The sequence below is a fragment of the Thermobia domestica genome, chromosome 8 (assembly GCF_964235325.1).
Source record: "Thermobia domestica chromosome 8, izTheDome1.hap1.1, whole genome shotgun sequence".
NCBI lineage: Eukaryota > Metazoa > Arthropoda > Insecta > Zygentoma > Lepismatidae > Thermobia > Thermobia domestica.
In genome coordinates, this window is record NC_137461.1 from 292,840,601 (window position 1) to 292,912,689 (window position 72,089).

General features: G+C 36.4%; 2 protein-coding genes across 2 annotated transcripts; one reads left to right on the top strand and one right to left on the bottom strand.

Annotated features, from left to right (window-relative positions):
• The first annotated feature begins 25,090 nt into the window (after window positions 1-25,090).
• On the top strand, window positions 25,091-52,095 carry LOC145692612 (sodium channel protein Nach-like). Its single transcript, XM_081767934.1, has 6 exons — window positions 25,091-25,249; window positions 29,433-29,718; window positions 32,536-32,589; window positions 36,817-36,925; window positions 46,095-46,201; window positions 48,429-52,095. The coding sequence occupies exons 1-6, from the start codon at window positions 25,091-25,093 to the stop codon at window positions 48,554-48,556; spliced, it is 843 nt and encodes a 280-aa protein (XP_081624060.1). The 3' UTR covers window positions 48,557-52,095.
• Window positions 52,096-54,931: 2,836 nt separating this feature from the next.
• LOC145692613 (uncharacterized) lies at window positions 54,932-55,776 on the bottom strand. The gene is given in 2 exon segments (XM_081767935.1): window positions 54,932-55,446; window positions 55,449-55,776. Coding segments are annotated over 2 exon segments (843 nt in total).
• Between the last annotated feature and the right edge of the window lie 16,313 nt (window positions 55,777-72,089).

Sequence of the window (72,089 nt, forward strand, 5' to 3'; positions counted from 1 at the left end):
AATGAACTACTATAATTGGTTGAACGTGCTGTTGCCATAGAAACAGTTCTTCTTGCCTGGCTCTTATGACCACGTGCAGGAAAGAATATTAGAAAGAGATTTACTTATTGCAGACTTATCTGCTGCTGTCACTCTAGAAATATTAGTAATTTTGGTATCTATATTTCAAGGTACCATGATTTGCAGTATTACAGTCTCAAAGAACTTCCATGTATTTAGTTTTCTCTGCATTTACTTCTAAACCCATGACTCTGCAAGCGTTTAATAAGACCTCTGCATTTCTTTCTATTGTTCTCCTATCATCCCTATTACATTTTCATCAGCAGCCACAACCTGGTGAAAACGATTCAGCTCTAGGCCCTGGTTGCTGCTCTCTTTGATTGTCCTTAAAGCGTACTCCAGGACAAAGTTGAATAATAATGTCGACAACGCATGTCCTTGTATCATTCCATTCTCTACCTGACAGCTCGTGAACAAGAATTTCCCTACCCCAACTTTACTTTTGGATTCGTTTAAACGTTCCTTAATTAATCTAACTAGCTTTCTCGCTATTCTAAATTCTGTAAGAATGTTGAACAATGTCTCTCTCCTACACACAGGCCCTTTTAAAATCAACAAATAATAGATGAACCGGGGTATTGTATTCCCACTTTTTTTCGAGTATTTGTCGAATGGTAAATATTTGGTCAATAGTTGTAGCCCAATCATTTTAGACAAAATTTGAGTCAAACTGTGCCAAAAATACTATAAAGCTGAAAATTGGCATATTTGTTCTATTAGATGTCCTAAACAACATATCAAAAGTTCTGAAATCTCCCGTGGTCACTTTCTAAAATTCCAGGCAGGTAAAGTCTGGAGTGCTGGAAAAGCTGAAGTTATCACTAGAATGGCTATTACATACAAACGGCTAAATCCGCAAAGCTAAAATAGGTCTCAAATGAAAAATAAATAACACGACTTCAGTTCGAGCTGTATGTTGTTTTAATTACAAAGCATCCAAGACCACACTAAACGATTGAATACCTCAAAGTTGAAATGAAACAAACTCACTTTTTTCTTTGCTTGGTTATGGACGTTTTTCTATCGCAAATGTAAAACTACCCTGATGAAAAACGGTTTCAGCAAACTTTCATCTTTCCTTCGGTAACTTTGTAGTACATATACGACTAATAGTTACCGAGCTGCGTGCGTTCAAGTGAACTCTATTTTTTGTCCTGAATAACATATCAAAAGTACCCGAATCTCCCGTTGATGCGTCACGGAATTCCAGGCGGTTGAATTGCTGGAACGCTGGGGAAACGCAAGGAATCGCTGAATCGGTTTTAAATCCAAACGACTAGGCCTACGGAGTTCAAATAGTTGGATAAAAGATAAAAGAATTGGCTTTATTGTAAGGTGTTTATTTCACATAACGTACACTGTAAAATATGAGGTGTTAAAACAACACAAAATGACTACCACTTTAGCGTGTTACTTGTGTGTTTATTTAGCACCAAGTTTTTTTGTAATAGTAAAGGGTTAGGGATTTAGGGAATTCTTTATTCATCATTTGTTGTCATTGTGATAATATTCCTAACCCTAGCCACTAGAGGGTTACGCCCTCTCTTTGGCACAGGTGTTATTACACATTAGTTTCATTGCATTTGTTGATGGACTATGTGCAATTGTGAAATGAAAAGGTTGAAGAAAAAAATATATACATATCTAAACATGAAATCGTGTAGAAAACATTAAATGTAAGTGCAGAAAAAATAAATGCATATACAATAAACATACATATATAAAGGGTGCTACTTTTTTAATGACTATGTAGAGAAAAGAGTGTATAGAGTTGTGTTTTGATGAATAAATATAATGCAGGTGAAAGATGAAATGAAGTGCATGCACGCCACAATCACAGACACAGTGTTAAGAAGACAAATGCAGATTAGTTCTTCTGTCTCGGGGCGGCTCGAGACTGATGGTGACAGGGGGAAAGCCCAGTGTTAGTGATGAAATTATATATGGTGCAAAGATGGAAACAAATGAGGAAGATGATCTGGTATATGATAAATTTGATAGATATCGCGCTCATCGGCGGTAGGATGCTCAGTATTGAGATACAACGTAAGAAGGATATTTCATGGTGTGTGCAAGTACCTATACGGGGCGTCAGTTTCAGCATCAGCCTGTAAAGTGTCAAGAAAAAATGGATGAGAGACAGTCAGACGAGAGAGTAAGTATTTCAAACGGATATCTGCGAGATGTTGAGGCAGTTGAGGAAAATCGATATGCTCATAAGTGAGAAAGTTTGGATATGGCAGCCTTATGCGATGCGCAAGTCGAATGGCATGACGTTCGAGTATTGACAATGGGTCATAGAATTTCGTGGGAGCGTTGCACCAAGCTATGTGTCCAAAAGTTAAGATGGGCCGAAGGAACATTTTATATGTATTTAGTAGCAATGGCGCGTTTAGGCCCCATGTACTTCCAGTTAGGCGACGTAGAAGATTGAGCCGGATAGTAGCCTTTTGGGATATTTTCTCAAGATGAGCCTTCCAATTTTGTTTGGAGTCAAATACAACCCCCAGGTATGTAGCCGTTGAGGTAGGTTGAAGATGATGGTCATTTAGTGTAATTTTGAGGTTTCGCGGATTGCGATGAACCTTGGAGCGGCGTTTCGGGGGTAAGAAGACCAATGCTTGTGTTTTCTCGCTATTGACAGTAAGCTTCTAAGTTTTGCACCACTGCATAAAGTCGTTGAGAGTGGATTGCTATATCGTGCTGATCTGATGCATAGTCTTGCCGAGAGCTAGAAAGGTCGTGTCATCGGCATATTGAAATAAAAACACGTTTTGCATTGGTTTAGGTATATCAGAAGCATACAGAATATATAAGAGCGGACTGAGGGCGGAACCCTGTGGAACGCCACAGTATGGAAATATAGGGTGTGAAATAGCAGATCCTATGTAAACATATCCTATACGATTAGTTAAAAAGGAATATATAAAGCGTAAGTAGCAGATCGGGAGGTTAAGCTTCTGTAACTTTTGAATAAGGCCATAATGCCATACTTTATCGAAAGCCTTTTCAAGATCCATTAAGACTAGGCAAGATGGAAAAGCCTTGTTATATTGATTTGTGATTATTGTAAAAGCCGAAGTAACTGATCATTAATTGAAAAGCCCGGTCAAAAACCTGCTTGGTGTATGGGTAGTAAGTTATGCTCTTGAATATGTAAATGGAGTCGCTGGACAAGAATTTTCTCAAACAGCTTACTAAAGACTGATGTCAGTTGTATTGGTCGGTAAGACGTCACGGCGTGTGCAGGCTTTTGAGGCTTAAGAAACATACAGATTTTGGATACTTTCCAATCCACAGGGTAAAAGCCTGTACGGAGGATAAAGTTGTAGAGTGCAACAAGTAGTACAAGTAAAGAGACAGGAGCTTCTTTAATTAGCCGGTACGAAATATGATCGATGCCAGGTGAAGTATTTCGCATCTTATGAAGTGCACGTTGAAGTTCATGGGTAGTGATAGGTGCTGTAAGAGGATGGTCGATATCTATGACGTGTGAGAGTGATGGTTGTAAAGCTAGAATAGAAGACAAGTCTGTGCGTTGACGAGGATTATGTGATATTGCAGGCGTAAAGACTGACTGTAATTGTGTTGCAAAAGCATTAGCCTTATCTTGGTCTGTAAATAAAGGAACAGTTTTGTCCAAAAGAGGATACGATATTTTAGTGCTTTTGCCCGTTAGTCTATGGAAGGTTTTCCAATAACGGCTTGGTGAGGCTTCATCGTTGAGTTATTACAGGCACTGATCCAAGTGCGACGCTTGTATGCTGTGAGATAATTTGTAACAGTGCGTTGCCATTTTCTGTGTTGATGAAGACATTATTCGTTGCCCGTGCGTTTATATTCTCGAAACTGTTGTCGTGATTTGTGTATTAGTGAGAGATAATGTGGAGGCAATTTTGGCTTAGACGGATAAATTTTCTCTACAGGTATAGCTTGTTGAGCACCGCTACGTACGGCGTCTGTGATATGGTTGACAACATTATACATTTCAGTTTCTGAAGTTGGTGGTTGAAAAGTGGAGACACGGGTGTTGACGGTGTGTCGAAATTGAGGCCAGTCAGCTTTATCATATCGGTGGATAATACGAGGTTCTAGTTTTTGTAGAGATGGACGAATCTTTTTGATGGTGATTTTGATGGGACAGTGATCGCTCCCGATCGTGTCAAGAACCTTCACCTCACAGTCGTTCATAAGCGGGAGGGATGTAATTACTGCATCCGGGGTTGTTTGGCTAGCTGGACGAGTGGGAGCAGGAAGATTATGAATGTGAAGTTGTAATGTATTGGAAACAAAGTCCATAAAACGTTGTTTTTCTCTAGCGCTTCTGCTATGAATATTTATGTCAGACATGATTATTATATTTTTAAAATTATAGGCTATATAATCGAAGAAAGTAAATGGTATTGGATGACCAGGGCGTATATATATAGTAGCTACATTGACTGTAAGAGCAGGATAATATATGGAGAATAAGGGGTGTTCAGGAAGGTGTGCAAATACAGTAGGATTGTACTGGCGATAAGGACGTTTGGGAGAAAAACCAATTAACACTCCTCCTTGAGCACGTGCGTGTATATCGTGGTAATCACATCGTTGAAGTTGGTAGCCAGAAAGTCGTGCTGAAGAGCCTGGTTTTAAAGCTGTTTCGTTAAGGGCTACGATGTCGATTTGTTCTTCTAACAGAAGAGGCTCTAGAAGTACTTTATGCTGATGGAAAGATCTGATGTTGAGAAAAAGTAAAGTCAGAGCCATAATATGTACTGTCATATTGGGTTTAGACTGCTGTTTTTAGAGGCGTGATGTGAAAGTGAACGAAAGGTCCAGAATATGTTGCAGTAAAGTTATGGTTAAAGAGAGATTTGGCTGATGAAATGGCAACACGAAGTATGTGCTCACGCTGAAAAGGAAAAACATTTTGTAACACAATTGTGATGTAACGAAGAAGATCTTCGACAGAGAGAGGTTGTGCGAAAGACTGTGAGGGTGGAGTTGCTTTGTCAAAGCTTTGTACTGGCACTGTTAATTCTGGTCGTTCCGGTTCTGCGCGAGGTTTTCCCTTACAGCGGTAGCTGTATGTTGGGTGATTTTCGTTACAGGTGGAACAGTTTGGTGGTTGTTGTTGATTTTTACATGATTTTGTGTCGTGAGGTTGACCGCAATAGCCACATTTAGATGGATTAGGTCATTGGTTTGTAAAATGAGCGTTATAAGTTTGGCATTTTTCACACCGAAGTGGTAACGGCTCTGGTGTCTTGGAAGGCTCGACACGATGAAGTTTCTTATAAATAGGAGCACCATGAGCTACCAGATAGTCAAGAGAGGTCTGATTTTGCGACAAAACGCGTACCATATAAGTAGGGCCTGTGCTATTTTTAATGCGAATGCATTTGTGAACCTCGATTCCTTCTAGTTTGAGTTCTTCAAGAACTTCTTCATCGCTAATTTCTGGTATCACTCCCCGGATAACAACATAAAACATGGGTGGTTTTCGAGGAGGGGGTGGTTGTTTTGTCTTCCGATCTGCTTGTTTCGTTAATTTAGCTGTTTTACCAAAGATTTCGTAGGACGCTTTGTTTCGGAGTGTTATGCCAAAATTCGGGTCTTTACAGCGAATTATGAATCCATTTCTAGTTTTAACAATGTTTTCCATACTTGCTCGAGGCAGATACTTGATTATTTGTAAGAACACCATTTTAGGATGAGTATATTTGGTATCGAAGTCTGTGAGCAGAAAAGAATAGATTGGTTCTTTGGCTGTATAAAAAGATAAATTGCCAGAACCAGTATCCATAGCCGAGTCCAGGTTAGTAGGCAGAACAGGAGACCGAGATCTATCACGAGGTCGCTTACTTGATTGAACAGAATCACCAGAATCATTACGATCTCTGGGTCTAGTTGTTCGTAAATTGGGTTGACTGCCCCACGAAAGATGCCTAGTACGACCGGAGCGAGATACAGTTTCACGCTCTACTGCAGAAGAGCTAGGAGCCGGCGGCCCCACGAATTGGGGAAGGTTCCTGTGCCTTGGTCCAAGGACCAGCACAACCTATCCGTGTGATTTGACAAGAGCAGTGATGAAAATAATAATGAAGATGACAATTATGATATTCCAAAAGTGCAAGCGACCCTCCGAAAGTGTCAACTTTCGTCAATTCCCTAAATAGCGTATGTCTGCGATGCTCACAAGTGCGTATGCTACACCTGATCCTCGCTAACAGATTAACAGGTATAAGAGAGGCTGGGTTCTGCTCAAAAGTAAAGATGGTGAGCACCAAGTTTTTTTTTGTCCGTCGTCCCGCTAAAGGGTTTTGCCCTTTCTTCGGGTAAGTGCTTTACAGAAAAGGTAGTTTGCAGTTTAATGTGGCTGGTCTAAGAGGTGCACAAGTATATAAGATTTATTTATTTATTAAATACATATACACACAGAGAGGTGATGGAAGGGTGACAATAACATCTAATGAAGTACAAGCATGATATAAGCATGAGACAATAATATTGTAGAAAATAATACATTTATTACCATGTAGTGCTGAGGTAAGACGAATGAAAAAATGGAATGAATATAGTACAGGAGGCAGTATGGAGAGATGGAGATGAAGATGAAATGCAGTGCTCTTAACGCCACATCACAAGGTATTTGTTAGTACTGACGAATGCAAGTTATCTTCTGTTCCTGGGGCGATTCAGGAACTGATGAAGACAGAGGAAGCCCATGTTAATAGGTAGTTACGGTGCGTATGATGGATATATGAATGATGAAAGCTCTCGTGGTTCGTAGATGTGAAATATTTCAGGATCCACTACAGCATCATCCAGTTGCAAATGATAAAGAGTCATGAAGTGCTGTAGGGGAGTATCAACGTAAGTTGAGGGTGCGTCGTGATCCCGATCGTACCGTAGGATATCAAGTAACATGGGATGCTGCTGTTCAATTCGCTTGCAAACGTACCGAGTACGAAGCTGTTCGAGATGGTGCAATAAAGGTGGAAAGTCAATCAGCTCGTAAAGTAACCGTGTCGGATGCGGTAAGCTGATGCGATGTGCGAGGCGTAGAGCATGGCGCTCTAGGATAGCCAACTTCTGATAGAATTTTGGCGGTTGAGCACCAAGACATTGCCTTCCGAGCATATCATTAATAACTAGCTACTACCTGAGAGAATTTGCATTGGTATTTATCGTTTAATATGAGCAAAGCTTTGCAAAACATCTTTGGCACTTATGACAAGTAACGAATAATGTTCTATGTTTCCTGTAATCGGTCACAATAATATTGTTGTAAATCTGTCAATCATCTGCTAACAGTTACACAAATAGCTGTGCTTCCATCTGTTTTCTTTATTTGTTATTCTTGTGTCTTAGCATACATGAACATAAGATAGTTGAACTGTTGCCTGTGTAAATGTTGTCACACGATTCAGAGGTTTACAACAATATTATTGTGACCGATTACTGAAAACATAGAACATTATTCATTACTTGGCAGAAGTGCCAAAGATATTTTGTAAAGCTTTGCTAATATTAAACGATAAATACCAATGCAAATTCTCCCAGGTAGTAACGAGTTATTTTTGATATGCTCGGTAGGCAGTGTCTTTGTGCTGAATTGACCCACAAGTAACACACTAAAATGATAGTCATTTTGTGTTGTTTCAACACCTCGTTTTTTACAGTGTACTGTCGCACAGAGAAATAAAAACAATTAAAATAACCCCCTTTGTTTTCTCTTTTTTAGTCTGGTAGATTTAGTATCGCAGGTATTTGAAAAACAAGATAATAACCTTTTGTAGAAAATTTTAGCTTTCCAATGACATCCATATTGTTTATATGCGATCAGCAGTTGCAGAACCACACACACTTGAGCAATTCACTGCACCTGCACTGTCCTTTGTCCAGTCTCACATGGTAGTGCTTCGGTTGTGTAACCACTATGAGTGTTGTTGCAGTTGACTGCCAACGGGCGCCGCTTCAGTAGTGTCATTGTGTAAGTGAGTGATAGAATTGATAACTTTAAGAAAGATAAGTTTAACAGAACACTTTCTTACTCAAGAGGCCTTCCTCCAGCTCCTGTTTTCCCGTATAAAGGACCTTTGCCCAGCCGAAATACAAGAGGTATAAACTATGCACGCAGAATTCATAAAAAATGAAGTTTCTTATGATGCCTGCAAATCCAACGCTATCGTGACACTTTCATCTATCATGGAAAATGCATCCAACGACCTATCAGCTGACAGCCGGACTTCAGCAGTTTGGATACGGTATGTTAGGCAGGTGAACTTGATTCTTCAGTTTAGTAGAGCTGAAAGAAACTGAGATTGGGAAATTCACCTTCGTAACGTAAAAAATATGCTGCCTCCTCTACATGCTACAGGTCACCTAAATTATGCTAAATATGTGCATTTGTATGTTCAGGAGATGCAAAATTTGGAGTCAAAACTTCCTGCAGAGGAATATGAGAAGTTAGCCGTTCAAGGGTATTTCACGATAAGAAGTGACAGATTCTGAAGTGGAATATGGAGTGCTTGGTTGTGGAACAACAATTAATGCGAGCAATTAAAACCTCTGGCATTCTTACGAAAGGCTGAGGTATAACGGACAGTACCCTGGCTTAGTGAGTACTCTTCCTACCTGTAACTTTGCGGATGTGTGAAGCCTTCGAATACTTCAGCTGCATCTCCTCATCAACGTCTGAACAACATTTCGATCTCAGAGAATCTCGGCAAAAACGTGGCTACAAGGATCTTGAGAAGTTTGTTTTATGGCTCACTGACCATAGTCCATTTGACATTTACACTAACAATTAAATCTCTATCGCAACTGGAGCTGTTGCTGACGGAGTTAACTGCGAATCCTCGGAAACTTTGGGAGAAGCCTGTGCAGAAAGAATGGTTAGGAAGGATTTTGGAAACTTAAAATTGAAGAGATCTGAACGAGTAAAACCTATTTCGTACGCAGGTATATGTATTAAGGTACACGAAAATGTGGTCCCAGTAGATGGTCCGCATAATCAATTGTTTATGCGGATAGCATGTGTGATGAAAACGGAGGAAGATATAATAAGTATCTAAAGTACGAGTTAGCCCGTTATATACCGGCGCTATTCCAAAACACGGACTTAAGAATAACAAACAAAACTTCAATCTGTGATCTCTTCTATTCGAGCACTCCTAATGATGATGACATCAAGGATGTTGTCTCATGAATATAAAATTATAGTGGATGGAAGTATTCTCCTTCGAAAAGTTCCAAGGAGAATTTCAGCTACGTACGAACAAGTTTATGAATCCTATGTGAGATATCTGAAAACTAACTACACCAAATTATCAACTGTAGTTTTCGATGGTTATGGTGATGCTACCACAAAAGAGCAAAAACGAATCCGAATGGCAAAAACGTAGCTGTTCAAATATTTTAGTTGAAGATGCAAAAATAATTAAATGTAATCAAGGTATTTTCTGTCAAACAGCTCAAATAAAATATACTAATAAAACAATCGAAATTTCACCCTGAAAAGTAAGGAATCCACGTGAAGGATGCCAAGGGAGATGCTGATGCCTTAATAGTTGCTATTGCTTTAGAAAAAGTCGAATATAACAGCAAAGTGACTCTGGTAACTTCAGATAGAGACATTCTTGTAATGCTTGTGACTGTGATCACAAGCTTGTGACTGTGACTGTGACCTAATGGAGCAACCATCAATCTCCTCATGTCCAGCATTGGGTCACATGCGCCCGATTACACAATATTTCAGATATCCAAAATAAGATTGTTGATGTGAGAAACATATACTTTTTGTGCATACCATGAGTGGAGTAATACTACTTCTATTTAATGAAAGGAAAAATGACTTGGAGTATACTTGAAACAACCCACCCTTACAGGAAACGGTGGATATATATTTAAAACGACTGACGCAGATTGTGATAGGGTATCAAAAGCGGAAAATAAGTTTCTCATTGAACGTTATAACGGCCGTGAATGTAAATGAGGGTTTACAAGTACACAACAGACTTATGGCCAGGGCCACAATAACTACTTCAATTAATTTAGCAAGTCTGCCTCTGCAGCACGTCAACATTTTCTCCGAGTGTACCACCAAATACAGCGGTTGTTAGGAAATTATCTGGACGCTTCAAAATGGAGATGGAGAATTTTAAATTCCAAATATATTCCTCAGCCCACTATACTACCGCGGAGCTACTAGGCATCATATTCTGCAACTGCAAGGGAGGCTGCGTCGAAAGAAGGAACTGTAAATGCAGAACAGCTGGACTCCCATACTCCAATATGTATGGGCGATGTTATGATTTGTGTGCAAATAAAGTAGTTCACTATGAAGATGAAGCAGACGAGATCGAATTTCACCTCTTTGAAACAAGGTAAGAAAATATTTATCTTTAAAAAATTCATTTTTCTTTGTATATCACTGTAACCGTGCTTCCTAACCGTGCTTCGTTGCATTACGTTAAAGTAATCCAAATTTAGTAATGAATATAACTACCTAATTACGATTGTAAATATACCCTTTGGCTATAAAATGCAGAACAAGAGCGGATCCAGGGAGCGATCGCCCGCAGAATAGTATATTTTTCATTTTAGAAATAAAACCTATCCTAAGAATTTTCACCTTCGTATTATAAATGTAAAATAAAACCTATTGACTTCGAACGACCGCCCCTCCAAATATTCAGCCTGGATCGGCCCATGATGCAGAAACGAGAAAGTGGCGGAGAAGAAGAAGAAACCAACCGTCTGATAAAATCGGCAGCTCAGTGGTCACGCGAATAACTTGAACGCCCAACGTATTTTTTTCATGTTTAAAAAACTCAACTGCTGATCCCACATACAAAATACAGATGGTGATCAGAAAAATGGAAACACCTGTAGTTGCCAACACGTCAGATGTATGGGTTGGGAGTGGTGTCGTGGCGCCCGCAGCGCCGGACTGCTGGTGGTGGTGTGTAGGTTGGTCTCCATACTACGTCAGGCGCAGTGGAACAGCAGTGTCCAGTGGCTGCAGCAGACGAAGGTAGTGTAAAATGGGAGACCTCTCAGATTTTCAAAGAGGGCAAACTGTTGGTGCGCGGTTATGTGGAGTGAGTGTGACGGCAGTAGCTACTGTGTTAGGTGTGTCGCGTAGGACAGTGTGAAAGGTGATGACGGTCTACACAACACACGGAAAAACCACATCGGGGAAGCGGAACAGTGGGTGGAAGAAAATCATGAGTGACAGGTCACGCCTGGTATTAAAGCGCATTGTCACGCAGAACCGTCGTGCCACTGCGGAACAAGTGACGGAGGAATTCAATCAGCACCTCCCCACCCTGTTTCGACAATCACAGTCCGCCGCGAATTACATGACATCAACTTACGGGATCGTGTTCCACGGGCTAAACCGCTCATTAGGGACCATAACGTTTTCGCACGCCGCAACGTTCATGCAACTTGGAACGTTGAGGACTGGAAACGTGTGATATGGTCGGATGAGTCATCCTTCACTCTATACCCAACCACGGGCCGTGTTTATGTGTGGAGAACGCCCAAAGAAGCTTATGATCTGCAGTGTCTCCGCCCAACTGTGAAACATGGCGGCGGCTCGGTGATACTGTGGGCCACAATATCATGGTTTTCATTGGGTCCTGTGGTCACACTTAGCGGACGAATCACTGCCAACGATTATGTAACAATTTTAGGAAACCACTTGCATCCTATGGTCCGGATGTTGTTCCCGGACAATGACGTCATCTTCCGGGATATTAATGCACCCATTCACACAGCAGGCGTTGTTGCAGCGTGGTTTGAGGAACGTCGGGATGAAGTTCAACACCTCCCCTGGCCCGCCCAATCCCCAGATCTCAACATAATTCAACATCTGTGGTCCGTCTTGGAAACACGACTCCGGCGACGATTTCCACCTCCATCCTCTCTCACAGAACTGGCCGATGCCCTGCACGAGGTATGTTGTAAAATTCCACTTGCTACCATTCACGACCTCTATGCCCCCATCCCACGTCGCATCAAGGCTGTTCTGAAGGTGAAAGGTGGTCCGAGACCATATTAATCTGGTAAGTTGCAATTTCCTTCAGGCGTATCCATTTTTCTGATCACCATCTGTATATATAACATTGGAATGCTATGTCATTGGATTTATATCGAGGTTTTGCAATGCCTGCTATACTCATTCTTCCAGAGTAAAAAAGGGAAAACAAAGGGGTTATTTTAGTTGTTTTTATAAGTTTTATTTCTCTGTGCGACAGTACGTGATGTAAAATAAAGACCTTAGAATAAAGCCAATTCTTTTATCTTTCATTCGAGCTCTATTTGAACTCAGTAGGCCTATTCGTTTGGATTTAAAACCGATTCCAGCGATTCCTTGCATTTCTCCAGCGTTCTAGCAATTCAACCGCCTGGAATTCCATGAAGTGACAACGGGAGACTAGGGTACTGTTGATATGTTGTTTAGGACTAAAAATAGAGTAAATGTACTAATTTTCAGCTTCACACAATTATTTGTACTATTATTACGTAAAGTATCTGGCGTACAGGTGTTCATATAATGGTCGTGTGAATGGCGGGCAGTAGTGAAGCACGCGTCACTTAAATGCACGTAGCTCAGTAACCATTAGTGGTATATATACTACGAAGATACTATTGGGAAAATGAAAGTTTGCTGAAACTTTTTCATCAGGGTAGTTTTACATCTGCGATAACCACGCAAAGAAACAGTGAGTTCGTTCCATTCGACTTTGAGGGGTTCAATCGTTTCTTGCGGCCCTGAATGGTGCGTAATTGAAACAATATACATGTTGAACTGAAGTCATGTTAGTTATTTTTCATTTGAGACCTATTTTAGCTTTGTGGGTTTAGCCGTTTGTATGTAACATCCATTTTAGTGATAACTTCAGCTTTTCCAGCACTTCAGACTTAAACCGCCTGGAATTCCCGGAAGCTACCACGGGAGATTAGAGGACTTTTGATACGTTGTTCAGAACATTCAATAGAACAAATATGCCAATTTTCAGCTTTAGACTAATTTCCGCAAGGTTCAAACCTAAAATGACTGGGCTATTCGTCGATTTCGTCTAAATCTACACGGATAATTTCCAATAATTTCACCTGCGTATGGGGTCAATCTTCATAATAGAATATTTTAGAGGATTTTATGGGATGTTGAGGGAAAAGAGATGCCTCGGTAATTATTATAGTTAGTTTTGTCGCCTTTCTTTCAATTGTAACAATTATTGAATCTTTCCACTCTTGTGGCAATTCCTCCTTTTCCCAGATGAAGAGAATGAATTTGTGTATCTTGTTCCACAGTTTTACCTCTCCAGCTAAAATTAACTCAGGTGGAATTTCATCTTCACCCGGAGACTTATATTTGCTTAATAGCAACTTTTACTTCTATTCGGTTAGGTTCTGGAATATACAGTTCTGTTGTGTGCATTTCCCTTTCTCCACGAACATTAGTATTTGGCTTCGTATTAAGCAAATCGTCAAAGAAATCTTTTCATCTATTTAAGATGCTATCTGTAGAGTTGCAAACCTATATTTACAAGTCTAGTACGCTAATCGTTTGGAAACAAGTCTAGTACGCTAATCGTTTTGCCATAGAAAAGGGGACTGACAAGTCGCATTTTCATAACCTTTTGTTATGCCTTCCTTTTGTGTGTGTCCATTCAAGCGTCATCCGTGAAGGCACTGTTTTCAATTTTAGCTTAAATCACTGTCCCTTCTTGTGGAGAATTCAAATGTGCAATAACAAATGAGGAGTTTTTATTTAATATTTTAAAACTACTCTCCGTACCTACGAAAAGGGTGGGGATAACTGGTTGCGTTTGGCATCATTGAATAGCTTTTCCAAAGCTAATTAACATGTGTTTTATTTTCTATAGCTGATCTGTATATTTCGCGAGATATTGGATCGTTCCGGGACTTTCTCTGCACCCTGTACAAATTGACACTTACAACGTCTTTAATGTGTGAAGTGAAGCTATCAAATTTGATGTATAGACTTTGATGTAGATAATGTGTTAGAGTTTTGAAATGAATTTTACTTTGTGTTAAAACACTGACATTATTTTTTAATGGTGAGTTGGATTGATTTGAATTTAGCGCTCCTTTCAGTAGCATAAGTCGCGCGGGGAATCGAGATCGGGTATAACACACCATACTTTTTTTTATGAATTTAGTAAACTAATGTTGGGTTTACCTAAGTTTTATTTTTTCCAAAACAGGCATCATTTGGATAATTATATGCGAGGCGGAATAAACGTGGTCACAGTGGTTATTTTAATCGACAAGTTGTACTAAATTTTAGTGTTACGGTACAGTGCTTTGCGCTTATTTTACGTTGAAATCATGTTCAGTCAAACATTATACGGGACTCCCAAATTATGTAAAACCTACCTTAATGAAAATGTTTTTGCCTGTACAGGCATTTTGAGCCTGTTGTACCCCTGTTTAGTGCCTGTCTTCCCCTTGTAAATTGGTACAGGTATAAAACAGGGGGTCACAGGGGCTCTGTGCAACCATGTTTGGTGCCTGTATCGGCCTGTGCCTCGTCTGCAATGTAAGTAAAAATATTACAGGTAAGGCCGAGGTCTTATAGCGAGAAACTGTACACGCTACAGTGGGAAAGTACATGACGTGACATGTTCATTGGATGTAAGAAGCGTATAGGAGGCACGTATGTGCGCAAACTAGTGACAAAGTACATGGTACGTGTGAAGCACAAACATGGGCTGTGCAGGGAGCATGCTATTAAATAGTATACATGTGCTGTTACGTTATTGTGTACAGGTTGTGTATAAGAAATGTATTTCGAAAAGAACAGGTAATGTAGGGAGAACCTGTAGAAATGTCCCGATCAGGTGGTAACCATAACATGTTTTCAGTCTAAAACAGGTTATGCACAGGCATAGCACAAATACGTTAAATTTTGTTACATGTACAGGTGATTAAAACATGTCATGGACATCGTCTGTTTTGGGGATGAAACGGGCAGAGAACATAATAAGGTCACATGAACCTGTATGTAGTGTTCTAACGGTAATGTTCACTTACCTTTTTTTTACGCACAACATATTTAGATCATCCCATGTATGTTTTGTGTGCGACAGACAGGAAATGTACAAGGCATGCTTGTATTGCCGCCATGGAGGTAACAGTCACGATAGTCAGTTGTCAGTCGTTCCCCACAAACTTCACTACAGTACTCAGCAATCAACGCATGTGGAAATATGTGACAGGTAGACTAGTTTTGTCACGAGGAGGGCGTTTATGATACGAAAAAGCTCGTCTTTTATTCAGTAATACATAAATAAAATATAAGCCGACTGTTACTAATTGTTTTCTATTTTTTTATCTTTCCAACAATCGTCCTTCAGTGTGAATCATTACCTGGCGGTTTGCGAATTGTGTAGTGGAAGCTGATAATCGTTTAGAGAGCTCATAAATAATCTTATAGATTGTGCTGTTGTTCAATGGGAAGATAACACGACATGTGTTATGAGACTCGGCGATGGTATAAACCAGAAACAAGACCTAAAAGTATGTGGTTACGCAACTTTCACGTGGACAAAGAGCAAATGGTACCGAAGACTAATAGAATTCATAGGTAAGTTGGCAGTCAGACAAGTAAATTAAGTAAGTTCCTCCTTCAAGTCATAAGTGCTACCCTTTTGTACCTGTTAAAACTTTGTAGTGCAATATTGTTCCTGTCTTAGAACAAAAACTGCTACATATATATTTTTTTCGTATACAGAAAGAGACTTAACTTCTAGGGAACTCTCGAAGTACTTGCAAAAGTACAAGGTACAGATCCAATTGGTAAATTCTACGCGCATAATTTTCCTATATACGAACTTTGTTCAATAGCTTCCGTAGTTATTTATAAGAAAATAACATCATATTTAGTACAGGAAAGATCGCTCAACATTAACAATATTGCGAGACCAAGTTTTAACAGATACAAAAGAGTAGCACTTTTGACTTGAAGAAGGAACTTACTTACTTTACTTTACATGTCGGATTCCCAACTTACCTATGAGTTCTATTAGTCTTCGGTACCGTTTACTCTTTGTCCATTTAAAGTTGCGTAACCTGTACTTTTAGGTCTTGTTTTTTGTTTATGTCATCGCTCAGTCTCATAACACATGTCGTGTTATCTTCCCATTGAACAACAGCACAATCTATAAGATTATCCATGAGCTCAGTAAAGGATTATCAGTTTCCACTACACAATTCACAAACCGCCAGGTAATTTCACCTGTTTTTTTTCCACCACATGACATGGACATGCCACGGGTATCGGCGTAACGACTTGTACTGTACAGCACATGTGATCTCAAGTGTTCTGTATCTGATTCTTCTCAGGTATTCTGTATCTGATTCATAGTATGTACATGCTATTGTTTTCCGATGTAACGCCTTGTGCTATACATCACCCGGTTTTATTCCCACTACTTGGCATGCCCATTATGTGTTTAGCGGCTTAACGACTTTGTTTGTCCAGTATATGTAATATTCCCTGTTCTGTACCAGAACAGGCTTCCCTGTTTTTTGCCTGACAGGCAATTCGTTCGAATTCCAGGCACTCCACAGGCACGCCTGTAAGGTGTCTGATTTTTCAGCTGGGTAGGTTTGATATTTTGGTTGCTAAATCTTTGGCACAATCAGTGACGTAAATATATTCATGACTAACCCACTTTTTTGAAACAAAAAGTAAGATTGTGATGATAGAATATGCATTAGAACCAGTTCTTGAATAATTGCTTTTATCTAAAACAAGCCTACTTTAAAAGAGACATATCATAAAATTATTCTTATAGCATCCCTTAAATGGAACTTTTATATCTTAATTTCAGAGCAAAGAGACTTCCTGGAGAACTTTCAGTAAACCAGAGAATCAATTTAACTTACATCAAGATTCTGAGGAGAGATCGCACTACTGTTAGTAGATGGCTAAGTCTTAAAATTTGTTATTCTTTTTTACACTGCATGCAATTGTCGAATAGAGTTTTATACTATTATTATTTGTACACCATTTAGGGTAACAGAGCGTGGTTAATGCAGTGAAAGATAGCAGTGGATGAAATTTAATATATTTAACATAATGTATGCTATAAAGAAAACTACTACCGTACAAAATACTGTATGGAACACAAGCAGCATCACCAGCACCACAAACTTTGGCTCTCTCGTAACTCCGCTGTTTGTCCTCTTTGAACTACTCTCGAAGTGTTGCCAGACCGACCATCAATTTATTCTTTCCACTTCAACACTTCCTCCAAAAGAATAAATTGACCCATTTTTACATACAAACGCCCATACTCTGACGGAGTATGATAAATCTGGACTTTTCAAGCCTCTTTGTTAATATATCAGCAATTTGTTTTTCAGATTCAATATATAACACTTGCACTTTCTTTTCTTCACAACACTGACGCACAAAACACTGTCTGATTTCAATGTGCTTGATTCGCTTATGAAATTCGGGATTGTTTGCAAGTTTTATGACACTAACGTTATCCACTCTAATTACAGGTATATAATCTTTTCTGATTGCTCTTAACTCACTTAATAATCTTGACAATCACAAAATTTATGTCGCTGTCTCTGATGAGGCTACAAATTCAGCTTCAGTTATTGATAAGGCCACAGTTGGTTGAGGCTGGCTTTTCCACGAAATTGCTGCACCAGCAAAAATAATCAGTACGTCACTGGTAGATCTGCTTTTAACATCACCTGCGTAGTCAGCGTCAGTGTATCCATACAGAGTGGAATCTTCATCATTGCTTCTTCTATATATAAAATGCCATAGTTCGAGGTTCCCTTTGGATATCGTAAAATCTTCTTTAATGCTTTCAAATCCGCTTTGCTGGGTTTCTGCATCACTCTAGCACCTTTGCTTTAAACAACACGTCATGGGATTTTATCACTTTATTTAAAGAAGGTACATACACTTCATATCCATCGTACTGGTTCAAGTATCCGACCATATATACTTTTATTGTCAAGTTTCTTACGGAATTGTTTCGGAATATGAACAAAACATTTTGTTCTGTACACTTTTAGATGTTTCAAGTAACTTAGTATTATTCCATAATTCACGTAGTGATTTACCTGCGATAGGAGTTGAACCTGTGTAATTCAACAAGTAAACTGCCATATCACAAGCTTGGGGCCATAGATTTTTACTCAATCTGCTACACGATAACATTGATCTGGCAAGTTCAACAATAGACCGATTTTCCCTCTTTGCACTGCTGTTCTGCGCGGGTGAATACGGTGCAGATATGACAAGCAAAATACCTTTATCTTGAACTGTATTTCTCATTTCACTGTTATTAAATTCTGTTCCACCATCACAACGCAAGAATTTAACTTTGTGACCTGCGTTTTCTGCTTCCTTCAGAAATATTTTAAGACATTTGCTGACCTCACTTTTGTGTTTAATGTAGACAATTCTTCTAAATTTACTGAAATCTTCTTTGAAACACACAATGTACCTTTCACCATTGTACAACTAAGACATAGGTCCATTTACATCAACGTTTATCACTTCGCCGACTACGTTCGGTCTGTCAACTCTAGATTTATATGACTTTCTATGTGATTTTCCTACCGCGCAACCATCACAACAATCTTCTTTCTGTGACGACTTTACGGGTATCTTCATACTTTGGAGTATTTCTTTGACACGTTTATTTTGGTGTCCTAGTCTCTCATGCCATAATTGCAAGCTATTTTCGGAAGTTGCAACATTTACCAATGCTGGGATTGCTGGCTTCACAACACGAAAGTTCATCACGTAAGCTTTGGATTTCCACTTACCCGTTGCTCCAATTTCATTGTTCTTCCGAATCACAACACTGTCATATTTAATACAAACACTATTTTTATGTTTTACTGCGCTGTGCACTGAGAACAAGTTTCTTGCCAATGCTGGTACATACCATGCATTTTTCATATGAGCATCTGTCCATTTTCCATTCACATACGCTTTGATGTTAATGCGACCGGAACCTAATGCTGTAATTTTCTTATTGTCTGCTACCGTGACTGGTATAGGGTTCTCAAAAGGTGTGTATGGGACAAACTAATGTTTATTATTCGTCATATGCCAACTAGCACTTGAATCACAAATAAAATCGTCTGTACTGCACTCACTTGAAACAGTAAGTGCTGAAATTTTGTTCACTGCTGTGCTTGCTTGAGGTGAATCACTAGATTTGTGATCACTTTTTAACTTAACGTTTTTCTTACTTAAACACTGAGACTTATAATGCCCGTACATTCAACATTTATAACACTGTATTTGGTCCTTTCTTGATTTTCCACGGTTCTCTACCGAATTTGCATTCGATACCGGTTTCACTTTCCGCGTATTTTTAGTTCCGTTTTGAGTTCTGGCTAAAAACAGCACTTAAGTTCGATTTTGCATCATTACTTTGTAAACGCTTTTCTATAGTGCAAAGTTTTTCCAATAAACATTGTGTGGTCCGTTTAGTTTCGTCCATAGCCTCCTACACATTTATAAATTCTTGAAATTCCGATCCAACTGTTGATAGCAACTGTCCGTGTAACAAATCAACCGGAATATCATGTAAACCTCGCGCGCACAACGCGGTATTCATATCTGCAAACAGCTTTTTAACTTTTCTGCATAGGCGGCAATTGAAACGTGCGGTTCCCGCTTATGTTGAAAACTTCTTACATCAGAAGAGTCAATCTTTGAACACTTGATTGCTCGTAAACACTAACTAGCTTGTCCTAGATACCTTTTGCGTTAATGTAAGTTAAAATGTAGTTCGCCACTTGTGGTGTTAAGGTACTCGCAATTAACGAAGCTGCTTTTGCATTTTCCCGACACCATTCCCAGTGCCTTTGTGTTTCAATTGCACTACTATCACTTTTCAATTCAGGACAAGGACAGGTACCGTCTATATATTTCGTTAAATCGTATTGGGTAAACATAATTTTGAGTTTCCACTTCCATTTATGCCACGTTTCGGGTCCACTGAGTTTATCAATTTTCACTTCAGTTCAGCCATGTTGCTGCTTTTACACACACGAGAGAAAATGTCCGGCACAGATTCACTAGAAGAATTCAAAGCTTCTCTTTACACTGAATCTTCTTATCCGTTGCTCTGAAACAAAAGATGAATACTTCTGCTTCCTCCCTTTACTTACAACCAAAACTTCATTTTCTGTGTTCCTTTTAAGCCACTACTGCGTTTTATTTCAAGCTTGGAATTTTACAATTTCAGTCTCTTGTATGGGCCTGGGCTCTTTACACCATTTAGGGTAGCAGAACATGTTTAATGCAGTGAAAGGTAGCAGCGGATGAAGTTTAGTATTTTTAACATAATATATGCTATAAAGAAAACTACTACGAAATCCTATATGGAACACAAAAAACATCAACAGCAACACAAACTTTGGCTCTCTCGTAACTCCGTCATTTGTCCTCTATGAACTACTCTAGAACAGTGTTGCCAGACCGACCATCAATTTATTCTTTTCACTTCAACAATTATTGTTATTATAATAAAATCATTAAACAATATAAGTTTAATATTCAATAGATTTCTATCACAACCACAATTTTCACTTCACTAACCCGTGTATCACTAACCTGTGTGTCATCATTGTCCTGTGTAACTATGTCTATGTGGATCTCAGAAGTGTATTTCCTAAATATTAGAAGAAGCATTTTAGTATATCACCACATTTGTTCCAATTCATGAGAACGATTTCATTATTTGATTACTCATACGAATTATTTAAATTTCTACGCTCCTTCTCTTAGGTAACTCATTTCGATCATATGAGTTGCTTCAGAATTATTCAATTATATGATTCCTTTAGTGCTTTGCACTTGTCTTTCGCAATAATAGTAAAGACTCAACAATTCCTTGGGCCTGTCTGTGGTTATGAAATTCGCTTTGTGTTGCTTTTGTTATAGTATCCTATGCAGATTAGTCTTATAATTAGTTGTTTATACAGATATTTGTATTTTCTCCACAATGAGGAGTTTCATGTAATAGGGGCGTAAGCGAGTTTATGCCCTTTTGTGCATCAAACGCATTTGTGGCTTTTGGTATGCTTGTTTAATCTTCTGGTAACATTTCAATTCAATATCGTAATAAAATGCTGCATATTACATTGTTTTATCTAAGAAAAACACTATTTAATTTTCAACATCGTTTTTTTCCTATTGCATGTTTCAGACTTACGCCCTTGTTGCATCAAACTCCTAAATTACAGTATTTGGTGTTTCATATAATTAACTTAAGCAGTTGCTCAACACGTATTTTGCTGCAAGCTACTTCTAGGATCACATATCATCAAACCTCCTCTTCTTTATGAACTCTATATACAGGGTGATTCAATAAGAACGTACCAGGCCTATATCGCAACTAATACTGCACGTAGAGCCTTCAAACAAAAAATTGCATTACCAAATCGTATGTGTAGAATACAATAAAAATAGTAGCGAGACCAGTGGCGTCTCGTGAATACCTCCAACTTCAAAATTTGAAATAGAATGTGGTATCACTATTGGAATCGTTCGAAAGGACATTAAATTTCATGCAACTTTTAGAGGACAAACTTTGTTATATCCTTTCCCATTTAGCCGCTAGAGGGGTTGTTGCAGACTTGTATCTGACTACCCGTAGCAGGCCTTTATCTCAGCTAGTAAAGCACATCGAGCCGTCAAACAAAAAAAATGTTTTACCAAATCGTATGTGTAGAATGCAATAAAATAGTAGGGACACCAGTGGCGTCTCGTGAAAATCTCCAACGGGAGGCAACTTCAAAATGTGAAATGGAAATAAAGGTTGGGTGTGCCTCCATTGAAACAAACGCACAATGGGAGAAACGTCGAGAGGAAACACGATGGCATATTTCTTCCTCTGTGGCAGCAACACTATTGCATTACGACGTCAAAGTAAAATGATGCGAGGGTTTCTGCATGCGGAACCAAAGGGAAGAGTAAATACTGCTCTGAAACGAACGGGGCGTATAATTGTACATACGCGGAATCACACCGTGTAAGGGGCGCCAACAATGGCGTCAGCAAGAAACCAGGACGCACAGTGGCACATTTCATCGATCTAAGGGAACTTTATTCAATTTTGCGACCACGCAATATAGCAAAGAATACCAGCGATGTAGATAGCTAAATATGCCGTTGATATGAAATTGCCAGAAATTTGGGCGATGCCCGCGTGCAATGGTTACAAATATGGTCGGAAGTGAAGCAACGAAGTGCGCGCTCGCAGAGCCTACGACAGATACATTTTATGCTAGCAATTCATTTGACTAGTGCTCTGTTGTACTTACACATAGTGATTAGTGCAGTGCTGGAATATTATTTGTGATGTCTGAACGGAAGATGGATAATTTGAACTTTGCATTGCATTGTAGAGTTCTTGGAGAACAGCTTAGGAAAAGAGTGTATAGTAACACGTGGAAAAAATCGTGTGTGTGAATTACAAACAAGGTTTTAATTAGGTGTTCTCTGGTGTTCAGCTTGGGGATTAAGTTCATCTGAAAGTTTATTAAGGTCAGAAGTGAAACCAATCGAGAAACCTTGCGCAAGTTTGCACAAGAACATGAAGCTTTGGTTTGAAAATGAGCGCCGTGTTTGCTATATTCGACGCGTGGGGACAACATGCGTCAACAAAGAGGTTGGAAGCTTTAACGAATTGCATAATGGAAGAAACCGGGGTAGCAGAATTGACCACTTGTTCGCGAGCAAGAATTAAAAAATGTATTTATAATATACAGGTTAAGTGGGACAAAGTCAGTCGGCACCGGGAGAGGTTTCTAGAAGACAACGCAGCGTAGTTGGAAAATGAAATGGACTTCAGCGTAGCGCCTGTTCTCTTGATTCTTCTCTTGAAAATAAACAGCGTAGACCGGAGACAGTATTTGCAGATTGAACATCAAAAGTGCAAAGGAGAAAAGTAAAACAATTTGTGGAATCAACCAGCAACGAGAAACTGTCGAGGGGGACTGAACTAAAGATACGGAGGGCAGGAAAACGCGACTCAGCTGCGATCGTCAAGGAAATTTATTGTTCTTCTCCCACACGGGGTACGAAAATCAAGAAATGTCGAAGCATTGTACTTCCAGCTGCGGCGAAATTATCAGAAGATGAATCTTTGGTGTTAGTTGATGCTTATCTTTCAAAAAACCAATATAATGTCGTGCCTGGTCAGGAAGAAGAAAAAAAAAGGCTGTAAAATGTATCTTCCTATAATAAGGTTAGAGATGCTAAGTAACGTTGTTATCCAGATGAAATAAAAATCACAGGATCATCCGTCAACAGAACAGTGCTTCTTGATCACGCCGTAAGAACAGTGTAAAACACAAGAAGATGTGTTTCGAACTTTGTTCGATGTTCGCAAAATTAACGTAGTTATTAAGTTACAATGGGGCAGTGATGATGCGCAACAAGGTATGTATCGAAAACCCTTCTTAGATGAGCGTTCAACTGACTAGAGTTTGCTTAGTGTATCTATGGTCCCTATTCAACTGTACAGTGTCGCTATCAATCGTAACTGTGTGATCGGAAAAACCCCGCTTCATCCTCTACCAGATATTGTCATCCCATAACTTTGTGTTAGCGAAAGAAACTGCTTGAAGTTGTACAAAGCGAAGTACAGAATAGAAGATCAAATCGAGAAACTCACTCCGACCATAATAACTGTAGGTGACAAGGAATTTATCGTTCTGCCTAAGGCGATTTTATGTATGATTGATGGAAAAGTGTCTAATTCTGTACCCTCATGTTCGTCTACCCAAAGGTGTTATTTATGTGGAGAAAAACCGATAGAGCTGAATCACCTTGGTATTCTTTCTCATATAAGTGTAGATCCGAACTTTTTGACTTTAGGACTCTCTCCGCTTCATTTTTGGATACGTTTTTTGGAATGTATTCTCCACATTGTGTATCGACTAAATATTAAAGCATGGCAGGTACGAAACAAAGAAAATCAGATGAAAATGGTAAAAAATCGTGTCCAATCAAAATTACGTAGTGAGATCGACTATTGGTATGTATGTCGAAACAACAAGCAGAAACACCAATGATGGTAATACGGCCTGCAAGTTTTTTCATAATGCTGAAAACTTGTCCGAAATAACTAGGGTAAATGTCGATTAATTAGACGATTTCACATTATTTTAGAATGTTTAAGCAGTGGTTTCCCGATTGATACGAACACATTTTTGGTGAGTACCAGTACGCTCTTTGCACTTTGGAACTGTATTTAAGAGAGTATTCTTGATATATGCCCGTAAGTGTATACAAAGTCTTATTTCACGGGAGAAATAGTATTGCCGGGAGTATTCTACCAATAAACAAGCTTTCCGAAGAAGCATAGGATGGTCGAAATAAGAACAATAAGAAATATGAGCAACTCTTTACAAGAAAATCGTCCAGGGTAAATATCAACAAGGAATTCATAGATTGCCGATCACCTCTGCTCCACATATTGCTCCTGCCGGACAAACATTCAGACATCCTGTAATGTCCGAGGTACTACGATTGTTAAAAGCACATTGTGTGAATGAGTCCTCTAATCGTTCCGAACACAGCAGTGATACAGACTATTGAACATATTTTTCCCGTCAGTTTTTTGTACTTGCTGACTCTTGCTTATTGTTCGGACTACCTAGTGTAAATTTATTCAGTATAACTTATTGTTTATTTCATTATAACCTGATAACATCAATCATGTTGTTTTCCTTTCACCAATTGTGTGCAATCGTGTTTGTTTTTGTGACACGTATGTTACTTCTTTGGTAAAGAATTCACAAACATTATTTATCAAAGAAATCGCATATTTCAATCGAATACAACATCAAAACCTACCAGAGGCAAATATGCATCACACACTGAATAAAGTTCCCTTAGATCGACGAAATCTCCCACTGTGCGACGGGGGAAGGGTACATACTCTAACAGTAAGTAGAGGTATATTTGCTGCTGTTGAATGAGGCTCTAAGTAGGGAACCAATGACATACGCAATATTTGAAGAGAGTGGTTTCCGTATTGCTGTGACAGAAGCGCAGTGGATGGGGAGAACTATGATGAGGGACAATGACGATGCTATAACAAAACGGAAGAAGAAACTATTGGTTGCAACGAAGAAAGACGATCCTGCCTCCAAATTCGTATACCGCATGAATGTTAATTACTACCGACACTTCCTACTATAATCACTCAAAACATCAACACAATCAAAGAGGTTTCACTGCTTGTGGAAGTTTCGTATTCTCCCGTCACGAGCTTGTAATGCACAGGGGTAGTAGAACTCAATGCACGACACCTTATCCAGTACACGGACCACTTTAACTCACTGCAGAGGTAATCATTCTCGAACTCTACAAGCTTGTGTTACTGTTTTGGCTACAGTGTCGCCCCTTCTGCCCTGTGTCTGACATAGCAGCAATCGCCTGTTCGAGGCCGCATAGACTATGTCTTGAGCAAGGTCATGTACGTGTTAGCTACTGGATCTACAAGAGTACCACCACACAATCACTGGCAACGATAAATGAGTGCGATGTTCGAAAGAACGACAAACCAGCCCACAACTCATGTTCCCGGATTTGGGAGATATTTAATGTTGTACGTTCGTACACAAGATACATCGCGCGTCCACGTCATTGTGGGTCTGGGCTACCCTTCGCTTAGGTCCCGAGTTAATCCTGCAAAGGCATCGGCGGTTGTTGGCCAGGGCATGGTTTGCATGTACACTCCCGGCATTCGCCTAGTGTGACTTGGGACACCCTCGCACATTCTGACTTTCACCTAGTAGTGCGACCGTGTTGCTGCCAACGATGAAGGAATATGCCAACATGTTTCCTCTCGACGTTTCTCCTATTGTGCGTTTGTTTCAATGGAGGCATAACCCCTATTTCCATGTCAAATTTTGCAGATTACCCCCGTTGGAGATATTCGCGAGACGCCACTGGTGTCGCTACTATTTTTATTGCATTTTACACATACGATTTGGTAGTTCAATTGTTTGTTTGACGGCTCTACGTGCAGTATTAGCTGCGATATAGGCCTGATACGTTCTTATTGAATCAGCCAGTATATATATATATATATATATTCTTTTTAATGTTTGCAGTCACTAAATTTTTAATTCAATCGTAACATTTGTAGAATTACATGTTTTTCATTGTAAAACAACCATTAATGCAATACTTCCCCTGAATTTGCATTCTGAATTCTTGACCTTTTTAAAATTTTAATTATATTCCCTTATGCCCCTGTTTCTCCACTAACTCTGAACTTGATTAATATTAATTTGGAGTGTGCATTGCTCCCATAAGCAAACATATAGTATTATAAAACTATAAAGATAGCATAATCCTTCAATTTAGTAACTGTTCCATGTTTTACATAGTTTCCCTATTTCGCGTTTGATTAATTACACATGCCTGCATTATTTCGGTTGTGACATGTTTTTCAACATTGAATGATGGATTCCTATGTATCTTGTAGAGCTTAAGCCAAAAATGACCATAGTTTGGGTCCGTCACTTCATAATTGTTTGTAAATCGCAATGTGTCACAATGTGTTATATATCTACAAACATCACAAACGTGAGACATACGGACAGATATTAGGACATAAAATATCCTGTTATCTTTTTGTTTATGATGTAAACTAATTCTTGGCAACATTAACCAGCAGATAACACTACTCGCGTCATTATTCTTGGTGTACACTACAATTATAAATGTTGGTAGAACCGTTGGTACGTATCCTTAGCGATCAAACGTATGTGTATGGCGGAGAAGCAAACATAGTGTTCGGCATGATGTCAAGATATTGTAAAAGGTCTGTAAATTCCTTTTGTTACATTTCGGGTGAGCTCATGTTGTCAAGAGAAAAAAGACAGATAACCACGTTCTTGCGGCAAATGTATCTCGCGTATGGTCTACAAGTAGGATATCAAAACAAAACATGGACACCCCACTATATTTGCTGTACGTGTATTGATGCTATCACGGTGGTCAACGGAGGAATAACAGGATTTCAGATTTGGCGTCCCGATGGGCTGGCGCGAACCACAAAAGCACAGTTATGATTGTTACTTTTGTTCAACCAGAGTTTACGGCTTCAATATCAAGACTACAAATTGCATCGTCTATGTGCTATCGTCGTCACGCCTTCCTCTCATGGTCCAGACGTGTCCATGCCTATACAACCAGAACAGCTGCCTGCATAGGTGGTTCCAGAAGTGAAGGACTTGAAAATACCGAAGAGAACGACGAGGCTTACGAACCTTTCACATCTGTGCCACAACCATGTACACAATCGGAAACGAACGATGTGATTCGCGACTTACATCTCTTTAAAGAGGCGGCAGAATTGCTTCGTTTCAGGCTGAAAGAAAATAATTTGCTCGCAACGGACAGTTCGTTTTCCTGGTTCAGGCACAGAAAACAACAATTTCTTCCAAACTTGTCGGGGAAGATGACTTAGTATTCTGTAATGATGTATGTGGACTGTTTCAGACATTTAATATTCTGTACGAAAGCACTCATTGGAGACTACTTATCGACTTGGCGAAACGAAGCCTGACAGTTGGCCTGATTCACAATGGAAACTGGTATGCGTCAATACCCACAGGACATTTTGTACACTTGAAAGAACGTTACTAAAATATACCATTCGTGCTTCAGACCATTAAGTATGATGATTATCAGTGAGTCATGTGTGGTTATCTTAAGGAAATGTCGATGATCAAAGTTCGTTAAGTCGCACATTTGTGATATTTTTTCGACATATACTACATTTGATACATTGCGATTTGCAAACAAATCTGACGTAATATAAACAAACTGAGATCATTTTTGGATTAAGCGCACCAAGATACATAAGAAACCATTATCAAATGTTGGAAAACAGAACCATCACAGGCTAGTGTTATTACATTTACTGTAATCTTCTAATATTTAAAAGTAATGTAATTTTCTCAAATATAAATTAGGATACTTTCTCTCCACGTATATAAACAAAAATTTTCAAGAATATAAGTAAGTAACACTATGACATATGGTTCCATGCAACGTTCATAAAAACTCTCCATTGACTTCTATCCTTAGCCAACTGGATCCAATTTCTACTTTGTATTCATATTTCTGAAAGATCCATCTTAATATTGTATTTCCATCTGCGCCTAGGTCTTCCTAATGGTCGTTTTCTGATTGGTCTTAAAGCTAAGATTTTGAAAGCGTTCCTACTTTCTTTCAATTTGGCTACATGACTTGCCCACCTGAGCCTCCTAGATTTGATGACCCGCACAATGTTTGGCAAACGGCATAAATTACCGTATCTAGTTCTCGTTATGAAATTTCCGCCATTCCCGCTCCTCTTAAGTTCAAATATTCTTCTGAGAATCTTGTTCTCAAATACTTTCAGTCTATGTTCTTCCCTCAGAGTAAGCGACAATGCTTCGAAACCATACAGAACAACAGGCATGATTATCGTTTTATATATTTTAAGCTTCAAATTCCTCGACAGAATTTGCGACGACAAGAGATTTTGAACATGTCAGATGCAATGTCAGATACAGTTATGGAGGACGGTGTGATGTCATACGTTCCCCTACTTTTTCAGATCCACTTTTACCATGAGTCGCTGTGATAATACACTGTAAGTAACAATACTAAAATGGTAATACCACTACTAGTCTCAACGTACCAACTTAATACAATCTCACAGAGGTAAACACCTCATTTGTCAAGGTCATCTCCAACTTTGACCTGTTCAGAAAATTAAGTGAGAGGGGTAATGTGAGATGAAAAGTCGCTCGTAAGCGTGTTCAAACTTGTGATTTCAAATCGTTTGATTGTATCCCGTTTTAACAGAATGTTAACGAAAATAATCATACTATTCCATTTTTAATTTCAGGAATTACGTAATATATACACAATGTTCGAAATCCGCATACTATAGCAACTAACGATAGTAGGCAACTTACTTGTACGCATGTAAATTTCATCCGTCTTCCGATCTCCTCCCAAGCCTGTAAAGTAAGTGACTGCACTGAAGTTGCAATATTATAAAAGGACTGACCAGTTCATTTTAAAAAATGATTAAGAATTAGGCATAAACATATGTAATGACTGACACTAAACCATAGTCCAAGATAAATCGTGTACATGAGAAGAGGGCCAATTAAGGAAAATAGGAGAATATACGTGTTCTAGCATAAGTATCTTGTGTTTTAGAACATATCAAATACAATAATTAGAGTACAAGTTGCTTGTGAAAATGTTGGTATAAAAGTGTATTTTGTGAGTATATCTTTCGATTCTTACTAGTTCATAATTTCAGGCAAAAGTATCCTCTCCGGTAGAAGTGCCGCTAATATGGATTAATGTGGTATCTGGAGCTGAATTAGTGATCAAAAGTGAGCTCCATTATAAGATATCAAGTGAAGTAGCAGATGACGAAGTAAGAGCCATTCCTATTGCATCTAGAAAATGCAGATTCCCCGATGAGACAGAAGGTTTATGGGCTTTCAAGTTCTATAGTTATAGTGCTTGTATCTCTCAATGCATAACTGACAGACAAATTGAAGTCTGCAACTGCACAGATAAATTAATTGGTTATTCAAAAGGTAATAACTATCTAAATGGTTTGATGTAACTTATAATGTTAGTGTTGCTGATTGAAAGAACTCTTTTAAGGCATTTTTTCAATCAAATAAATGTATATTATTAAACTTTTAGTACCATAATTTCGAGATCTACTTGTATTGTAGATTTTTTAAAATTTCTGTCGTATTTATTTAATTCTTGTTTATTATCATAAAAAATCTTTTAAAAATTGTCTAAGATGTTGAGCCTCGATTAATTTCTTTACAATAAAGTATATACAGTTATAATAATAATAATAATAATAATAATAATAATAATTATTATTATTATTATTATTATTATTATTATTATTATTATTATTATTATTATTATTATTATTATTATTATTATTATTGTATTTCTCTCCACTCCTCATCCGGGCTATCAATAAACCTAGTAATATATATATAGTCATTCAAGTATGACTATTTCTCGCCTTAATTCCCGAATTTGGAAGATGTTTCTTACAATTCTGCATCTACATAATATCTCTCTCTTTTCTATCTTCCATATGATTCTTTTTCTTCAATTCCAATTCATTAGGGTGCCAGTTTCAACTTATTTTGGCCCACTCCAATCTTTAAAATTACTATTGGAATTATTATAATTAAAGTTTATAATTAAGTTTATAATAGTATATAGATCGTAGGAACTATAATAGAACATGATGTTCACAGTATACTTATTTAATATATGTAAATGTAAAGAAATGAAATAATTTTTAAATGTAATTTGAGAAAATGAGTTTCCCAAAATTGAAATGATTATTTAATTTAAGGGAAAGATTATGAGTTTATCAAATGTTGTTTTCAAATTGTGTAATTCCAAAACAATTTACACTCTTTCGATGTCCAACACCTGAGTCATTTGATTTATAAAAGAATTATGTTGTATTCTCTTTCAAATTAACTGAACTGTCAAAGATATTATTTTACTGAATTGTTCTTAATATCTACTTAAGTGTTCCCTGCTTCGTGAAGACTAAATTTCAGTATACATAAATTTTTGTTTGAATAATTAAATGTGATTTCTGTGCTAAAATAAATAATGCAAATACATGTTGAAATCAACGGATAAAAATACTGGGTTTTAAGAAAGAAATCTGTTAAGCTACAAGATTGAAATTCCAATTCGTTCTGAAGAACACAAAAAAGTAATTGCTCATCTAGATAGTCAGTTAAAAAACAAAAATATGAGGATATTCAACACCGATAAACTGTACAAAACAGTTACTTGATGAGCTAAATTATTTCTATAATATACGAGTTTCTTTTTCTCGTATATTTTCATATTCTCGTATATTTTCTCGTATATTCTCGTATATTTTCATATTATCCAATACTCTTAGAGAATATTGTAATCTACCACTTGCTTGTGTTCATGAACATTACACGTGCTCGTGTTTGTTCTATACAACAACCACCATACCTATTTACGATGGATTACTACAGGAGCAGACAACGGAGAACCAGCACCAACTACAAGTCTCATGACTACAAGAGAGCAGTAGTTCCACTGCCGCCAGGAGAGAATCCAACAGACACGCACGAGTCTGCGATTGGACACTTGTCCTCTAGCTTGCCTGGAGCTCTAGAAGAAACACAACCTCAAAGCCTCTAGTCTGCTGCGGGACCCTTGGCTTCCCATCCACTGGCTTAGCTTGCTGGGAGTTCTGTTGGAATTCCAACCTCAGTTGCTTACCCTACTTCAGGCCTCTGTAATTCTTAACCCCCTCACTGCTTGCTCCAGAGTATTGAGGTTTCCTTCGTCACTCTATCTAGCTTGCCCAGAGCTCTGTAGAGATCTTGTTCCAAGACCGCACGATCTTGGGCTACCTCTTTTTATCTCACATTAGAGAGTTGTATTGTAGTATTTTGTAAATACTGGTGTTATATTAGAGAATCTTTATTATAAACTTGTCCCGGACTCTGATTTACTGAACCTAGCTCTACCTACACCTGCAAAGGGAAGAATTTTACAATATATTACTAATTGTTCAAGATGTTAACAGAAGCTGAAATGAATAAGAGAAATATTGGTTTAATTTATATGTTAGAACGCTCAACAGAAACTCTTCGAATTACGTAATAGAAACAACGGATTACTTACTGTCGTCCTTCGTTTCATTTTAGAGAAATAAAACATAATCAATCACAAAGAGAATATATATCCTACATGATTGATGAAAACTACTCAATATTGATCCAAATTGGAATTCTGGTCGAAATGTACAAATTTAGTGAGAGTATGATGTATTGTAATATGAAGATATTTCATTCGCATGTTACAGACGATAAAATTTGAAGCTTTCTGAGCAAGCCTAAACCCCTAATTCAGTACCCAATAACTCGAAAACAACAGGTTTATACACATCATAAATCATATGTTTAAAAAGCATGTCAAGGTACACCGCAATTTAAAATTTGGACAAATGACATCTTTCGGTTTCTGAGCTATTATTCAGTAAAATGTGGCTTTGGCTTAAGAAATCTGTTATATAAATTAAGTGTTCACTTGTATTCCAAAAGTTAATATGGACATTCTCAATTATACGGGAAACTTCTACTTAATTTTGTATTCTAACATCGATTTAGTTTCCTATTATTAAATTTTAATGACTCGTCATGATGTTTTTTGACTTACCACTGTACAGCCATACATATACTGTATATATATATATAGGTGGTTGTTAATTTCTATAACATAATGAAAAAAGTTCAAAGTATTGGAATAACTAAAGACTTTAACGTATGCTAGTGGATATTATACACGTTAACGTGATTTTTCTCTCGTTCAAGGGAAACAGAAACTCTGTGACGATGAAGGATTGACCTGTGTGAGAAAACTGTCACGTAAGTATATATATAGTTTCCCCGAAAAAGTTTCTGTACAAATACATTTTTTAAAAAAAAGTTTCAAAATTTAGCTGGAAAATGTTCATCAATTTCTTCATAAATGAAAGGTTAAATATGTTAAGACTCATAGAGAGGAAGACTTTCGGTCTGTTGTGGGCAAACGTAGGAAACAAACGAAAATATTTCATCTTTATGATGGCAAGCTATGAGCGCGTGAGACTCAAGCCGATCATTGCACTGCAAATTGAAGCTATCGCACGCAGGAAAGCCTCACAGGTGTCTCTCAAATTGCTGTCTTTATCTCTGCATCAGATCTTGGCTTCGAGAGTTGTCTACTGTAAGAAATTTGTTGTGAAAGTATGTTAAAGTAAGATGTAAAATGTTCCCTTTTAGTGTGATAATACCCGGCACGAAAAAAATAAGCAATGAAATAAAAGCAACAATAGTTGCAATCCGTGGTAAAGGTTACACAATATGAGAAATAACCGTAATAGTAAAAGCACCCTTTACAATGAACGACATCTTATACAATTTGCTGAAACTTGAGAAAGTCTCGAGCACGTCTGGAAGGCCTAAATCTACTATTGCAAGGTCCGTGATATTAATCATAAAACGTTACAGATGACAAAACATACTGCTCCCATCGTGTGTTTTGCCAACAGTAATTCACGATTGGTGGTTCTGTAATGGTGTGGCGATGCTTTTGTAACAATCAAATAAGGCATTTAGTATAAGTACAAGGTACACTGACAAAAGAACAGTATTATCTGATTTTGAACAAACACATCGTATCTCCTGGAAAGAGGCTTATTGATCGTAAGTTCATCATACAACAAGACAATGACGGAATAACACTGATCCGGACTGTGTAAAGGGTATTTGTCAACAAAAGAGAAGCAGGTTATCTCAAGAATCTGGTGTGGCCTCACAATCAGCTGATTGCAATCGAGTCGAATTGTGGGTGAGCTCGATAGACCCTTTCGAAAGATGTGCACCGCTTACGGAAATAACTTTCCATAAGTAGAAGATTTGCTTTGTATATACTTAAATACAAACAATTTGCTGAGCAAAACAATATATTCACATAAAAAACTACATACGTGTTACAGTTTCGCCAACTAACACCTTGGCTTCATCAGACACTACCTTGCGTAGTAAATAGTTTGTTTGTGTTTAAGGAAATTACTTGTTTTAGTGCGTTCACGAAACTTAGATTACAATCAAGCTTGAAACTGTAGAGAATGAATCCTACCCAATACACACAATACGGAAAATTTGGCAAGCAGTCATAATAACGAGCAGAGGCTACTTTGATTAATCAACGATTTAAGTTTTTCGACAAGAGAAAGGTCCATTTATTTTTCATTCCTGTGTTACTCGCAAATAGATATTGTACTTTCCATACACAAAACAATCATATGTATAACCTTTTTGCTTGAATAAATGCATTTTTTGTTCAGAAACTTCTAGAGTGTATAGAGTAATTCGGGGAGAAGTGAACATGGTAAGCATGAAAGTGAAAGAATCTTACACAGAAATGGTAGCACGGCTGATTGATAATTATATATTAATAGGATAGACCTTCTGCATTCTCAAAACCAAGTATGATTAATATCGTGTCTGAAGTAATGTGCACAGAAAGAAATGAATCGTAAAAGATAAATTATTCACTTCACCTCACAAGTGGGGGTGAAGTGAATATACATGTGGGGTGAAGTGATGAGAAGTGTCTTTGACATAATGTAAATAACAAGATATAGACTGCTATATAATGAGAATGCAGGTAACAAAGAAGACCGACATGATTTAAAGGTACATAACTATTGTTGTAGAAATGCTTAAGAAGCAAATAGACATATCAATCCGAGATCGTGTCCAAACTACCGATTGGGGGCATTGAGTTGTCTGATGTTACATGAAAAAGTACAATATGTGAGTTCCCAATAGGTCTTGAACCCAGGTTTCTCCTATACGAGACTGTGGTTTGGAGCAGTGTTTCTTTCCGAAAAACTGTTCCGATGGAAGTGTTCAGTATGTGTCAATACTCGGAGGGGCATACATACACACAATATGAAATGATTAACCCAACTATTCACATCACCCCAAACTATGTCAGTGACTTCACCCCACCTCGTAGTCGTTTCTCAAAATATGTTTTGTAGCTTTATATTCACAATATATTGAGACACATCTATATAATCATGTACCGAATAATCTCCTCATGCCTCTGTAGAAGTATTGGGTACAACAAGATTACTTCAGGGAAGAATTGCAGTATTTTTTACTGTTCCATATTACAATAGCAACAAAAATGTTACAAATTATTCATCTTCCCTGCTGTCCCTACTCGCTGCATTTAATAGTTCGTTCTTTCCTCTATACATTACCTTCTTTGTCAGCCCCAAGTTCAACACTGAACACACGGGGCTTTGCAAAGTCAACACTGACCATGCTTTGTTATCACATATCACTAACCCATTCACTTCACCTCTATGTCACCTGCCCCGAATTACTCTATGTATATCTAAAGTGAATCTTTGTCTTATGTCGTTTATATTTTACAGTTTGAAGGACATCGTATATATATGATTATATGAGGAATATAATAAAAAGAGAAACGATTTAGTTATTTTTAATTGAAGATACAATACTAAAAATATTTCATTATCATAATTTCTTATTCTTGCTATGGTTTCATCGAGTTCAAATGTTTTACACTTTGTATTTATCTAAATAATATCGAAACTGTATGTAAAAAATAGTTGCTATGTTACTTTTCCGTAAATATGTATTATTTAAGTCACAAAAGTTAGTAATTCCCCAGATTATAACACTCTCACTTTTGGTAGAGGGTTTTGGGTTCGAGCACCGGTGAGAAAAGATATTAAAGCCTTTTCAGACCAGCCATTTTGAATGAAGCTTTCGTAGCTGTCCCTTCTTCAAACCAGTCAAATGCTGGACTTGTACGTGACATAGAAGGTCCCAGGCCGCTTCCTCCCTTCTCCGTTAATTTCTTGTATTCTCATTTCCCCGGGTAGTGTGTTCGCCGAGGATGTCATTTTTAACACGCAATAGAGTAAAATAGCCATACATGCTGTAAAGCCCAGAAATATAATTTTTAATTTCTAGTAATTCGGATCAGTCACAGAAATTATTATTATAATGTTTATAATAAATTCTGCACTCGTCAGAGCCTAAAGAATACGCACAATACTTCCCAGAGCTGTTCATAATTTTGGCCACTTAATCCAGTAATTGACGTTAAAATTCTGACTAGTGGCGCAATAAGCAACAATTCAGCACGTATATATCTAGGTAGACTTGGTCGTGTGAGAAGAGTTGCCTGTTCTGTGAGATAAACATTAAGCACCCATCATGTTTGATGCTCCAATTTGCATACTCAAATACAAATACCCAAATGTTTACCGTTCTGAGGATCTAAACAGTATCATAAAGATTTAATTATATGCTAGAAAATATGTGTTCTGATGTTGATATTCGTTTGTCCCAACTTAATTGGAAGATATTTACTACCCATGCTCAAACTCAATCACTTATGGCTTATTTTCGGCTGAAACCGGAAATTTGTCTATAAGATTAAAGATATAGAAACACTAGTACGTATAACATGAGTAAGTATGTATACAAGATTTTGTTGTATTCTGAAATTACATACTTTGGTATCTTATTAGATCCTGTCCTTCCCAATGTTCTACATGAAATACCTCCTGACTCTCGCTATTATTGCTTTTCACTTCTCGTACAAGTTGTCCCCAAATTTATAGCTCAAGATGTTGCAGTTTCACAAATATTTTCTTTGTACAAAAATCAAATTTTCAGCAGTTGATCATCATTTGTTGATTTCAATTATAAATCTCTATACTTCAAAGCTAAAATCAGTGTTTTAGGTAGAAAATTGTGGGTAAAAATGTGGTTCTTATGCTAGTATAATTGCTTCGAAGCCAATTTTCTCTTCTCACCTCCGTCTTTAATATATCACCAAAAAGGACACCAATCATTTTTTCTAATAGTTAAACCTTAACATCGTAATCATATAATCTGTAAGATTATCTTGTCTAATTGTGGGAAATAACTGTCTATTTCTTAAGAAAAATTCAATCAATTCTTGATGATAGTGTTACCATTTATATATATATAATAATATTCATTGCGCTTATGTAAAGCTCATACAACATATAACTTTACATATTCAAATTATTACAGAAAAGCATTATGAAAATCGGCTCTCAGATGAAAATAAAAATTCGGGATGCATTTGTTTGCCGAGTTGCACAGAGGAAAGGGCATCCATGATGTATGTGACAACAGTTCTGTAAGTATCCTCACAAGTTCAAGTGTGTGTACAGATGGTAGTGTTATGTAAATAAATGTTTATATAAATATTTATAGGTAAAATATATCTGATAGGTGGAAATAAAGACCTAAATTCAAAGATTCATAAGTAGCAGGGAAAGGTAAGGATTTCATATCATCCTCTGTTTTACTAAAATGCAATAGTACCCTTTTACTAAAGCAAAGGATACTTGAAAATGCTAAAATTATACAGTATTATTTTAAGGCTTTATAAATCTTAAATTCATATTTCATTTTATTTTTGAAAATTAAATCCGTTTATCTGAAGCTAAAACTCAAGTGAACATTAACCACAATTCAAATTGGACTGGAACAAAAACTATAAACAAGATTTGAATCTAAGGCATTTCTGGTCCTTGACGCTTATCTAAACTTTAAAATAACTGATAAATAGGGAAAGATGCAACGAAACTAAACAGATTTTAAGTGTAACAAATCCTTTTTTTTAAACCTACACTAAAGCATTAATATTTATGAAGATACAATAATTTTCTTAGCAATATTTTCCTTAGCATCCTTAGCAATATATTTAAAAAAAACGTATCTCAAAATCAAATATTATTAAACGTATAATCATAGAGTATGCAGATCAAACACTTCAAACCATATATTGTAATGAGTAAACTTCAATATGAAAATGAACAGAAAGACAATTAGAAAAAATATGCTCCAAACTTAAATGGACAATACAAGAAAAACTAAATCTTTTATATTATTCATTTTCCAGTCTATTATTCTGTAAACTATTTCCTATGAAAATGATTAGCACTATTCATTTGTATAATTTGCATTATGTTTTATGTATGGAAATTTTCAACTTTTATAAAAAGCTTTCTGGGTTATCTAGTTATTCTATGTTCTTTTTCTATTTTACTCACCAAACTTATTCTTTATACATGTGAAGATTTTGTTCATCTTGCTATTACGCATGGACATGTCGCTCAGTTATCAGCTTCACAAAAGTTTTATGATAACCTACAGATCCTGGAATGCCATGTGTTACGCATTTTTTATTTATTACCGCTACACACTCCAGCTTCCCAGATGTAGCGTGGCACAACAATACCAACACTCTTACGTCATCTGTACAGCTTCGGCTGTCGCTACATTCAATGAAGCATATCAATCACTTCTTTTATTATTTATTATTTATTTAGAAAACAACACAACAATCTTAATGCCTAATTATAGTGTCGAATAATACATACATAGACATATATACATTTACCCGTACAATTAATCAATTCACTTCGAGTGTCAGATACTCGGTAGTAACCCTCTTTCTAAATGCATATTCTGACATACTGAATATATCTAATACACCAGTTTTATGACTTAATTCATTGTAGGAGTCACACATTCTCCACAGCGGAGATTTACTAATAATATTTGTTCGTGCCCTTTCATAGAAAAATATACCAGCATTCCCTGGTCTTGCTCTGCCTGTTGGAACGCTCAGATATATTTTCGTGAGTAGCTCTGGATAGTCAATTTTATTATTTAATACTTTATATAAAAGTAGTAAATCAAACATCTTTAATCGATTCGTCAACGTTAGGAAATTCAAACTCCTTACTAAGTCCACGTAGGGAATCTGTGTGGGATAGAAAGCTGTTTTCTTGTACGTAAGCATTTTTAGAAATTTAAATTGTATCTTTTCTATTGCTTGTATTTATCTACGTTCGGTGTCCAAATAACGCACGCATATTCTAATCGGGACTTTATGTATAAATTATAAAGTTTAATGAATGTTGACTCGTTTCTAAACTCTTTATTCATTCTATAGATAAAATCCAGGTTTCTGAATGCAGCGTTAGAGATTGCATCGATGTGATGAGAGAATGTCAATATTGAATCAAAAATTACTCCTAAATCTTTAACTGAACTTGGTTTACACAGAGATATGCCATTAATTATATACGGATAATTTATGGGAGTTTATTTCCTTGAGAACGATAAAGATTTGCATTTAGAGATATTCAATGAAAGTTTGTTTTTGTCACATCATTGCCTAAAACCCTGTGAATCCTGCTCGAGTTGTGTACAGTCATCTATTGTGCTTATTTTAAAATATAATTTGAGATCATCGGCAAACAACAGAAAGTGAGAGTTTTTAACATAGGTTGAAATATCATTAATTACAAGAAGAAATAATAGCGGACCTACATGGGATCCTTGAGGAACGCCTGATAATGTGGTAAATTTCGTGGTAATATATCCCTTGTAACAGACTGCTTGCTCTCGATTGCACAAGTAGGAACCGAAGTACTCTATTTCTCGTTTATAAAAATTGAAAGATACCAACTTCTGTAGTAGCACGTCATGATCAACTCTGTCGAAAGCCTTACTGAAATCCGTATTAATGACGTCCACTTGACCGCCTTTGTCTAATTCTGTTGCTATGTAATCCGTTACTATTGCTAGATTGGTTGTTGTGGATTTATTCCTCAAAAATCCGTGTTGATGTTCAGATATGACAGGCTTTACATGGTTTAAAATCTCTTGTATAATACGGTTTCATGAACTTTGCCAAACGAAGATAGGATGGCTACGGGTCTGAAGTTCTCTATCTCATTCCCGTTTCCAGATTTACATAGGGCAAATGAGACCTTCTTTCCATTTATCCGGAAATATATTGGTTTTAATGGACATATTAAAGATAATATGGAGTGGATGCTTGAATATATCTAAACAGCCCTTCACCACATACGGTGGAATGCCATCTATACTACAAGATGTTTTAGATTTCAGCGCTTTAATAGCCTGCTCAATCTCCTCTAATTCTATTTCCTTTATATGAAAAGTGTCTAATATACTACATTCGGAATTATTTGTTATTAGATAATCCGTGTCGTATTTAGCGGGCACATTACTATATACTGACTGAAAATAATGCGCGAATGCCTAAGAAATTTGTTTGTTATGTTTTAACTCGTTACCATTATATGTTAGAGAATCTGACGAAAGATGCTTGGTTTTACTTTTAATAAAATACCAGAATTGCCGTGGGTCTTTTTCTACAGTAAATTCAGAATATGAAATAAATGCCTTGTACGCTCTCGAAATTTCTGATTTAATTTCTTTTCGTAGTTTCAGGAACTGTTCACGACGGTAGGAAATATTATTTTGCCCCTCTTTCCACTTTTTACGATGGTAAGATTTCCGATTGATTTTTTTCATTATATCATAGGTAAACCAGCACGGATAACTGTCATTGACGTGCTTTTTAGGAGGGACGCATTGGCTGAATACGTTATAAATCATTTCGTAGAATTTCAAAACAGTACAATTAACATCATCATTTTGTGAAAGGCAATCCCAAGATAATTTTGATAGTTCTATATATAATTTTGTGAAATCAGCCCTTTTAAAGTTGAAACCAGTTGCTTTAGGAACTTGCTTTAATTTAGCAATATGATTAAGTGTTAAAGATACTAGAATTGCTGGGTGATGTTATCCTCTCGAACAAGTGAATACTCTTTAGAAACAACTACATCTTTGATATTAGAAGGTACTAGGTCTAATGTGCGGCCATTTGTGTTTTGTATGTCGTTGAATGATGATAAATTGTATAAGGACATAAAGTTATACATATCTTTACACTTGGTTGTTGAGGACATAAGATCAAAACAAGAATTTGTAATTTCTGCAATATTAAAATCTCCGATGCAGAGAATTGTGCTTCCTGGTGGACAGTTACTCTCGATAAATTGATAAAACTCTTCGTATATTTTTAAATTTGAATCCGGTGGAATATAAATGGCACAGACAAATACATCTAAAGAATGTAATACTAATTTAACAAGAACACACTCCACATTTGTATCGCAGGAACTTACATAGTACACATTATATTTTTAAGCACCCCCTTTACTCTTGTTAAGCAGCTCAAAATTTCTGTCCTGACGGAAGGCACAATATCGATCATGAAATATTTCAGAATCTGAGTAACTAGCAGTTAGGTAACTTTCGCTAATGACTACTATATCGTATGTATTCGATACAATACTTGTAAAGAACTCTTGACTTTTTTAACCTCTGAGACCACAAACATTCTGGTAATACACTGAAAGTTTAATAGTGCGATGCTGGTTATATGGTACTGTTATATCACAATTTAAAACATCAGTTTTTGTAGTTGAGTCTGACCTTGAACTTTTCACGGCGCTTGTCAAGTTCACATTGTTTAACACGAGAAATGTATTTTTACTTTCATTAGCAGAAAACTGTGTTGCGGTACTTACTAGTTGCAGTTCCTGGAAACCTGTTTCTCACCGATTGAAATTCGAGTTCCGCTTCAATGGGATCTGCTTGGTACGGTTACTCCCTGGGGTAGTGAAGGGGGAGTACTTCTCTGCACACTGACAACTTCGTCCAGACCTGCCTCAGGCTCTTCTGCGGCAGAAGGATTGTTTGGCACGTTGGAAAGATTTCTATCGCTATTTGTACTTCTTCCCATCGATGCACCTATACCGGAATTGCAAATAAGCATAACTCCCTCCTTGCCTAGCTTCGTTAACATACGTTTGAAGGGCTTTGCGTTCTTGTCTAACTTTAAAAGAGAAATCCTCACTAATAAAATTTTGGTGCCCCTCAATTTATTCCTAGATTTAAGAATTGCTTCCTTCGTTTTATCTCGCAAGAACTTGCACACTATAGGACGACTTTGCCCACTTACTTTTCTTCCTATACGGTGACTTCTTTGAATGTCATCATCCGCCAAATCGACTTTTAATCTATCTTTAATCACACTCCACACTTTGTTTTCCGTTTCGTCCCATGATTCACTTGCACTCTCCTCGACACCATAGAACACTAAGTTCACTCTTCGAGATCTATTTTCTAAATCTTCGATTCTTTCTTCCAAATGACCTGAGTAGGTCTGCAATTGATTGATTTCACATGATAATTTGTCAATGTTGGCCTCAAGCCTTTCAATCACTTTAGAAACAGATTCTTTCATTTCACGTATTTCTTTCTCAAGCGATTTATGAGAATCTTGCAAGCCACTTCTTCATGTACTCTTAGACCAGACTCCAGCTTTACCACGTTATACTTATTAGATTAGATTAGGAAGTATTAAAGTGTTTCACGACAGATCATAGCAAGCAAATCACATAAGAAGTTTCAGATGGGAGTAGTGTAATACAAATTCATTGCGACAAACGATGTGCAAGTATATAAATACAAGGTAAGTGCATAAGTATTACAGTCTGCTTTATGAATACAGCAAACGGTAATGTTGGTACGATATAAGTTATTAATAAAACACAACCATACACTTCGAATATATGATGATAAGACTAATATCAGGCCAGTTGTAATCGGAAAACTGATTGCAAATACGTGGCTCAGAATTCCAAACAACACTTGAAGTTAATGTATTAAACAACCATTTAGTTGGCATCGATAAGAGCTAAATTGACATACGTCCAGTTATGAACAAATTCTCAAACATCGACAGGGCAATTAGAAAAATAGAACATATTGTGAAATATTGCTGGTTAAGGAAACGTCCAGGATGATATCCACTGAGATGAGTAAGAGTCAATATCTGGACATAAGTTTCATGCAGCATACCTGTACATATAAAGCGCTTTGCATTTATATCACATAATTCATAAGTTTTAATCTGCCTTCAAAGTAAGACAAATAAGTAATATTGTGTGGTATTCAAAAAACACATAATCAAGACGATTAGGTAGTCACTTTGCTTCACGCAGAGGAAAAGCTAAACTGTGGTAAATATTAATGACCACAAATTTGCAAAAATGTAAATATTTAGAAACCTAGGTAGTATTATGGTATTCTAATAGCAATATTTAAGTCCTTTATTAAGTCAGCGTAACGTGTGAGAAATAGGATACCAAATTCACGCTGTCAGAGCGCTATATTCAAAGAAAATGTAATATCAATGACTTTTATCTCAACATGTAACGGATAATGAGGTTCAATATGAAAGAGCGACGTTAGCATATTAGCATTATAAACGAGCCTTAAAGATTTCCTTCCAAGCTGTATGCTTGTCTCTTTTGTAACATTTAATAAATTATATCTAAAATTCGATAGAACCGAAAAACGAACACCAAAATATGGAGGACAATTAAATATCGGTCCATTCTCTTTAACGGAAGTCAAGCCTTTAGTAAATCGCGTCTCGTGTTCCGAAGTCGAATACCTGATACCAGGTATTTCCACAGGTAGCCTGCAGAGCAGTGGGGAAGGCTGCAAAAAAAACTTTGTTTCATACTTAATGAACTCGTCAAATGGTATAATTACAAGATCTAATACATGATTCCTGAAATGCACATATATGAGAAAAATTGTGTTGCATTTACTGTCATACTAATATCTATTTGGCGTCAATTCTTCATCAAGGAACTCTATACTTAAAGATACCATACATTAATAAGAGAGGAATTAAATTGTCCTGCCCTGAATATTCATACATGAGCAGAACTAAATGCTTCTATGGCCATACTCCACAATTTGGAAGAAAATAAATCTGATTGTCTAAAAGGAAACTAAAAAATTATCTGGATTCTTGATGAATCCGTGTTCTCAACCCTATCATTGTCCAATTATTTATCTAGTGCTTTGTATTTTTCTGGTACGTTTTTTGTAATTCTTTTGTAATTACATAATATTAAATCCCTAAGATTAATAATGTTACTAATAACGTACCTACTGCCTACATAAATTAGACTTTGGTATCGTCACTGGGTACGAGAGTGTAAAATTATACTACAGCCATTGATTAAATAAAGAAAATAATCCAAATAATGAGATAACAGCTCATAGAATACAATTTGATCTATGCTAATACAGAGTATTCCAATTATCTTTAATCCATAATAGAAATTACAATTACTAAATGAACAAACATATATGTCAAACTTATCAAACGTAGCTTTAGTATCAGTACAAATACAACCAGGATACAACCAACACATTCGAGGTCCGTTAAATGAAATAATATAGCACATTAGCATTACGAAAATGCGTTAACAATTTCACTTCAAATTCTAAATTCACCAATATTAGTTTTATATTACTCATAAACACTACTAACTCGATATATTTTGAGAAACTTGAATATCAGTTTTCCATTCAAAACACTAATCGTATAAAATAAACTTACCGTTTTGAATACTCCTCGGTATTCGCCCCTCCAATTAGAACTTTGGTATAAATTGGATTTATAAAGAGGTAACTTTATAACAAGTAACTCCATTACAAAAACGAAGTACTTGAGCATTATCATTTAAGAGCATCCTAGTACAGAAATGCTGATAGAAACCCTCTTTTATGAAAATTTTAAATAATGTACCTCATTATATACTTAAGAATTTATTTTTCCTTTACTTTGGGCAGCTTCAAGTCTTTTGATTGTTTATGTTTTTCTTTTGCTTTCTGATTGGTTGCTTGATCTATAAACTTTTCCAGATTTTCTAAGTTTTCTTCATTTTTTAAGAGTTTGACATAATAGCTGAATTGATGCTAAAAATGCGATTCTTCTTTAAAGTTATTGAAATATATGAAATTATTGCCAACATAACATAATGTGTTAATACAATCTTTATTTATACATGAATATGAGAATGAATATACTTGCCTTAAGCATAAGTAGGGTTGCCATATTTCCGTATTTTGTACGAACTGTTTGTATCTTTGGGTCCGTGTCCATGTCTGTATCCAACAAAGCATGAAATAGGAAAATGTTCGTATTTGACAGTTTTTGGAGGTGACCGAAAATTTCAGAGTTGGGAATCGCTAAAATCTCGGACGAAAAGTTGAGTTGAGTTGATTTTAGTTTAGCGTCCCTTTCAGCAGCGAGGCTATATGAGACGTGGATCTACTGATTAACGTGGAATCCGAACCACATGAGCTCCCGCCGGGAATCGAACCCGGGTCTCCCACGCCCAAGGCGCGTACGCTAACCGCTTAGCCACTAGGGCGCTCAATCGGACGAAAAGAATTGTGTTTCCATCATATACTTTTAAAAAGTGTTTTTAAAAAGTGTCTCATTTTTCCATTCCAGGGTTCTTTTGGTTAGATTTGATATACGTAACTAGATTTATTATATTTGTGATAATGAAAAATATATAAAACATATTAGTTTCCAATAGTGTTTTAAGTATTACAGTAAACAATTGTGTTATAATCTAAAAAGGTGATTTTTAGGTAAGAAATTTCAAAATATTTATTCCGTGCCTGGGCGCTGTATTCTTGATGGGTCATCATTTTAAGGCTTGTCCTTATTTTGGATCCAAAAATTATGGCAGGCCTAAGCATAGGGCTGTCAGGCATCCTTCATATATAGGATTGATTTGAATTATAAAACTATTTCGTAAACTATATGAATTACTTGTTAATCAAAATCGTCAAATAATTACGAGTACTGTAAAAAAAAATACTATCTTTTAAAATGTCAACATAAGTTCTGCACTGCATGTATGTTTAGAAATTTGCATTCAGTTATTGTTATCATTATAATTTTGTTCGACAATGCCAGGCAGGCATTTGCGAGGAGAAATGTGATAACCCTTCTTAAACATATACAACAGGGCTGAACCAAAGTCAGAGCCCCCAGCTTGAAACGTTATGGAATAGAACACGCAGCCAAGCCGATTTTGGGCCTCACAAAGTTCGTTCATTAATGATAGCGATCTTTATTCCATACATGAGGGGACATTTGCTCCAGCAAATTTGCTTGGACCCACCCTCTTACTAACCGAGATTAACGAGCAAATTAGCGATCCCTATTTCTAGATAAGGAGTTATTTGTCTTACGAAATTTCGTTCGCATTTTGCCAGTACTTACAGACAGATAATGTGTTACATTCAAGGTAATCCAAGCACAGCCAGACCCTTGCATATCGGAACTCGGCCACCAACTACAGCGATCTTTCTTCTCCATACAATGAATTATTTGTCCCTTCAAATTTCGTTTGGACCTTGCCAGTAGTTTCTGAGAAATAAAGAAACACATTAACACACGCACACACACCTGGAGTGAAAATATTAGTTGTAGTCGATGCTTACGAGGAAAGCTAATCATAAAAAATTAAGTTACTAATATCCTGCTCGAAATGGATGTTACTAATATCCTGGTCTCTATATTTCAGATCGAAGGAAAAACAAGAAGTTTATTATCCAATGCATACTTACATCTTTCAGTTAGATAAATTCAGAACAAGACTGAAAGTAGTACACGATCCTTTGGACATTGTTGGTAAGAATGATTTAATTTAAGACATTGAAAGTCAATTCATTTCTTCAGCTTGGTAATGTCTTTCTCAATACATTTAATTAATAAAATGCAACATGTACTGAAGTCTCATAAAGACAATTTTATGAAGACAAAGAGGTCTAATTAATTTAATTGCAAATTTCGTACACTACATGGCATAACAAGCTGTATCGACAGTACTTGAAAGCGATTCAGAACTTATAACTGATGTATTATAATAACGATGTTACAGTTAATTCTGCTTTCAAACAATACATTTCAGAGAATGGCACATTGCATAGTTACGTCAAAACAATTGGACATTAACCATACTAGGAGATATTATTGCATATTCACCTAAAAGCATAGTTAAGTTAATCCAGTGTTTGCCCAATAGAATGTACCCATATGCCATCGGCATAATGAGTTCAACCATCGTGCCAAGTCGAAATTACTCTCTTCCAAATCTTCAATGTTACTCTAGACCAGCGGTTCTCAACCTAATTCCTTTCACGACCCCCATCCTATCACATCCTCTTGTCAGCGAACACCTTATAATTTGTTGTTTGTAATATGATTGTGTGAGATTTTTAATATACCTATTGTGGAGAATTTGCTGATATCTATCTACTTCTGTAGTGGTACAATCCATTTCTTGTATATAGTGGATACAGTAAGAATAATATATTCCCTACGGTAAAAGTGGTGCTTCAAGATGGATATTAAACCCCATCATTGAAGAAACCATCGAAGTAGCTGATCTAACCTCAGAACTTCTTGACCAACTTATAGAGTTATTCTGCGACAAATCCCTGCAACTGGTTTTTTGTAACGAAGACTTACACAAGTTCTGGAATATCCTTATTTAGTATCTGCTGCTTTAAAAGTAATTATTCCATTTCCTACATTGTGTCTGTGGGAAAGTGTTTTTTCTTCCAAGGTAAGCATTAAAACAGACAAGAAATCGCTTGTCAGTTGAAAATGACCTGATAATGTGCGTTTCGAAGAGCGAATCGGACATTGCCGCACCAGCAAAATTACACCATGCTCAGGTATATCACTAGTTTTCAATTCTAATTGTATTTCAATAAGAAGGTTTTGTTGCATTTGTATTTTTCTGGTATTTCAATATGCAATTCTCATTAGTTTCATATCGTACCTACTTCAGTTATATTGATTTTTTAACAAATCTGCACCTGTTGAAAATGTTTAGTAGACCTATTTTTTGTTTTCTTGACAGTAGGCATAAAAATAAAAATATGCCTATCAGAACAAAATTCAAAATAAAATTTTAAAAATTTTCCGTTATTAGATTCTAATTATACTTATCTCTTCCGCTTATCTTCGCGACCTCTCTAGGGGTCGTGACCTCCCAGGTTGAGAAACCCTGCTCTAGACGAAACACTATTTTTGTTCCAGGCGGTTAGATTTCAGACAATGTTCATTTGTCATGGTATTATTTGTGCACATTCTCCAAAGCTAATAAACACTATGTCATACCGAAAATGTATTCGCTTTTTTTAATAAGGAGGGAGAACTAGGATAATAATCAGCAGATAAATCTACAATATTCTGTCAGCAGTTGTTCAGTTTTCAATTCCGAGTTAGAAAAGGATCTAATATTTACTTTTAAGATATGAATACTGTCTGCAGTTCGTCTTTCCGTTGCTCAGTTTTCTCCCATCAAGTATTCCTGTAGTCTCAAAAATAAAACAAAATCTTTAGAGTCAAAATCTAAATTAAAAGTCAGATGGGGCATTTTTTGCCAAGCCTACTCCCTATAATTTCTTACGTGACCCATTAGTATATTTGCCCTACAACTTCCAGAAAATCAGACCAAAGCTATTACACTTCAGGAAATGTTTATACGAGTAGCACAATATAACTTGAACAGTTTCCTCTTGTCATGGAAATTTGTCACATATTCTTACAAAAAATTGTATTTTAATTCTAAATATTATTAAAACACTTTAATATCTGATTAAATTTTCTAATAACGTATTGCCAATTCTACACAGACAGTTCTTATTAAAATTTGCTTATAAGGAGCTGACTTCCTCAGGAGACTACGAAACAAATGAGAAAATTTTCTATTTAAGTATTCTGTGTAGGACATGTTAAATAGTACGTATTAAAACAAAATGTGTATGTGAAATATAGCAGCAAGGAAAATACATTTTATATTATCATATGCATAAATGTAAGTAACTCAAATTTCATTTTATTCCAGTATCTCTTGGAGGAGTTGTGTCTCTTTTCCTTGGAGCCAGTCTGATGAGTGTTATAGAAGTTATATACTTCATATTTTTGAGACCAATCTTTATTTTGTGCAATTGTATATCCATTACTCGTGAGTAATTATATTGGTGTGCCGATAAATCGAATGAGAAATCTCGAGATGTCCTTATATCTTACAAAAGCAAACAAACATCACGTTAAAGTAAGCTGTGTCTTTGGTAGTGGGAGCAGAACAATTATAATGTACAAAAAAAGCAAAGATATCTCCCGTGTGTGCTATAACTCTAACAGGTTGGGTCCAATACTTTTGCCTTTATCACTAACGACTGGATAGATGTAATACAATTTAAAACGAACATTTCAACAAGGAGACGACAGTTAATAAGCGGGTGGAGCATTGAAACAGAGTTTTGCTGTACAGTTTATGCATAAGAAATCTCACCAATTTAAGATTAATCTCTATTGTTTGTAGAGTGTTGCCCAATTAGTGCCATATATCAAGGACATTATCCTTCTTTTTGTGTATAATGTATTATGTCACTACACACTACAAGTGAGAAGAAGAAGCACTAATTATATTTGAATTAGAAAATTATTAAAATTATCTGACAATATGAAATATGGAGCAAGTGCAGGAAATATGTATATAAATCTTTATCCTCATTCATGGACCTAATCCAATTCCCCGTCAATCTCTTTATTCGAACACATCTTTCGTTCCGTGCAGTGGAAGATCGTGCATATCACACTGGGTATAGATTGAAATTAAATACAACTAAATCTTTCAGTTTAACATAGCACGATTACGTCCTTAACAGTTTGTGAGACGAATGATAAGGCAAGTGAGCGATGATGGGATAGTTGGTAAAATGAGAACATGAGCTGAAACGGGAGTATCCAGAGAAAACACGAAAACTTTTTCGGTCGGTTACCGACTCACAAACCCCATCCACCATAGGTAAACGCTCTACCACTGAGACATCATGAAAGAATTATAGATCTATTAATAATATGTGTAAGGTGTTAAAGTAGTAGATGTAAATATGTATAAATTAATAACATTTGTTTATGATCTTATGATTAATATGAAAGTTCGCTAAATAAGATTGTTCATTCGCATATTTGCAAATGTTCTACGCTGCATGTGTAGATGTCACAATAACCAACTATGGAACACGTAGCTTTCCTCACCATACATATGAAAAATTGTAAGACTAGTTAATCATAACTTTAGGCGGTGTTCTGTGTATCGGTACCATATACAGTCATGCAATAAGACATTGTGAGGTAATTGCCGGTATATTTCGCCAAACATGGAATAGATTTTTTGATGTGATTAAGCCTCGTCTCAGGACGTGAGATAATAGAGCACAGTCTCAAATGTATCACATTCGGAACACAATTCCGTTTGCACTTTGTCAATACGATACATTCTTTCGTTTGTAGGAAGTAAGTCTTAAAGCATCGCATACCATACACTGCGAACTCCGACTAAAAGTATTTTGGCATGGGTATTTTCCAGATAAACCTACATAGTCATAGAGGAGACATATCCTCCAAATAATCATTCCAATGACATAGGATATATTATTTTCGTGCTGGTGAATTGGTGGCCAGGTAAGTGAGGTGAGTGAGGCATATAAGCCCAGGTGCAGATGATCTGAGGTATATACATTCTGTCGTATTTTAATCTGACTAAATTTGGAGGAATTATACAGAAATTATTGCTGTGCTCAGTCTTCACATTAATAAAATGACATTCATTCATTATAGTTTTATAAATGCATGTGTTCCAAGAGTGTAACTATCTAGTTATTTTTTCAACAGCTTAATGAGAGAAGTATTATGTAAAAGGTTCTTTCTTACAGGCGGAGAACATTATGTTGAAAACAAACACAGAAAAATGTTTTTATATCCATGAAATTGGTTTATTTGATAGATCATTTTACGGTATTATTAATACTTGAATATGATTTCGGGCTTTTTTCCATCGTGCCCATTTCGTATATAGTTTAAGCTGGAGGCGAAATTTTCACATACTCTTTCCAGTAAGTCGGACATTTCCAGTAAATCCAGTATTTCGCAATAAAGCATTGCATGTTGGCTTCCAACTGCTCAATTGTTTTACTGCTTCCAACTGCTTTACACATACCCAGAGAAAATAATATAATGGGGATAAACCGCACGAACGAGATGGCCAGTTAGCAGGTTCATTTCGTGAAATTAATCATTCATCTAATGTTTCTTTCAGTAAATTAATTGTGGCGAGCGTTGTGTGGCATGTGGCGCGCCCTGCTGAAACCACATGTCTGCAACAGTAAGATCTATCAGTTGAGGCACGAAAACGTTAGTAATCATGTCTCTTTACCACTCATCGTTGACTGTAACGTTCTGAACAGCATCATTTTTGAAGACATACGGATCAATGATTCCACGGGCTCAATGGTTCCACAGGGTGCATATTATCGTTTAGATCCGTAGTTTACCGAATTAATTGCTCTAATGGACGATTATGAGCACCGTAAAATGCACGTAATGCCCGATGAGTTTGTCGAATTGAACCACGGTTTTCTGCACAATTTGCAAACGTTGCAAAGGCGTGAGTCTATTTATGATGAATTGCCAAACCGAATTAACTTCAAAACAACCGAGAACTGTAATGTCACCTGTCACAGTAAACAGTCTGGCCAGTTTAAAGTTCTTCGCCTCTTAAAAATATGCCCTTTATTTGCTTTTCTTATTTCGGTCATTTTAAGAAACATTGTGGAACTGTAAATCACTAAGCGTCTGAATAATATATCCACATGTATAAAGCCTAATTACCCCTACACTGTATTTCCCGTCCAATCATTTGGAAGGAAATCGATAGCAATGTTTAGCGTAATTCATCCATCATTGGTTCAAGGATGAGTAGTATCGTTGTTGCTATGTAAAGATATCTACATTTAGTCTGGAAACCCTCGAAGTTTATGTTGTACAACAATTTGGAATTCACTTTCCTATATGATTAGCATATATTTCCAGAACTACGGGCGCAATATTCAGCTTAAAATAAATAGAAACATGATCAGAAAAACTTACTACTCTAATATCTGTCTTCACCATCTGTCTCCGTAAAGCTTTACAGATATGCCATCGATTTGATCTGTATTGAATGGAGATGGTCTTATAGGTGTACTTCACTATGTTATAATGGCCAAGACAGGTGTCACACAAGTTCAGCTCCTTCACCAACTGTTATGCGGTACACCATTTGTTAAATACACCTGCGGTGTTAATATTACGAAAAATACAATTAAAATCCGCACCGAGCAATATGTTATGTTTATTTGACGATAAGAGAATAGGATATCTTCGTTGTATAATGCTTTCTGTGGTTTGGTGACAGCGAGGGAGAACACACCGTAATTATAGAATAGGTCCTTCCTGAAACACAGGTACCTTTACCGCAAGGTTATCGTTTTATAACACACACTGTAATATTTTTATATATAATAGTTGTTCCTTTGCAATGGTAACCTAAGCTGATAATAGCATTGTGCTCAGGTGAGAAGTCTAAATTTAAAAGCTAACCTCTTGAAGCAAAAGAAAATAAAATTCATTCTGTAAAACAAATAATTTAAGTAACACTTTGTTTGCCATGGATAGGATGCCATCGATATTTAGTGTACAGTAGATGTAACTAAAAATATGGAAAAGCCACAGCAAAGAAAAAGATTCAATAGGGTCAAGTAGCATCATCCACCCATTTGTTTTTGTGGGTACTTTTAATGTCCTCACTAGAATTACCAGAATGTGTTTACTATATTGATGATTCCAATAAGAGGATTGTAGGGTAGGTGTTGGTCTGCTGTTAGTTGTTAGATTTTTCATAGTTTGGGAAACACTGACTCCTTCTGTATAATCGCCAATATGTATTGCTTGCAGAGTGACGTAAGGATGGGGCCTAATGGAACTCTGAAATTGACATATGGACGAATATCGTGCGTAATGTACTGGCATAATACCTTCGGTTGTACCCCTATCAGAACACCTGAGCTTGTTAATATCACGTGAGTCACTACTATTCAGCACTTGCATCCGTTGCCCTACAGCGCTACTTTATTTCATAAATATAAGTTTTATATTTTCAATTTTTCCATTTTTCTGCTGTGTTTGCGTTTCAAAGTCGACAAAATATGTCTCACCAAACTGATCAGTATACACTGGGATGATTCACAAGTACTAACTGACAAGTCAATAACGGAAAGTGAAAGTTCAGGCACTTCTATTTTTTCTGTTGCTTTATAAATTCGAACTTCCTTGACTCGCGCTGATGGCCAACTTTTAGCGCTTGCTGTTCATGAGATATGCGCTCGGCACTGGTAGTATTCCTAACTACATCCAGGTTAATTAAACAAGGAAACGCACAGGTATCCTTTAAATTTCCCACTGTGGTTTACTTTCACTCACAGAAAACATCATTTTGAAACTGACGTATTCGATCAGTTTCAAAAATGATACATTTTGGAGTACTGGGTAACTTGTTTGGTTCCCTAACAGTTCCGATATTTGAATTGGTGCAGCATCAGAACGTGCAGTTACGAGGCCTTTCGTTTTGTATGGATAGTTAATAACTAAGCGTAATTTTAAGAAGCATTTGTGGTAACTGGGATTCTGACCCTGATGTATGACAGTAGCACAATACATTGTGTCATTGTTTTACTATTTTTGAAGGAATATGTTATCACGATTCCATTTGGTAGATTCCAAATCATGCTACACTCAAACCAAAAATCCCTTATCCATTTTTTCATGTTTAAATTGTTGCATATTTCCATATAAGGCTAGCACTTACCGAATATATTTGTCACTTACTTGAACTGACCGATTTCAACATGATTTAAAGTTGCATCGGAATAGTGAAATTTTTATGTGTCGGCTGTATATTGCACAAATGTATGATATGTTTTCATTGTGGGTTTCATTGTGGAATTGTTGGGCTAACATAGCATCTAACACAACCGCACATCCAACACAAAATTTCATCTAAGTAGAGATGAATTTTAAACGTTGGAACGGCTCAGTCTTGTGGATTTCGAAATTCGAGTTTAATCGTGTTCTTGCTAATGGTTTCGAAGTAATTTATTATTTCTTAAAATAACACTACAAAAACACAAATGACAAGTTGCCCACAAAACACATTGAACTTACTACAGTGACCTGTTTCTTATCTCCACATAACTCGTCCACTTTCCAAGCTTAATTCACTTACTTACGAAAACTGTAGTTACTTGAAAACCTTTCATCCAAGAGTAGTCCGGATTCTAAGACCTATATAAAGAGGTGATCATTAGTTTAATTACTAATCATTTCCTACTCCAACTTAGAAACAAGTTAAGACTTTCCTCAATTAGGGAAATGTCTGCAATCGTTCAAGTTAAGGCTGAATTTTTTGTATTAGCCTTGCAGCCTAGGGAGAAGAAGGAAGAAGAAGATTAAAATTCCTTATTTTCGTTACCTTTCCAGTGTGGAATAAAACTCAGAGATATGATTAGTAGGAACTGCTGTAATTGTATTCTTATACCTCAGTCAAGACGCATAACAAAATATCAAGACTTTCTGCTGACAAGCTGCAGACATTTTGTACGCACCAGAAGAAAAACGAATTTCATCGGGCTAGTCTTTTCTCGCACCTCTTCCTAATATTATCTACGCTGGGTATCAATGCTATATTTCTGATGTATCTAACCATACTAATATAATGAATGAGCTGTAATGTAACTTGATTTTATTTGAGTAATTTGAAGTGCTTTATGCAAATACAATGCAATAAAGAAAATGAAAGGAATCCTAGTCGTGTCAATTAATTTCCTTAATCAAATTTTATTGCTTAGGTAATGGTTATCCTAATGCTATTTTTATTACTATTTATATTACTAATCATTCGAACCCCAACATTTCACTATTCAAAATGTTTAACATTAGTTATTGTTACGTAAAATAAAAATGACTTTTCCAAAACTACTACGTGTAGTAAGAGATCTAAGTTCCAATTATTCGTCTCACACTCAGTCGTGTCTGACTGTAACAAAAACTAGCGTTATTCAGAAATGTACTTTATGCAGAATTGTGCAACTGTGGCGGAGTCACAAAGAACCGCCGGTGAGTATCCTTATTCAAAAAAACATACAGGGTGCGGCAGCTATTTGAGAACAAAATAATTCCCGCGGAAAAAGGAGCTAAGACGGAAGATAAAGCATTTAATGACCATTGAACATTGTGTACAGGTGAAGACAGACCCAATAGAGGATATCATTCTATGAAACCGCCATCTGCCGCAATAACAGCCTATAAACGGTGTCGAAACCGTCGGCAGACATGAATGAGGTAGGTCCCGGTAAGGTTTGTCATGACATCTACAATAGCTGCTCTGAAAGCCACAACGGTGTGTGTGGATGCTTATTAGAGGGCCTCAAAACCACGCCTCAGACGTAAAAGTCCAAAGGATTGGCATCAGGGGCGCTGGGGCCACTTGTTTGGCGTGATGTGGTCGTAAACATTTGTGGCCAACCGTTCTTGGGTTGAATGGGCCATATGGACGGAAGCGGAGTCCTGCTGAAAAACATATGCCCTGGCACGTGTTATATCAGTAGTCCAGGACTGCATAACCATCTTCACCGCATCGGTGTAAGCAACAACGTTGACTCTGGCACCTTGACTAAAGAAATGTGGATTCATCACACCACCCTCACTGCTCACAATCCCCAGAACTATCACGGAGGCAGGAAACTTGGTGTTTATGACAGTCGAAATCTCCTTGGGTGTTTCACACATCCGCCGATCATTTCTGCGGTTCACCTTCTGGTCCTGGGCGAAGATTTTCTCATCCGAGAAAAAGCAGAGTATTTCTGGCTGCTCGGGATATTTCAGCTTGTTCAAAAGGCGCCTGACGCTGGTCACTCTATTCTTTCTGGTTCTCGCGGACATGAACTGGCCTCTCCGCATGACATACGACTTGTAACGGAGTTTTCATACATCACACGTCGAATGGGGGCCTCGTCAACCTGCTTCTCTCTTGCGAGTGCCCTCATGGACTTCCCTGGGTCCGCTTCGACAATAGCTTGGATGGAAGCAATGAATTTGGGCGTCTTGACCCTGTCCAAGCGCTGACAATGTCGTTTCCTGTAAGAAACCGTTTCCGCATCAACACTGGCGGCTTCCAGTTGTCTCCGAACTTTGAATACGAATGACCGGGCGACGTTTAGGAAGGCAGCGATCTTGGAATCGGCGTGTCCTGCAGCCAAGTAGATGATGACTGCATGCATCTTCATTTCCTGGGTTAGCGTAAGGTTTGCCATGTTTACCTGCAACAAAAAGGAATGTGTTATAATGGCATACAGTATACTGTGTCACTTACACTATGTGTTCTCAAATAGCTGTCGCACCTTGTATAACTATCCCTAGTAGCAATTTTGCCTTCCAATTGCCTTAACCAAGCCTAAATAACACGCCTATATACTTGACACAAGCTTGTATTTAAAGGTTTCAAGCCTAACACAAGCAACAGCAAGTTTACTAGTTCCTCGATTGTAATATTGTACTAGACTTGCAGTTCTTGGAGAAATAAGACTACCTTGAAAATACCTTTATGTCCAAGCTTCGTTTAGACTTGGCGCTCTTGGGTAATACAAGGGAAAGATACTTATATTTCCTTGAAAATTACACCTGACACAAGATTAAGACCTTACCAAGGCTTCGTAAGCCTTTCCTAAGGTCCTGCACCTCAATTGCATCTTTCTGAAGACTTAACGCTCCCAGGTAATATAAGGCTGGCCTTGGGGTCCACAGAAATTGACACCTGTCATAAGTCTACTTGCTAAGGTTGTAGATCTTACTCAGGCTATAGTAATTTTAGTAGTTCCTCGATTGCAACGCTGTTCCAGACTTACCGATAATATGTAATATATGGCTTACACATCAAATTGACACATTTGTCACAAGCCTCTCTTGCAAGGTTGTAGATCGTATCAAGACTATAGTATACTAGTTAGTTTCTCGATAAACATCTTGCTCCAGACTTTCCGTTAATACGTAATAAAAGATTGGCCTTAAAAGTTTTTGGCACCTAATATAAGCCTATACTATATGACTAAATCTTCTCAATGTAGTAAGATATTTGCTAGACAATTAGAAGCGCGATGTATATGGTTGTAATACAATTTTCCTCACTACCATCACTATGTCTACCTTGAAAATCGTAGTAAGGTTGCGATAGGTGTCAATTTAAATAACGGAATAACGGGAAGTTTGAATTATGTTTGCGATCGAAAAGCTACGAAGTTTGCTACGGCGTTGGTAAGGTCTACAGTCTTGATAAATAGGCTTATAACGAGGTGTCAGTTTAAAGGATTTTAAAGGTGAATCTTATATTACGGAACAGCGGCCAGTCTAGAGCGAATTGACAATCGATAAACTAGGAAGTTTCCTACGACCTTGGTAGGTTTGCAGATTTGAGAGATAGGTATGGCATGTGTGTCAATTTAAAAGAATTTTAACGTAGATATAAATGAAGTTTAAGATTAATTTAAGTACTATGAGATTCTAATGTACTTTGATACATTACAGATGAAACGTCATGGAAAAATCAATTGATGGATATAAAATTGCAAGCCCAATATAAAATGGATATCAAACCAGGGACATAAATAAGCATTTAACAGGTTATTACAAGAGCAATATAAAATATTGATCATTAAATAAATAAATAATAATAATGAGATAATTACTATACATGTTAAGGGACATCAATACAGGAAGTTTGTCACCTTCTTTCGCTGTTTTGTATTTTCAGGCAAAGCAATGAAAATAACTTAAAGGAAAGGATTGTTCACATCTGAAATGTCACACATTTAACCTGGTCTGATTATCACTTACGTTGTTGAAACAGCTAATTTTTGGAACCCTAAAAATTACTGTTTCCATGAGTTTGACGTTATAATATGGGTTTGTCCTGCGATTTCATACATGAGAAGTAACTCTCTAGTTATTAGACTGGAAGAAAGATAACCACCACCAGCGATTCAAGTGCAAATGTATCAATTTTAATACATCCGAGTCGGAGGCCGAGAGTTGTGTGCTTTCTTTCTCAAGTTTGTGGGTTTTACCAGTTTTTCGAATTATGTAAAACATCTTCTAGAAATAATAGGTTAATAAAATGTTTTATTTTTAAAAATATACACTTAGGAGTATTGAATACACAATTCCTAAATCATTTGTTAATGTTTGTATATTTTAATTTATTTGTTATAAATGGGCCTTTATTCAGTTATTTCAGACCAATCACACAATTGAATAGTGAGGTTCATATAATAATCTTTATAGGCAGGTACATGATTGATAATGAAATGCACCAACATTAGAGTCACTGGGTGTCATGAAATTCCAAAATATTAGATTACACTGCGCTATGAATTTAGTGCAAGGGTGATTTGTACTACATATCAATCAAACCGATAGAAGCAAGATATAGAACATGTGTATGCTGATCAGGTAGAAACCCAATATAGCCTATTTGTATGTAGATGAGGATGATTCTGCATATGATTTACAACATGTTGCTTATAACAAATAAGTAATTCGGTTTGCGCTAAGTAATTGCATTAAAAATAAATGAATGCTGCGTGAGAGTATATAATAATCTCATATATTCCTAAAGACGATTAAAGAACTATAGTGTGAGTTTAAGTATACAAATGCAATATTCCTCTGAAATCTACCTGCAAATTAGAATCTGAAAAATATTGTTCATAAACTACGGAAATAGACACATTTATGTGAAATAGATAGTCGTAATTTACTATTGATAATGTCCAGTTTCTATTCTGTACAAAATAACATAAGTATGATAATATCAGTAGTCACGTTTATGGACAATTGATAATGGCTTTTCATGATTCGAAGAGGAAAATATTCTCATAAACAATGCCCTGAATAATAAATGAGATGGACACAGTTGTGGAGAGTAATTTTACAGTAATACTTTATACCATACAGGTATAGTGTCTGTTGTTATAGCTAAACAATACAATAAAGAATAAAAGGAAAATACAAGTACATTGATGTACAAAATGAAATAAAGATATTTGTGAGTTAATACAACGAGATCTTTACTGTACGTTTGTTCTAAATTGATAGAACATATAAAGTACCAAATACTCCGAAATTGACGGTTATCTCTCAAACAGGAAAATAGGAAATTATGTTTCTTATTTAGCTAATAGCTAGTGAAGGAAATTGTAGGTGCAAAATTTTGGTTAAAAGGTACAAAATTTTGAAGAAACAAAGAAAGTACAGATTGCATTTTTGGTACCAACATTTTCTAATCATTACACTTCTTTGCTTCACTATTCGTATTTATTTTGTTTACCTAAATGGAAATTATTTAGGTAAACAAAATAAATCTGAAGTGTATAGAGTATATATAACATGTATTAAACCACAATACACAAATAATCACAACGAACTACACTTTTCATCAAGATATGTTATCGTAACTCCTGTGGAAGATCAACGGAACTAATCAGAAAACATGTGGAAGTTAAGCACTAGAAAGGTAAACCACTATGACTCATCCAACCATATCACAAGTTTACAGTCATCAGCGGTTCATATATCATGTTGGTTGCAGTATTGTTGTCGTGCGAAACGCTATTGCCACTTTAAGCCGCAACTACTCTAACCCATATAATCACGTCCTGTAACTTGTGGCGTACTGTGGTTGGCGACCCAAACTATGCTGTTCGAATTTCTCCATCACTTGCATTGCAGTAATATGAAGGTTAAAACTAATAACCCGGTTTAATGCGCGGCGGGACCTTTCAATAAGTTTTCTTTCGGTTAATGTTCCTCTTCGCTGTTGTGATTTTACCCTTTCATCATCGTTATATCACATCACCAGACGTCAGTAATTATCCTCTTTGGAAATGGTAGAGGTCGCCATTTCGTACTATTACCATCTACTCAGTGCCCTACATACTGCCATTCTACTAGTTCTCACGTAACACAGAGTTTATTGGAAAAAAGTTGCCACCCAGACATCTGACGTGTTTCCAACTTCAGCTGTTTCAATTATTTTGTTAAGAGTATGCATATTTTTTTGTTGGTTAGAAATGCCAAAACCGACATTTTTAAACAGTAATATTTACAGTAAGTAAAGGATTAAGCTTCGAAAAGAATACTTGTGCTATGTAAGTACATATACGTTATGCTGTTCTGCAAATATGTATAATTCCAGACACAATATGACTTAAATTATGTTCACTGATTCTGTAAGACAAGAATAGGAATTATTAATTCGTTTTAATTTTGTTCTCGTTATGATACAAAATCATAAAAGGGGAACAACTTCCTTTCTCCACCCTATCAGAAACCGCAGGGGAACTACACCTGATTCCTACTGTCTGAATTCCATTTGCTTCCGAAGGAAAAAGTAAATTATCATTTTTAATACTTAGAAGGCTAACTTGTATTCAATTCTTTTTAACACCTCGGGGGCCGCGGTGTCTCAGTGGTAGAGCGTTAACCTCTGGTGCTTGGGGTCCGGGGTTCGATCCCAGCCTCCGCCAAGTGAACTTTGTGGTGGACAAACACCGTGTGCGTGGGTTTTCTCGGGGTTCTCCTGTTTCCTTCCACTTTCTTCATTTCACACATTTCTCATAATCACCGTCTCGTTTAGCCTAACCGGCATAACTGTGGGACGTAAAACTTAAAGATTTCATTTTTTCATTTTTTTCTTTTTAATACCTCATTTTTATTAAAAATACTCTCTTTCATTTTTCATTTAATTTTATTTTGACTAGTTTCTAGTGGAAGCAATGAACTCATTCCACCATTTATAAACGTCCTCCGTCACATTATGCAAGACGCAGCAAAATTTTAAATATAACAAAATTAAACTGTTCAATTCGGTACCTGTGTATGTACACAGTTCGCCAAACAAGCAGTTTGTCAAACACATTAGTAATATGTTAAAACGTAATTGTATATCCAGGGTGTTTTAAAACAACAATCACGTTTGGAAGGTGATTATTGTCAGCAACGTAAGACACAAAGTATAGACCAACCTGGGTGCACCAATGCGTCCTTTCGGAGTTACAGGCTGCCGAAAATATGAAAAAATGAACTTTAAAAACCCATACCTCCAAAGCTATATGACAAACCATAGTCTGGCCAAAACTTTACTTCGGAATTATATGTGTGCTATCCAAAAATACATGTTTCAAAATCCTAATTTGCTTACTCAACAATTTTTATAGAGGGAGTTTGGCTTCAAGCATATAATTTCAAGTCCTCACCAACTACCTCCATAAAAATTGTTGAGGAAGTACCGCAGGATTTTGATAACTTGGATATTTGCATAGGCACACAATAGTTTCTAAGTAAAATCTTGAGCCGACTAAGGTAAGCCCCATAGTTTTGGAGCTATGAACTTTTAAAATTCATTTTTCTAATGTTTTCCGCAACCTATAACTCCGAAAAGAAGCATTTGTGCACCCAGTTTGATCTATAAATTTTCTCTTTTCTTGGTGTCAGGAATCAGCTCCCAAACCTTGTCGTTGTTGTTTTGAAACTTTTATGCTCAAATTTTAATGAAGAACAAATTAGTAACAAACTGAAAATTCGTACAGAAATTGGAAATGGTGTTCTAAATAACATACTAGAAGTCTCCTCAAATCCCACCTGACTTTCGCTCACCATATTGGAAAATGGCGTCTAGAAGTGTCAAATGAGCAATAAAAATAGCAAATTTTCATTATGGTTGAATATAAAAGATACATTTAGTGTCGTTTTATAGAACATTGATAACATAATATTCTTATTGAGAAACAATTTTTCATAAAACGCACACTTTTTGATATGTTTAGTTCTAAATTATAAAATTCTGAAAACTACCGTCAAACTTATTTCACATTTCATTGGACTTAGGATGTAATTATTAACAAGTTGAATTTTGTCATAGATGTTGATAATGATTATTTAAATGACATACTAAAATCCCACAACTTCTTCGTTTGTCATATTGGAAAATGTCAAAATATCCGAAATAATTGAAAGATGGTATTTTTTAATGAAGAAACTCTGCAACAGTTTTAAAATTGTGATTACATTTACGATAGGTTCTGTATGAAATGTGCTATGCGATGTTTCGAATTGAAGGATAAAATTAATTTGAAAAACAAGCTTTGTAACATCTCATATTACATATTCTTCAATGACCAGGAGAAGAGAGAGCTAAGACACACGAGAAAATTACAGTCACATGACATGTTCAACATGTCCAACGTTCTGTTGTATGCATATCCTTAACCGTGCGACCCAATGCTTGTGCACTCTGCGAAGCATAGTCGGTGATATTTGTTCCGAGGCCGTAACGATTCTCCTTTCAGTTGGCCAATGTCATTAATTTTACAGTGGTAGACGATACCTTTAAAGTGTCCTTGAAGATAAAAATTAGATTAGTTAGGTCGGGGGACCTTGCTGGCCACTTAACTCGTCCTTCCCGATTTATCCAGCAGCCACGAAACTTCATTGAGCCATCGATTACAATATGACCATAATGCAGCAGTGCACCATCTTGTTGCCAATATTGAGGAAATCTCCCTTCCTCGTTCAACAAAAGTATCATAAAATGTCTTCAAACATATCTCTAAATTATGCAGCATCCAAGGTCCCATCAATAAAAAAAGGTACACTAAGTTTCACCACATATTCCCGACCACGCTACACAATTACCTTAACTGCACATTCCATCTTTGATACATGTATCCAAATAAGGTTTGTATCAGCCCGGTAAGAACTACGGTAAAGTCTTTTTCAAAACCTGCAACGGTTTTGAGGTTGTGAATGGAGTTAGGGTAGATTGTGTTTGACTTAAATTTTGTTATGTGCGGAACATTGTGTGAATGGAAACTGTCTCTCTTTTTCTTTCTTGTAGGTAAGACTGGATGCTAACTCGAGAGAAAAGAATCGAAATTATCCTTTTGGATGGAGGACGCAGTTCAGCAATAATAGCAGCCGTCTTCAATAAGCGATATCCTAATCGCGTGTAGGTGACAGACAGTTCTGTGTGAAAACGAATCCGCAAATTCAAGGCAACGGAAAATGATGATATACCTCGATCAGGGCGACCACGAAGATACATACATGTGTCGAACTGATCCAGACACATCAGCAGCTGTGTTGGGTGTACTGTTGAAAAGTCCTACGAAGAGTGTGCGTCGTCTATCAAGTAAACATAAACTTATTGGATCTGTTTAAATTGATTGGACCTTCGGTGCTGCACAATATGGAGATGTGCTTGAAAACACTATTATGCCACTTATGTTGAAAGAGAAAGGGAGATTTCCTCAATATTGGCACGACGGCCGACTTGAATCACAAGTAACAACGGTCGAAAGTATCATAGGAGAAACGAAAGAAAGTAACAACTAAGAAAAAGAAACTGAAGAGCAGAATGTACGAAAGAGGGAAAAGAGAACGCAGTTCTTACATGGAATAAATTTTGACAAGTACGTACAGTATTGTTTCTGAACAACATCATATGAAAATGCAAAATCAATGAAATTCCTAGAAGAATTATTGTTATATGTGGAATGCGAAAAACTAACAAATTTATTTCGGGCGGGGGCTTGAGCCCGATAGGCCCTTTAATACGCCACTGGTTAGTTGGTAATAGTTTTAATTAATTATTAATTATCAGTCAGTAATTTTACTATTCTGGACGAGGTCTATTGCAACTATGTTGTCTAATGGCTAAGACAGTATTCTATTATATTCTATCCTATTCTACCTAGGTATACACCATCCATTCTATTAGAATAGATCTGAAGTCATTATTCTATGGCTATTCAATATGGTTGCGGTAATTGTGATATTTTGATATTGAATAAAGATAGTATACAGTGGGCGTACAGAATAAGGACCAATACTTATTTATGAAGTATTGCCTTAAACGAAAATATTTCTTTCTATCTGAAAATAACATGAATAATTTACTTATTTCGATAACTGCTCGAACGAAGTTAGCAATCCCATCTTGTTGCCAGTATTATTCTATTGTTCTATAAAATCGATGATTGTTATGACATTGTGAATATTTTTCTCGGAAATCATTAACTGTATACGAGTATCGGTTTTCTCGGAACATACTTTCAGGTGGATATCATGCAAGAAAAAAATTTAGAAACATTCAATTTAACAGATAAATTCAAAAGTAATTTTGTTGTGATATAATTTCTTCATATGGTGCAGAACAGGCACTTTGCGTTCCAAGGATTCAAATACAGTCAGCACTGGAAAAGGGATCCCGCTTGCTCTATTTTTCAAAGAAAGTACAGTTCCTTCAAATTAGTGCCACTAATTTCTAAATCGGCTCATATATTCCAAAATTTTGAATTAGAAAATATACATAGTCATACATCAGAAGCGGCTCTATAGTATTATCACCGGGTGACATGTATTCTCAACTAACACAAAGAAAAGTATCTAAGAGAAAACAAACGATTATTGACATATATTCTGCATGCGAATATGGAAAAACCGAACGTAAATGTTAGTTATTTAAATATGCAGTCTATAATTCTAATTTCTGTTCATGAAAGATTTGGCAGTAATGCATGTTCCCTAACTTGATGTTATACTTTGGCCACGCGTCTAGTTTATATCTCCTATAGTACACCCTGTGCACAAGTGCACGCAGAACACTTAGGTACCTCTGTTCGAATACTTGGCAGTATGCTGAATATAATCATCCTCTCACTCGTGACCGAAACTATTCTATTTTGTATTTCTTTGCGGCGCGAGTGCGAAAACAAGACACAACCTGTAAGATCTGTGCTAACTACATGCTCTTCATATAAGAAAAGCACGGAACTGTTCTGCTGAAAATATACATTCTTATATTTTTTTCAAAGTCGGAAATCGTGCTGTGTGCTTGGAGGAGAAAGCAACTTAACACTGGATTCTGAAAGTATCGTGCTTGCTTTGACATCCATGAAAAAGTTACTATGAAGAACAGATATAACATTTTTAATGCACTTTGCAATTTCTTAATTCACAGTTTAGGAAACGAGTGAATACTCTTGAGTTATATTTTAAACTAATTTACCATTGTAATTTTATTGTGAAAATACATTCTTCAAGCCACAGACAAATATGTGTTACACTTTAAATTCAAATAAATAGTTATAAAATGCTAATAAACAGAGAAAGATCAATGCAGAAAAATATAACTACAAATTTTACAAAGAAATATATAAGTATGAATATCCATTTTTTTAGTAGCCTGAAGGTCAGAATTATTATATACTTCACTTAATTGTTAAGTTATGAAAGATAAATTTAAGGTGGATACACACGGGTTTGAGTAAGTTTGGTTATATAACTTATTCATAATATGATATTTACAAATAATATTAACAAATTTTATCCTACTATATATATAATTTTTATTTATATATACATATTCTGCACTTAATTCTTGATAACAAACCTCTTCAAAATTCGAAATGTTATACACTTGGTTTTTTATGAGAAAAGATTTACAGTATTTTTTTTTAAATTATAATGAGACATTGTGCGTACGTTTTGTGGTAGTAAATTCAATAATTTCATATTTGTATACTTATAACTTTTTTGTGTGATGGTTAACCTGACTCGTAATTTATTTGAATCGTCTTTATACCTTGTATTGTAGAAACTTCGGAAGATAAAATTCTCTAATTGTTCATTAATATACACGAGACACTGAAAATTATACAAAAAAACACTGTAATAATTTGCGTTTCATTAAACCCTTCCTTGCTGGATACAGTTCTCGGCAGTAGTTTTAACTTTATAACTGCTTTCCTTCTGCCATTTGAAGACAGTTTGTGAGCTAGATGAATCACCCCATAATATTATTCCATATTCCAAATGTGAGTGAAAGAAAGCATTTTATGATGTTATAAGAGATACCTGATTAATTACAGTTTTTAATTTACTTAATAAAAACAGAATTCTGGGCAATTATTTTTACATAAACTCACTGTATGTTTATTCCAATTTACTTCGAATCAACACACATTTCTTAAGAATTTTACACGCTTATATGTATCTAAATAACTCTCACAATTACAATATAAAATGCATAGTTTCTGTTTTACCTTTGCTTGTTGTAAGTTCATTGCATTGAGACTATGCAAAACACATTTTTAAGATTTCATTATCCTTAGTTTGCACATACAATATCGTCAGGATATACAACACATTAATTTTCCAAAATCACTTTCGTAAGTCATTTACATGTGCAAGAAAAAGGAAAGAATCAAATACACTTCTTTCTGGAACCCCACATGTTACATTAATAGTCTGAGACTTCTTTGTTTCCAATGCGAACAGCTAGCTTTTATCACTATAGTATGAAATTAAAGACAGTTGCAATCCATTGATATTGTAAAACTGTACCTTCGCAATTAATTTATTATGAGGAGCGATATCAAATACCTTAACGGTATCTAATAATGCCATTCCAACATGAAGATTATTTTCGAAATTGTTCAATACTTCTGATACTATATTTTCCATGGCTTTAGCCGTGTAATGTTCAGGCCTAAGTTCAAATTGCACATTATGAAATAGTTGATATTCCTCAAAATGTCTTGACAATTGGTCCTTAATACATTGCTAGAAATCTTAGTTATTATTGGCACATGCAATGTTAGGCTATAATTATTAAGCTCAATTTTATAATTGTTGTTATGAATCGGAACTGTAACAGTTAATTTAAGGCACTCTAAAAATTTACCTTCGAAAAGTATCTAATTAATAAACAGATCAAATATTTGGTTATTACGTCTGCTATTTTCTTAAGTATATTATTGAAGAACTCATATTCTCCTGATACCCCGCGCAGAGTCGGCTCTACAAAAAATGACGACATTTTTCCGTTCGCTCTTGCTTTGATGAGTTGAAACCTTTTGTAGGATAATTTCTATACTTCATAATTGGCTTCGGCAGACAAACAATAGCAGAGAAGCGCCTTACGTTGAGCAATTGGAGAGCAGTTAAGATTCCTCCTGCTTCATGTAGGTGATTTCCTCTGGGCGTCAGGAGGTCGAACATTTCAATTTGTTGATCACTGGCAATACAGTCCCAGCATTTACTAAAGTGCATAGGAAATAAGAACTGGGTTTATTGATATTTATGTGCAGTGAGAAAAAAAGGACTAGGATTTCCGTGTGGATACATCGTATTTACGCGGGTGCGTTCCTTAAGTAATGTAATTTCATGTATAAAAGTACAGCAGGTGGGAACACCATGCCAAGTCTGGAGTTTGGCGTCGAACTAGACTCGCTGTGATTGGATAATTTTATTCACATGATTGATTTCATGTTAAAAACTATTACTCTCGTAAGGTAGGGAGTCACAGATTTAGAAAGAACCAAGAGGGGCCACTCGTAGGAAGGTAGTAACAACATTATATACGTAAGTTACCACCGTCGGAATGGGTATGGCGTTAATTCTAGATTTGAAATGGTGGTCCCACAATACAAAATTTTCGCTGGACGGTGGTGTAGATCGTACTACTGATGAAACAACATTACTTAATGTGGTGACGCGCGTAACCTGGTAAAAACAGCATTTACATGCCGACTGGATTATGCATTTTTCTCCGTGTGCGTAAATGAGCAAGGTTAATCTATCTCTGAAATAATGAAATTTTTGTACCTATCAGTTAGGTTTTTAAAGATATCCACATCCTTAAATTCATTTGGGGATATCTTTATTGGATCTTTAGCAACCTGCTTTCTCATTTCCCTATTAATAACATAGCAACACATATATAAAAGAGTAAAAGTTCTGTGCACCGCAACGCACGGTATGGATTTGTTAACAAAATCAAGATTTCGAAATCCCAGAACTATTGCCCGTGTCAACTTTTTGTTATGGGCGAAAAACTTGATCGATTTTGGAAAGGAAGGATACAAGTGATACAGTTGCACAAAAAATTCTATTCAGCGGACCTCAGGATATGGATTCGAGTAATTTTGTTAGGGGAAATCAGAATTTTGAAACTCTAGGACTGAAGTGTCAATTTTCTTTTATGGACGAAAAATACGTGTCATTATTATCCAAAATCGCTCAAATTTTTCGCCTATAAAAATTCACATTGTCAGTTGGAGTGGGGTTTCGAAATTTGGATTCTGTTTAACAAAATACATCCAATCCATACGCTGGGGTTCGCTGAAGAGAACTTTTAATTGTGTGTGTGTGGCTGTGTAATCAACCAAGTTGCTGAGCATTTGAGTCTCTATATTTAAACAATAAGTCATAAACTGCTTGTTTTTGCTTTCTGTCAAGATTGGGGTTGACGTCAAAGAGCTCTTTATTAAATGTTTTAGTGTATTTTAGACGTTGCTTTTTCTAAAAAAAAAATTGGTTCATCTAAGGGGTTAAAGGAATTTTCGTCCCCATCCTCAAAAACCGCCACTGGTCTATTCCTTTTTAAAGTTACGCTATTCCCATTAGGATTTGAAATTAAAATTGTCATTTTGTTTGTTTCTATCTTCTGGTCGAGAGCATTTAAGATATGATTCTAGAGTATTCCAAGAAGCAATGATGTATACAAGAATTCCGCATCAGCTACTTTTTTCTTCCCTGCCACTCGAATGAACGTATACGACCGTGGAGGTAAAGTTATTTGCTTTGTCACGTATAAACAGTTTTGATTCGTGTGCGATATTCTCTGAGTTGTAAAAGTTGACAGCGTATTTTCTTTGCTCTCCGCTGGTAGCTCTGGCTTTCTTGGACGTTTAAAAAGGAGATTGTCTTCTTATTTAGCTCGATGGTGGAATGCGAACGTTGGAGAAAGTCAATTCCTATCATGATTGGCATTGTCCCGTGAATTGCTCGAAAGTAATGAGTAAATGTTGTTTACCTATTTTAAATTTTATCAGTGCTACCTGATTGAAATAAATATTGTTTCCTGAAATTCCTTTCACTACTGCCTGGGATGAAATTAGACTCGTCCCAAGGGCACGATATCTGCTTGTCCGAGGGATATCGTGGTACCGGTGTCAATTATCGCATTCTGAGGACCTGATTAAATTTTAATTGCTGTCATTTTCGTCTTCTAGGTGAATGTTTTCCCTTTTTCTGCCAATTGTCCTGATTGTTCTTCTATCGCCGGAATTTCGTAATTTATGCTATTGTTCTTGCTAGTTCTCTTTGGTGTCCCTGTTCCGAATGATGACTATCGGCCTCCTTGTCAAGGGGCTGCCTCACTTTTTTTTTTTTTTTTTTTTTTGACGCTTATAACAAACAGATGCACCGTGTCCCCGCTTCCGGCATATCGCGAATATCAAAGTTTGATCTTCCATGGGTATAGCCTGCTGACTGTTCTGGGTATATTGCCGTTTTTTCTTTCAGTTATTATTGTTATTCCCCTGTTTCCCTGATTCCTCTTCTTCGGTTGGTTTCTGTATCTTGTCTGCGCTATCACTAGCGACAATTCTGCCATTTTATTGGCCAAGATAGACACGTCATGTTGTGGAGAATTTTGCTCGTGGTGGGGAACAATCGTCTGGAGTTCTTGCGGATTAGCTGAGAAGTCTTCATAAAAGGATTAAATTGTTGTTGATGTATTGGTACACAACTGTGAATTGTTGTGTAACAGGTTGAGTTTGCACAAGATAGGTATGGTGATATAACTATTATACAGAATACATTGCCTTTGATTCGGTTAATTAAGGTAATTTCATCAACAGACTTCTGTCTGTACCATTTTAGTTATAGCAATGCTGTCACTATTATTTCTATCTAACACAATTCTAATTTATAAGAAACTTAATGGTATACAGGACCTCGCCTATATCACTGCCTCAACACAATTATAATCCATAAAAGAAAGAAATGTTTATTTTGGTAGTTACATTTACTGGACATGGTGGACCATATCATCTAGTGTTTGAAGATTATATATATATTGAGGTCTATCAGAGCGCAACATTTTCAGTCGCCGTTGTCGACTAAAAATTTAGAGCTGTCGACCAGCGTTAAATAGGAATGGTTTCTGAATAAACTGACAGAGCTGCGCAGTTTCTGTTTCGCATGAAAATAATTGTCACTGAGTTAGAGAAATCTCCAATTTGAAATATTCATAGTTGATTATCCTGAATCAAATTAGGTTTTGAAATTTTATACCCTGATGTAATTTCTTCCTTTGTCAAACCACAGGCCGTGCGGGGGGGGGGCTCGCTTATAATTTGTACGTGAGAGATAGTGGCTACTATCATTTTTGGATTGGCGAGTGCGTCTGACTGAAATTGTGTGCCCTGAGTCTATGAAGCCCTAGATACAGAGGTTCCACGTTTCGCTTAAATTAAGATTCTTAGTGTGCCTATAGGAAGAAATTTGAAGAAACAAACAGGACCCAATGTTTATCGCAAGTGGTAGGTTGAATATGTTGTGTCGAGAACAAACTTATTATTAAATTATTCACATTTAGTTGAATCTATCTGCTATTGAAGGGTGCGATTGAGTACTAAGCCTTAGAAAAAAGAAAATTAACTTGTGTACATGTGTAAAAAAGAAGTACTTGTAGTAGCAACCATAGTTATGCTTTATATTTGAGAAATGAAAAAGAAATAAGCTATTGATTTTGCTGTGTTCATATACTTGAAAGTAAAGGTAAATCACTGGGACATAATTTTAAGAGATATTAAGAAATAAGGATAATGGATAGGTCTATATGTAACTTTTATATGGATAGGTATATGTAACTTGTAATCAGTTATTTATTATAGTAACATAATGCATTGAATTCTAGTCCAACGAATGTCCCTCCCTAAAGTTTGCATCTGTGATGCGAAGAAACAGTGCCTTCAGGTAACCGAAGCCACCACCCTCTTTATCTAGAGCCTTGAAGAAGATCTTCATTAATCTTAATATTATGTGTAGTGGCTTAAGTACACATTCTGCAGTTCGACAAAATTTTCGTAGCTAACACTTTTCTGTCCGGGAGTCAAAAACGTCCTTGCATGGCATTGTTTTACGTCGTAGTGTTCATCTTTTACCCTGCTGTCCCATTCACACAAAAAACAGCAATATTTCGCATATCCCGATTGTATCCCCAAAAGCAGGCCAAGAGCTTTAAAATCACCATACATGTGTCATGGATGTTACGCGTACTCAAATTTTTCAAGCAAAAGCTTCGTATTTTCGTGTGTTCCTTTCATACCTGCAGCATAAACAAGCTGAATAGCAAAGTGGCTATTTCCATTGTGTAATAACACGGCTTTTAGACTGAATTTGGAAGAATCAATGATTAAAAGCCTATCATTCATATAGTAAACAACGTTCAATGCACACATGAGTCAGCAGACATCTTTACAGGACACCAAACCTTCGTGAGAGTCTAAAAACTAAATTAGATCACATCAACGTAAGCGATACGTAGTTACTTTTGTGTTCTTCTCTAAGAGGTTCCACTCTTGCAATCTCGAAACTAGTAGTTCTGCCTGGGACTTGGACAAGTTCAAATTCCTAATAAGATCATTTAATTTACTTTGAGATATTAATTGCGGCTTCAACGATTTTTCAGTACAGACAGGATTTTCCTCTTCTTCAATTTCGGAATGACGATCAGCGGAAGTAGCACATTCACCAGAATCATCCAAGGACCATCTTCTCGGTGGGACAGGCACAGGTAACTCTTTGGTGTGTAGAAGAGGTCTAACAGCGGGAAGTAAATTTGGGTATATGACTGGCTTTTTGGTTTTTGAGGTTCTTCCACTTACGTTTGTGAAACAAAAATAGTCTGACCTGTATTCTTTCGGCTCACACCACACCATTGGTACAGCAAATGGCATTGCTTTGTGTATTTCATTCAACCTTCTCCAAAGATTCACAAGATTTACAACTCACATGTGGAGCCCATTTTTTAAGTCAAAACAATGAACCACAATTCCACTGATAATGACTTTTACACAATGTTGCAACTACACAGCAGGAAGTGTTGCCAACTCGAGAAGGGAAATTTTATTATTAAAAATTCCCTTTTCCCCCAATTTTCGGAGAATGGAGGCTGATACAAATGAACGACTTATAATTTTAAGAGCAGAGCACAAAATACGACAACAATCAGTGAATAACTTCCAGGAAAGAAAACCACTGTAACATAGTGTTACCAACATTGAAACCAAAAATGATTTATTTTTACCACTTCTGGTTTCAATAAATGTTGTAAGAAAATTGAGCATGTTCTTCGGATGCTCAATGAGTTCCGGAAAATTTGTTGGTAATATATCTTACCATTTTTTTATTATATGAAGATAAATACTGAAATGAGAAGTGCTAATAATGTTTTACAACTTTTAGTTTTATTAAAGTCTTATGGGTGGATACAGTATCTTTTCTTGTGAAGTTGAATTTATGCTTGAAAAACTATTTTTGTTATCTATTGCTGGTCTTATTCTATGGTGATCAACGTTTAAACCAGAAGTATTAGTAAATTTTCGTAGAATAAAACGAGTGGAGATATTATATTTCCTTAAGACTCTGAGTAGATTCCAAGAAAGCAATTCCGAAGTCAAACAGAAATAATTGTAAAATTGTTAAGTGAAATGTTCTTTCA

What these genes read in the sequence shown, in the direction of transcription:
- LOC145692612 (XM_081767934.1), top strand. Translation starts at nt 25,091, where the DNA reads ATGACATACGCAATATTTGAAGAGAGTGGTTTCCGTATTGCTGTGACA. An exon ending in ACGATCCTGCCTCCAAATTC is followed by an intron (nt 25,250 to 29,432) that starts GTATACCGCATG and finishes TCATAATTTCAG; the next exon opens with GCAAAAGTATCCTCTCCGGT. An exon ending in CGATCCTTTGGACATTGTTG is followed by an intron (nt 46,202 to 48,428) that starts GTAAGAATGATT and finishes ATTTTATTCCAG; the next exon opens with TATCTCTTGGAGGAGTTGTG.